Below are 71,422 nucleotides of genomic sequence, written 5' to 3'. Positions count from 1 at the left end.
AGCTAGATGGCTTCTTCTCTCTCTTGGATCTTCAATACAAAGTTCTCCATGATCTTCATGGAGATCTAAACGATGTAACTTTCTTTTGCGGTGTGTTTGTCGAGATCCAATGAATTGTGGATTTATGATCAGATTATCTATGAATATTATTTGAGTCTCCTATGATCTCTTATATGCATGATTTCATATCCTTGTAATTCTCTTCGAGTTGTGGGTTTCGTTTGGCCACTTGATCTATAATTCTTGCAATGGGAGAAGTGCTTGGTTTTGGGTTCATACCGTGCAGTGTCCTCACCTAGTGACAGAAGGGGTAGCAAGACACGCATCGTTTTGTTGCCATAAAGGGTAAAAAGATGGGGTTTATATCATATTGCATGAATTTATCCCTCTACATCATGTCATCTTGCTTAAAGCGTTACTCTGTTTGTTATGAACTCAATACACTAGATGCATGCTGGATAGCGGTCGATGTGTGGAGTAATAGTAGTAGATGCAGACAGTCTCGGTCTACTTGTCTCGGACTTGATGCCTATATGTATGATCATTGCCTTAGATATCATCATGACTTTGCGCGATTCTATCAATTGCTTGACACTAATTCGTTCACCCACCGTAATACTTGCTATCATGAGAGAAGCCTCTAGCGAACACTATGGCCCCCGGGTCTACTTCACATCATATTTTCCGATCTACACTTTTACTTTGTTGCACTTTCCACCTTCAGTTCTCACCTTGCAAATAATCGTGAAGGTATTGACAACCCCTTTATAGCGTTGGGTGCAAGTTTGTTTGTTTTTGCGCAGGTACATTGGTGCCTCATCTTGATACTCCTACTGGATCGATACCTTGGTTCTCAAACGGAGGGAAATACTTATCGCTACTGTGTTGCATCACTGACATCAGCTGTGCTTCCCTGGCAATGGCTCCAGAAAAGGGTTGATCCTGCAATCTCTGGCATTAGCTAGACGAATGCTTATAACAACCAACCTTCTCCTGCAACGGCACCAGAAGAATGATGATAGCACTCCCGGCAATGAAACTAGAAGAATGTTGTTGATGGCCAACCAGCGCGTGGGTTCGCAACAGTTTTCGAGGGTAGAGTATTCGACCCAATTTGTTGGTTTACCAGTCGGGAGGTGAGAGTATACTCTCGAGTATTAGCAGCTGAATTTGTCGGATTCAACCACACTTGAAAGATTAGTATATGCAAGCACAGTAGTAACAGCAAAGTAGTATGATAACAACGGGATCAGAAACGATCTGTTGACGGCAGACTATTCATAACGATTGTATCAATGGCGCCTCCGTTGTCGCATTGACGGAAGTTGTCAGTTTCCGTCAACGTCAGGTGAACCAACAGTGTAGCAGGTAGCAGCAGTGTAACAAGCAATAGTAGTGGCAAGGAACAGCAGTAGTGACAGCAGTAGCAAGTAGCAACAGTAGCAAGCGACAGTAGTAGCAAGTAGCAACAGTAGCAAGCGACAGTAGTAGCAACAGTAGCAGCAGAGCAAGACAAGTAACAACAGTAGCAACAATAGTAGCAGCAGCAGAGCAAGACAAGTAACACCAGTAGGATAAACTCGTAGGCAATGGGTCGGTGATTTGTTTGGATGATATTCATCATGCAACAGCTATAACACAGAGAGATATGTGGCTAGCTCCCGTTCGTCAATGTGATGTAGGCATGCATTCCGTGTGTCGTCATACGTGCTTAGGGAAAAGAACTTGCATGACATCTATTGTCCATCCCTCCCGTGGCAACGGGGTCCAAAAGGAAACTACGGGATGTTAAGATTCTCCTTTTAATAAAGAATCAGACCAACGCATTAGCACTTGGTGAACACATGAACTCCTCAAACTATGATCATCACCGGGAGTGGTTCCGGTTATTGTCACTCCGGGGTTGCCGGGTCATAACACATAGTAGGTAACTACAACTTGCAAGATTGGATCTAAAACACACATATATTGGTGACAACATAATAATTTCAGATCTGAAATCATGGCACTCGGGCCCTAGTGACAAGCATTAAGCATGGCAAAGTAGTAGCAACATCAAATCTCAGAACATAGTGGATACTAGGGATCAATCCCCATCAAAACTAACTCGATTACATGATAGATCTCATCCTACTCATCACCGCCCAGTGAGCCTACGAATAGATTACTCACGAACGACGAAGAGCTTCATGGAATTGGAGAGGGAAGAAGGTTGATGATGACGACGACGACGATTTCCCCTCTCCGGAGCCCAAGACGGACTCCAGATCTACGCTCCAGATGAAGAACAGGTCGTGGCGGCGCCTCCGTATCGAAAACGCAACGAAAACTTCTCTTTTTATTTTTTCGGGGACGAAAGACAACTTATAGAGCTGGAGTTGGGGGCGGCAGGTGCCTGTGGGCCCCACAAGCCTGCCCACCGCCACCAGGGGGTGGTGGCGGAGCAGGGGCTTGTGGCCCACTGGCCCACCCCCTGAGGTGGAACTCGGCGCAGATATTTTTGATATTTTCCAAAACTGCTCCCCGTAAATTTTCAGGACGTTTGGAGAACTTTGATTTCTGCACAAAAATAACACCAAGGCAATTCTGCTGAAAACAGCATTAGTCCAGGTTAGTTCCATTCAAATCATGCAAATTATAGTCCAAAACAAGGGCAAAAGAGTTTGGAAAAGTAGATACGTTGGAGACGTATCAACTCCCCCAAGCTTAAATCATTGCTTGTCCTCAAGCAACTCAGTTGACAAACTGAGAGAGAAAGAAAAACTTTGAGAAACTCTGTTTGATCTTGTTGTTGCAACTATGTCTAACTCATAACCAGAATTTCAGCAAGATCACAAGTTAACCACATAAGCAAATGACACAAAAGGTCTCACGGTAAACTAATATCAATGGCATAGTCAGCTAACGAGCAAATAATAATGAGTTTCAAATACCAACACTTCAATCAAAGCAAGCATGAAGCAATATGAATAGATGGTATCTCGCTAGCTCTTTCTGAGACCGCAAAACATAAATGGAGAGCACTTTCAAAGATCAAGGGCTGACTAAACATTGTAATTCATAGCAACGAAGATCCAGTCATAGTCATACTCAATATCAATCAAAAGCAAAGCATAAAAATGACAGAGGTGCTCTCTAATTGGTGCTTATATAAGAGGAGGATGACTCAACAGGAAAATAAATAGACAGGCCCTTCGCAGAGGGAAGCATTGATTTGCAGAGGTGCCAGAGCTCAAGCTTTGAAAACAGAGATAATAATTTTGGGTGGCATGCTTTCATTGTCAACGCAATGACCAAGAGTTCTCAATATCTTCCATGCTACTCATGCTATAGGCGGTTCCCAAACAGAAAAGTAAAGTTTTAACTCCCCCACCACCAATCAATCACACTCCACGGCTAGCCGAATCCTCGGGTACCGTCCATACTAACATCAATCCGGGGGGGGTCTTGTTTTACAGTTATGTTTTCGATTTAAGCATGGAACTGGGCATCCCAAATACCGGCCCCTTTCTCGTGAAGGACTGTGAATAAACACATGTCGAGGATAACACTCCTAGCATGGAACATACCAATAGCCCTCTGTCACCACATGAGCGGTTCGGGCATGCAAAACAGATTTATTTCTTGAAGGTCTAGAGAATGGCACATGCAAATTTACTTGGAACGGCAGGTAGATACCGCAAATAGGTAGGTATGGTGGACTCTCATGGAAAAACTTTTGGGTTTATGGAAGTGGATGCACAAGCGGTATTTCCGCTTAGTACAAGTGAAGGCTAGCAAAAGACTAGGAAGCGGCCAACTAGAGAGCGACAACGGTCATCAAGATGCAATGAGTTTTACTAACATTGAATGCAAGCATGAACATGATATAAATCACTATGAATACGAACATCATAGAGGGTATGTTGATTTTGTTTCAACTACATGCATGAACATGCGCCAAGTCAAGCCACTTGAAACATTCAAAGGAGAATACCATCCTATCATACTACATCATAGTCATCTCAAAATCTATGTTGGCAATTAAGACAAACCATTATAAGCTCTCAGCTAAATAAGCATGGCATCAGAAACTATGATCTCTAAGTTGTCATTGCAAACATGGTTCTCTCACAACAAAGCTAAACCTGGGTTGACAAGCTAGTCATATTTACAAAAACAAAATAGATAGAGTTCATACCAGCTTTTCAGTCTGAGTCACTTCATCATATATCATCATTGTTGCCTTTCATTTGCACGATCAAACGATGGAAACGATAATAAGCGCATTGGACTAAGCTGAATCTGCAGGCAAACACAAAGGAGAAGACAAAATAATATGGCTCTTTGAAAGCTAAACAGGTAAGCATGTAAGAACCACTAAGCATTGTAACCAATATCTTCTACCTTGACACAAAGAAAAAGAAAGCTATTTACATGGGAAAGCTCCCAACAAGCAAAAGAAGAAAGAAAATTCTTTTTGGGTTTTCTCAAAAGGACACAAAACAAGAAAACAAAAATAAACAAACATGGATAATACAGTGGCAAAGTGTAAACACCGGCTAAAAGCATAAGCATAAATGTAGAGTCGGTGAGAACACGTACTCCCCCAAGCTTAGGCTTTTGGCCTAGCTTGGTCTACTCCCATGGTGGAAAATAACCAGCTCCAGGATACTCCGGAGCAGACTGTGGATGCCACTGCTGTGTGAGCTCCTCTCGCTCCCACTGATAAACTGGCGTCTGGTACTCGACTGGCGGCTCGGGCACGGGCGCCTGTGGTTGGGCCAGGCCCCAATATGCGTAGATGTCCGCGGGCATAATAGTGTACCTGCCTGCATGAAGATCAAACAAAGAAGGAGCAGGCAAAGTAGTAGTCTCTCGAGTACCCTGACTAAACACCAGGTTATAAATCATCCGTCTACTAGCATCTCTATCCAGAAAATCATGGAGAACCATGCTATCATAATTCAGATATCTCTCACGGAGAAGCATCTCTCCTTCCTCTCCTAGTCTAATGGGTATCTCAAAGTGTCTGGCAAGACGGTTAGCGTAGATACCTCCATAGACAACACCTTTAGAACGGTTCACGTTCAACCATTGAGCTACTATAGCGCCCAAGCTATAAGTCTTATCGTTATAAAGGCCTTCGCGCAAAACCGCAAGGTCTGGAGAACTAAGTGATCCAGCCTCCCCACGGCCAATCAAACATTTTCCCACAAATAGTGAGAAGTACCGAAGCACAGGAAAATGTATGCTAGCAATTCTAGCGCGAGACACTCCTCTCCCCTCTCCAACAGCAATAGAACCAATGAAATCCTCCAAGTCCCGTGGACGAGGGTCACGGATATCCCCAACATAAGGTAATTTTCATACATTGCAAAAGTCCTGCAGCGTCATGCACTCGGGGACATCGTATATCATGAACTCAACCATGGGAGGATTCTTCCTCGGATAAAAGTTGAAGCTTTGAACGAAAATATTGGTGAGGAGGAGATATTATGGGCACTTATCTTCAACGAATGTAGTAAGACCTGCGTTCTCCACCAAGTAATAGAAGTCTTCATAAAGTCCGGCGGCGCGCAAAAATTCATCACTTGGCCACTCGCACGCTCGAACTTCTGTGACTCGAGGGACTACATACTTGGGGTGGTTCTTCTCATCCTCCTTGTGGTTACGGCTTGAAGAGCCTCTCAAGAACCTCCTCATCTTTTCCTTTTTCTAGCTCTGAAAAATTCTGAAATTTTTAGAGACTTCGAAAGAAAAGTGAACAAGGGTCAACCCAACTTGTAGCAACTACTCCTACTAGTGCCTAGAGACTGTATCACGCGCTAAAACTACTTGGAACCAGCTAAAATCAACATTTATAGCTAAAGAACAGGGTCACCAAGGTAGCAAGAATTCGCGAAGGATAAAGCACTAGAGCAAAAACTAATTAGATCAATGGAGGAGTCACTTACCAAGGAGCAATTTCCCCAAAACAGTCCGGAGAATGGTGCTTTGAGCAAGGAGATCGAAAATCACAGCCAAATGAGCAAGAACATGGGTTTGAGCTGCGAAATAATTTTTTCTGGAGGTGGAAGAAGAGGTTGGGAACTGGAATGAGTGGAGGGGATGCCTGTGGGCCCCACAAGCTTGCACCCCGCCACCACGGGGGTAGGTAGCGGTGGGGGGCTTGTGGCCCACTGGTCAGGCCCCTTGATCAACTCTCAGGCCCAGAAATTTTGAAAAAATCTAGAAAAAATCATACTAAATTTTCAGGACCATCGGAGAACTTTTATTTTCGAGGTATTTTTCTCCGGGACGCTAAAACAGAAAACAGGAAAAGCTAAACTAATTCCATCATTTTTCTTCTAAGCAACAGAAAAGGAAAGCTTAAAACAGAGGTATGTGACTCTCTGATTCATCCGTTTCATGGTCATCGAAAGAAATCCGTCAATGGGATTGATCAAGTCCTTATGACAAAACCTTCTCGAATCGCAAGAGAGAACGGAGAATTTTCGAATAGCCACTAAGTCACCTCAATGGGGATATGGATCTCCCCAACAAGCAAATCATACTTCATCTTGACACGAGGAATAGGGCATTCAAAGCTCCCAATAAGAATCGATGAAGTGTTTCCGATAGCATTGATGCAATGTACTGGATATCGTTTCTTCGGAAAGTGCATTGTGTGCTCATTACCGTTGACGCGGAAAGTGACATTGCCTTTGTTGCAATCTATAACAGCCCCTGCAGTGTTTAAAAAGGGTCTTCCGAGGATGATAGCCATGGCATCGTCCTCGGGAATATCCAAGATAACAAAGTTTGTTAAGATAGTGGTATTAGCAACCACAACAGGCACATCCTCGCAAATGCCGATAGGGAAAGCAGTTGATTTGTTGGCCATTTGCAGAGAAATTTCAGTGGGTGTCAACTTATCCAACTCAAGTCTACGATAAAGAGAGAGCGGCATAACACTAACACCGGCTCCAAGGTCACATAAGGCAGTTCTTACGTAGTTTCCTTTAATGGAGCAAGGTATAGTGGGCACTCTGGGATCACCAAGTTTTTTAGGAGTTCCACCTTTAAAAGTGTAATTGGCAAGCATGGTGGAGATCTCAAGATCTGGTATCTTCCGTTTATTAGTCACGATATCTTTCATGTACTTGGCATACGGAGACATCTTGAGCATATCAGTTAACTGCATCTGCAGAAAGACGGGTCTTATCATCTGAATGAAGCGCTCAAAATCCTCATCATCTTTTTCCTTGGATGGCTTAGGAGGAAAGGGCATAGGTCTCTGAGCCCATGTCTCTCTTTCTTTACCATGCTTCCTAGCAATAAAGTCATTCTTGTCGTATCTCTTAGGTTGTGGATTATCAGGATTAACCGTAGGTTCAATATCCACATCCTCATCATGGCTAGGTTGAGCATTATTATGAACATCACTATCCACATTGTCACCAGGTTCATGTTCATCACCTGATTGTGTTTCTGCATCAGACGCAGAAATATCATTAGGTTCTTCAGGTGTGATAGTATTTGGTGAACTGGCGTGCAGGCTTCTATCATCCTTCTTCTTCTCCTTAGGATGACTAGGTGTATCAGCATTGATTCCTTGAGAATCTTGATCAATTCTCTTAGGATGACCTTCAGGATACAAAGGTTCCTGAGTCATTTTGCCTCCTCTAGTAATGACTCTGACAGAGTTGTCATTTAATTCATTGAGCAAGTCATTCTGAGCTTTAAGTAATTGATCTACTTGAGTAGTAATCATAGAGGCATGTTTACTCAGAAGCTTTAGAGCATTGACATTTCTGTCTACACAAGCACTTAAATGGCTAAGCATACGAGCACTTTGTTCCAAATGTCTGTTAACATAATCATTGAAACTTTGTTGTTTGGCAACAAAGTTGTCAAATTCATCAAAGCATAGGCTAGCAGGTTTATCAAAAGGAATATCACTCTCATCAAACCTACACAGAGAATTCACTTCCACTACCTATATCGGGTTATCGAGACCATGGATCTCTTCGATAGGTGGTAGATTTTTGACATCTTCAGCTTTAATGCCTTTCTCTTGCATAGATCTCTTGGCTTCTTGCATATCTTCGGGACTGAGGAATAAAATACCTCTTTTCTTAGGAGTTGGCTTAGGAGGTGGTTCGGGAATAGTCCAAGCATTATCGTTGATCAAGAGGTTATTCAGCAGAGTCTCAACTTGTTCTACAGTTCGTTCCCTAAAAACACAACCGACACAACTATCTAGGTGGTCTCTAGAGGCATCGGTAAGTCCGTTATAGAGGATATCAAGTATCTCGTTCTTCTTGAGAGGGTGATCAGGCAAAGCATTATGTAGCTGGATGAGCCTCCCCCAAGCTTGTGGAAGACTCTCTTCTTGGAGTTGAGCAAAGTTGTATATTTCCTGCAAGGCAGCTTGCTTCTTATGGGCAGGGAAATATTTCTCACAAAAGTAATAGACCATCTCCTGGGGACTACACACACATCCAGGAGCAAGAGAGGTGAACCAGGCTTTAGCGTCATCCTTTAGGGAGAAAGGAAACAACTTAGGGATATAGTAGTGGCGGATCTTCTCCTCATTAGTGAAAAGGTTGGCTATTTCGGATAGTTTGGCAAGATGGGCTATGACCGTCTCAGACTCATAACCGTGAAAAGGATCAAATTCGACTAGAGAGATTATCTCAGGGTCGATAGAGAATTCATAATCCTTATCGGTGACAAAGATAGGCGAAGTGGCAAACTTCGGATCATTTTTTATCCTAACTTCCCGAGATTTTTCCTTCCACTTGAGAATTAATCTCTCAGCGTCATAGGCATCCTTACAGGCAAGAAAATCCTCAGCTATCTCTCCCTCCATAACGTAACTCACAGGTATATCAGGCAATTCATATCTAGGAGAGCTAGATCTAGCAGGTGCAAAAGTAGGTTCTATCTCAATAGCATCGGCAGTTTCAGAAGCATCACGAGCATTGGCAGCAACTCTAGCAATATGAGCATCAAGGAACACTCCTAGTGGAACAGGCAAAGGAGCATCTCTAGCAGTATCAAGCATAGCATCATCAGGCAAAATAGCATCTCTAGCATCATCAGGCAAAGCAGTATCAAGCATAGCATCTCTAGCAGTATCAGGCATAGTATCAAGCATAGCATCTCTAGCAGTAGTATCAAGCATAGCATCTCTGACAGTAGTATCAAGCATAGCATCTCTAGCAGTAGTATCAAGCATAGCATCATCAGGCATAGTATCACAAGCATCATCAAGCACAGACGACATATCAAGATTTCTAGCTCTCGTTCGTGGCTAGCTCTCGTTCGTCAATGTGATGTAGGCATGCATTCTGTGTGTCGTCATACGTGCTTAGGGAAAAGAACTTGCATGACATCTATTGTCCATCCCTCCCGTGGCAGCGGGGTCCAAAAGGAAACTACGGGATATTAAGGCTCTCCTTTTAATAAAGAACCGGACCAACGCATTAGCACTTGGTGAACACATGAACTCCTCAAACTATGATCATCACCGGAAGTGGTTCCGGTTATTGTCACTCCGGGGTTGCCGGGTCATAACACATAGTAGGTAACTACAACTTGCAAGATCGGATCTAAAACACACATATATTGGTGACAACATAATAATTTCAAATCTGAAATCATGGCACTCGGGCCCTAGTGACAAGCATTAAGCATGGCAAAGTAGTGGCAACATCAAATCTCAGAACATAGTGGATACTAGGGATCAATCCCCATCAAAACTAACTCGATTACATGATAGATCTCATCCTACTCATCACCGCCCAGCGAGCCTACGAATAGATTACTCACGAACGACGAAGAGCTTCATGGAATTGGAGAGGGAAGAAGGTTGATGATGATGACGGCGACGATTTCCCCTCTCCGGAGCCCAAGACGGACTCCAGATCTGCCCTCCAGATGAAGAACAGGTGGTGGCGGCGCCTCCGTATCGAAAACGCGACGAAAACTTCTCTTTTTATTTTTTCTGGGACGAAAGACAACTTATAGAGCTGGAGTTGGGGGCGGCAAGTGCCTGTGGGCCCCACAAGCCTGCCCACCGCCACCAGGGGGGCGGCGGAGCAGGGGCTTGTGGCCCACTGGCCCACCCCCTGAGGTGGAACTTGGCGCAGATATTTTTGATATTTTCCAAAACTGCTCCCCGTAAATTTTCAGGACGTTTGGAGAACTTTGATTTTTGCACAAAAATAACACCAAGGCAATTCTGCTGAAAACATCGTCAGTCCAGGTTAGTTCCATTCAAATCATGCAAATTATAGTCCAAAACAAGGGAAAAAGAGTTTAGAAAAGTAGATACGTTGGAGACGTATCAATCACCCTTTCCCCTTCAAGGGAAAAACCAACGCATGCTCAAGAGGTAGCAAGAAGGATTTCTGGCGCCGTTGTCGGGGAGGATCAAGTCAAGAATAGTCTCCCGTCAACGTGCCAATTTCGGGCACCGTTGTCGGGGAGGATCAAGTCAATAATAGTCTCCCGTCAACGTGCCAATTTCTCGCGCCGTTGCCGGGGAGGATCAAGTCAAGAATAGTCTCCCGTCAACGTGCCAGTTTCTGGCGCCGTTGCCGAGGAGTATTCAAAGTGAAGCATATCCAAGTAACTATCGCAAACTGATCTCTTGCATTTACATTATTTGCCTTGTGCCTCTCGTTTTCCTCTCCCCCACTTCTGAAAAAACAAAATTTACAAAAATATTTGCCTTTTTCGTTCGCCCTTTCTTTCGCTTGATTTCTGTTTGCTTGTGTCGCCATGTGCCTTCAATATGCTCACATCTTCGCTTGCTAATAATCTATTGATATGGATCCTCACCCACTTGCTAATCTCTTTAAGAGATCCAATTATGTTAAACCAATTGTAGTGAGTTTTGTGCACTAGATTATCTTTATGAAGTTTTGCTTGAGATGCGTGAATCTGAAAATTGTGATGAAGAAATTTATGAAGTGATTCACGACGGCTCCTTGAATGAAAAGCATGATTGCAATGGTTTCACTATGAATTCTATTAATGTTAGTCATGCTAAAAATATGCAAAACCCTAAGCTTGGGGATGCTAGTTTTGCTATGTCCACTACTTGTTGCAATGATCATGATTGGGGCGATGATTTTTCTTATGATCTTGAAAATTTGTTTAAGCCTCATTATGAACATGATATTGATAATAATGTTTGCAATAATATTGAAAGTGGGTTTGAAGAAGTCATGACTTTAGTTGATGATAATCCCACTATTTTTGAAGAGCGCAAACTTTGCATGCATGTGGATCATGAAAAGAATATCCTATGTGTAGTTATATTGTTGAATTTGAATATTATCCCACATGTAATTATTATGAGAGAGGAAAATATGGTTGTAGAAATTTTCATATCACTAGATCACCTCTCGTTATGTTGAGATTGCTATTGTCTCTTTCTTCTTCCTTGCATATGGTAGCTATTGGTTGTCTTGATAATTTGTTTTCCTATAAAATGCCTATGCATAGTAAGTATGTTAGACTTAGATGTGATTTTCACATGCTTTATTATGCTCTCTTTGTGCTTCAATTCTTGTCTTTTGTGTGAGCATCATTGAATTATCAATGCCTAGCTAAGGGCGTTAAACAATAGCGCTTGTTGGGAGGCAATCCAATGAATTTATTTTTGCTTTTTACTTTCTGTTTTGTTGTGTCCACACCATCATAATTCTGTTATGATTGTGTTTTTTATGTATCTTTTAGTGTTTGTGCCAAGTAGAACCTTTATGATTAGTTTTGGTGATAGTTGTTTGATCATGATGAAAAAGACAAAAACTTTGTGCTCACGAAATTATTTTTAATTCCTATCCAGAAAGAGATTTTGAGTTGATTCTTTTTGCTGCTAGTTTATATGCAAATTTCCCTAATTGTCATAATTTTTCAGAATTTTTGGGATACCATAAGTATACGAAGTACACAGATTGCTACAGACTGGTCTGTTTTTGACAGATTCTGTTTTTGTTGTGTTGATTGCTTATTTTGATGAAACTATGGATAGTATCGGGGGTACTAGCCATGGAAAAGTGAGAATACAGTAATATAACATCAAGCTAAATAGAAATCAAGTTTACTATAGTACCCAAAGAGTTGGTAGTTTGTTTTCTTATGCTAATGATATCACGAGTTTCTATTTAAGTTTTGTGTTGTGAAGTTTTCAAGTTTTGGGTGATGTTCTCATGGAAAATGGGATAAAGAGTGGAAAGAGCTTAAGCTTGGGGATTCCCAAGGCATACCAAGCCAAATTCAAGGACACAAAAAAACCTAAGCTTGGGGATGCCCCGGGAAGGCATCCCCTCTTTCGTCTTCAATCCATCGGTAACGTTACTTGGAGCTATATTTGTATTCACCACATGATATGTGTTTTGCTTGGAGCATCGTGTATTATAGGAGTATTTTCTTTTTGTTTTGTCACAATCATCCTTGTTGCACACCTTTTTGAGAGGGACATGCACTCATCATGAATTTGCTAGAATACTCATTGATCTTCACTTATATCTTTTGAGTTAGGCAATTTAGCTCGCATGTGCTTCACTTATAACTTTTGAGCTAGATAATTTTGCTCTAGTGCTTCACTTAAATCTTTGTAGAGCACGGCGGTGTCATATTTTGTAGAAATAAAAACTCTCGATCTTCACTTATATCTTTTTGAGAGTGCTCTCTCTCAGTAACTTGGTAATTGGCGTGTGTTATGAAAGTAGTCCTAAAGATGATAGGCATACAAAGAGGATATAATAAAAACTTCCATATTCAAGTGCATTGATTAGTAAGAGAAGTTTGATTCCTAAAAATTAAGTTTTGAGATATGGATTTGGTAATATTAGAGTTACGTTAGTAGGGTGTTGTTAATCTAGAAATACTTGTGTTGAAGCTAGTGATTCCCGTAGCATGCACGTATGGTGAACCGCTATGTTAGGAAGTCGGAGCATAATTGATTTATTGATTGTCATCCTTTGTGTGGCAGTCGGGATCGCGCGATGGTTAACACCTACCAACCCTTCCCCTAGGAGTATGAGTTTAGCACTTTGTTTCGATTACTAATAAAACTTTCGCAATAAGTATATGAGTTCTTCATGACTAATGTGAGTCCATGGTATAGATGCACTTTCACCTTCCACCATTGCTGGCCTCTATAGTGTCGCGCAACTTTCGCCGGTGCACAAACCCACCATATACCTTCCTCAAAACAACCACCATACCTAACTATTATGGTATTTTCATAGCCATTCCGAGATATATTGCCATGCAACTCCCACCGTTCCGTCTTATGACTTGTGCTGCCACTTTCATATTGCCATTGCATGATCGTAAGATAGCTAGCAAGTCATACGCTAAGCTAGACCGTTGCACATCCCGGTACACTTCTGGAGGCATTTCCTATAGAGTTATCATTGTTCTAAGTATTGAGTTGTTAGTAAATAAAAGTGTGATGATCATCATTATTAGAGCATTGTCCCATGTGAGGAAATAAAAAAAAGAGGCCAAAGATGCCCACCATTTTTTTGAAAAAGAGGCCAAAGAGCCCAAACAAAAAAAAGAGAGAAAAAGAGAGAAGGGACAATGCTACTATCTTTTTCCACACTTGTGCTTCAAAATAGCACCATGTTCTTCATGTTAGAGAGTCTCTTGTTTTGACACTTCCATATACTAGTGGGAATTTTCATTATATAACTTGGCTTGTATATTCCAACGATGGGCTTCCTCAAAATTGCCCTAGGTCTTCGTGAGCAAGCAAGTTGGGTGCACACCCACTAGTTTTCCTTTTGAGCTTTCACAAACTTATAGCTCTCGTGCATCCATTGCATGGCAATCCCTACTCATTCACATTGATATCTATTGATGGGCATCTCCATAGCCCATTAATACGCCAATCCAATGTGACCATCTCCTCCTTTTTGCCTCACAACCTCCACCACACTCTATTCCACCTATAGTGCTATATCCATGGCTCACGCTCATGTATTGCGTGAGAGTTAAAAAAGTTTGAGAAAGTAAGAGTGCGAAAACAATTACTTGGCCAATACCGGGGTTGTGCATGATTTAAATTCGTTGTGTGTGGATGATGGAGCATAGCCAGACTATACGATTTTGTAGGGATAACTTTCTTTGGCCTTGTTATTTCAAAAGTTCATGATTACTTTGCTAGTTTGCTTGAAGTATTATTGTTTTCATGTCAATAGTAAACTATTGTTTTGAATCTTACGGATCTGAACATTCATGCCACAAGAAATAAGTTACAAAGGACAAATATGTTAGGTAGCATTCCACATCAAAAAGTCAGTCTTTATCACTTCCCTACTCGAGGACGAGCAGGAGTTAAGCTTGGGGATGCTTGATACGTCTCCAACGTATCTATAATTTTTGATGGTTCCATGCTATTATCTTGTCAACTTTGGATGTTTTGTATGCATGAATATGCTATTTTATATCTTTTTTGGGACTAACCTATTAACTCAGTGCCAAGTGCTAGTTTATGTTTTTTCCGTGTTTTTGACCTTTTTCGGAGGAGAATGTTAAACGGAGTCCAAACGGAATAAAACCTGCGGAATGATTTTTTCCATAACAGAAGATACGCAGGAGACTTGAGAACAAGGCAGGGGACCTCAGGGGAGGTCACAAGCCCCCTAGCCCTGGCCTGGGGGGGCCTAGCAGGCTTCTGGCCCCCCCGTGGCTCCTCTGCCCTACCTCTTCCGCCTATAAATTCTCTAAAAATCCAAAACCACCAGGGAGAGCCGCGAAAATACTTTTTCCACTGCCGCAAGCTTCTGTCTCCGCAAGATCCCATCTGGGGACCATTTTGGTGCCCTGCCGGAGGGTGGATTCGGACACGGAGGGCTTCTTCATCAACACAATTGCATCTCCGATGATGCGTGAGTAGTTCACCACAGACCTTCGGGTCCATAGCTAGTAGCTAGATGGCTTCTTCTCTCTCTTGGATCTTCAATACAAAGTTCTCCATGATCTTCATGGAGATCTATCCGATGTAACTTTATTTTGCGGTGTGTTTGTCGAGATCCGATGAATTGTGGATTTATGATCAGATTATCTATGAATATTATTTGAGTCTCCTCTGATCTCTTATATGCATGATTTCATGTCCTTGTAATTCTCTTCGAGTTGTGGGTTTCGTTTGGCCAACTTGATCTATAATTCTTGCAATGGGAGAAGTGTTTGGTTTTGGGTTCATATCGTGTGGTGTCCTCACCTAGTGACAGAAGGGGTAGCGAGGCACGCATCATGTTGTTGCCATCAATGGTAAAAAGATGGGGTTTATATCATATTGCATGAATTTATCCCTATACATCATGTCATCTTGCTTAAAGTGTTACTCTGTTTGTTATGAACTCAATACACTAGATGCATGCTGGATAGTGGTCGATGTGTGGAGTAATAGTAGTAGATGCAGACAGTATCGGTCTACTTGTCTCGGACGTGATGCCTATATGTATGATCATTGCCTTAGATATCATCATGACTTTGCGCGATTCTATCAATTGCTCGACAGTAATTCGTTCACCCACCACAATACTTGCTATCATGAGAGAAGCCTCTAGTGAACACTATGGCCCCCGGGTCTACTTCACATCATATTTTTCGATCTACGCTTTTACTTTGTTGCACTTTCCACCTTCAGTTCTCACCTTGCAAATAATCGTGAAGGGATTGACAACCCCTTTATAGCGTTGGGTGCAAGTTTGTTTGTTTTTGCGCAGGTACATTGGTGCCTTGATGACCCACAAGTATAGGGGATCTATCGTACTCTTTTCGATAAGTAAGAGTGTCGAACCCAACGAGGAGCAGAAGGATCTGACAAGTGGTTTTCAGCAAGGTAATATCTGGAATCACTGAAATTATCGGTAACAAGTAGTTGTGTGTGAGATGATTCGTAGCAAGTAGCAAGTAACAAAAGTAACAATGGTGCAACAAAATGGCCCAATCCCTTTTGTAGCAAGGGACAAGCCTTGACAAAGTCTTATAGGAGGTAAAACGCTCCCGAGGACACATGGGAATTTCTGTCAAGCTAGTTTTCATCATGTTTATATGATTCGCGTTCGTTACTTTGATAGTTTTATATGTGGGTGGATCGACGCTTGGGTACTGACCTTACTCGGACAAGCATCCCACTTATGATTAACCCCTCTCACAAGCATCCGCAACTACGAAAGAAGAATTAAGACAAAGTCTAACCATAGCATTAAACTAGTGGATCCAAATCAGCCCCTTACGAAGCAACGCATAAACTAGGGTTTAAGCTTCTGTCACTCTAGCAACCCATCATCTACTTACTACTTACCAATGCCTTCCTCTAGGCCCAAATAATGGTGAAGTGTTATGTAGTCGACGTTCACATAACACCAATAGAGGAGAAACAACATACAACACATCAAAATATCGAACGAATACCAAATTCACATGACTACTATTAGCATGACTTATCCCATGACCTCAGGAACAAAAGTAACTACTCACAAAGCATAATCATATTCATGAACAAAGAGGTAATGAGTAGCATCAAGGATCTGAACATAAACTCTTCCACCAAATAATCCAACTAGCATCAACTACAAAGAGTAATTAACACTACTAGCAACCTTACAAGTACCAATCGGAGTCGCGAGACGGAGATTGGTTACAAGAGATGAACTAGGGTTTGGAGATGAGATGGTGTTGGTGAAGATGTTGATGGTGATGAGTCCCCTCCGATGAGAGGAGTGTTGGTGATGACGATGGCGACGATTTCCCCCTCCGGGAGGGAAGTTTCCCCGGCAGGATCGTCCTGCCGGAGCTCTAGATTGGTTCTGCTCAAGTTCCGCCTCGTGGCGGCGGCGAATCCTCCGAAAAGCCTCCTCTCAATTTTTCCCAGACCGAAACCCTTCTTGTAGCAAAAGGGGGGAGCCAGAGGGCCAAGTGGGAGCCCACAAGGCCCCTAGGCGCGGCCAGGGGGGCGCGCCTAGGAGGCTTGTGGCCTCCTGCTGGTGCCCCTCCGGCACTTCTTCGGCCCAGTATTTTTTATAAATCCCAAAAAAAATCCACATTGATTTTCACGGCTTTTGGAGTTGCGCGGAATAGGTATCTCAAACTTGCTCCTTTTTCAGGCCAGAATTCCAGGTGCCGGCATTCTCCCTCTTCATGTAAACCTTGCAAAATAAGAGAGAAAAGGCATAAGTATTGTACCGTGAAGTGTAATAACAGCCCAAAAAGCGATAAATATCAACATGAAAGCATGATGAAAAATGGACGTATCATGCCTCATCTTGATACTCCTACTGGATCGATACCTTGGTTCTCAAACTGAGGGAAATACTTATCGCTACTTGATACGTCCATTTTGGATCATGCTTTCATGTTGATATTTATTGCTTCTTGTGCTGTTATTTCACTTCACGGTACAATACTTATGTCTTTTCTCTCTTATTTTGCAAGGTTTACATGAAGAGGGAGAATGCCGACAGCTGGAATTCTGGCCTGAAATTGGAGCAAGTTTAAGATACCTATTCTACGCAACTCCAAACGCCGTAAAAATCAACGATGATTTTTTTCGGGAATTATAAAAAATACTGGGCCGAAGAAGTGCCAGAGGGGCGCCATCAGGTGGCCACAAGCCTGCTAGGCGTGGCCACCCCCCTGGCCGCGCCTAGGGGGCTTGTGGGCACCTAGCTGCTGGCCGCGCCTAGGGGGCTTGTGGGCACCTAGCTGGCCCTCTGGCCCCCCTCTTATGCTATATGAAGGGTTTCGTCCGGAAATAAAATCAGGAGGAGGCTTTTTCGAGGATTCGCCGCCGCCACGAGGCGGAACTTGAGCAGAACCAATCTAGAGCTCCGGCAGGACGATCCTGCCGGGGAAACTTCCCTCCCGGAGGGGGAAATCGTCGCCATCGTCATCACCAACACTCCTCTCATCGGAGGGGACTCGTCACCATCAACATCTTGATTAGCACCATCTCATCTCCAAACCCTAGTTCATCTCTTGTAACCAATCTCCGTCTCGCGACTCCAATTGGTACTTGTAAGGTTGCTAGTAGTGTTAATTACTCTTTGTAGTTGATGCTAGTTGGATTATTTGGTGGAAGAGTTTATGTTCAGATCCTTGATGCTACTCATTACCTCTCTGGTCATGAATATGATTATGCTTTGTGAGTAGTTACTTTTGTTCCTGAGGACATGGGATAAGTCATGCGAATAGTAGTCACGTGAATTTGGTATTCGTTCAATATTTTGATGTGTTGTATGTTGTTTTTCCTCTAGTGGTGTTATGTGAACGTCGACTACATAACACTTCACCATTATTTGGGCCTAGCGGAAGGCATTGGGAAGTAGTAAGTAGATGATGGGTTGCTAGAGTGACAGAAGCTTAAACCCTAGTTTATGCGTTGCTTCGTAAGGGGCTGATTTGGATCCACTAGTTTAATGTTATGGTTAGACTTTGTCTTAATTCTTATTTCGTAGTTGCGGATGCTTGCGAGAGGGGTTAATCATAAGTGGGATGCTTGTTCAAGTAAGGGCAGTACCCAAGCGCTGGTCCACCCACATATCAAACTATCAAAGTAACGAACGCGAATCATATGAACATGATGAAAACTAGCATGACAGAAATCCCCGTGTCTCCTCGGGAGCGTTTTTCCTCCTATAAGACTTTGTCCAGGATTGTCCCTTGCTACAAAAGGGATTGAGCCACTTTTCTGCACCGTTGCTACTTTTGTTACTTGTTGCTCGCTACGAATCATCTCACCACACAATCAGTTGTTACCGATAATTTCAGTGCTTGCAGATTTTACCTTGCTGAAAACCACTTGTCAGATCCTTCTGCTCCTCGTTGGGTTCGACACTCTTACTTATCGAAAGGAATACGATTGATCCCCTATACTTGTGGGTCATCACTACTGGGCTGCATCACCCTTTCCTCTTGAAGGGAAAAACCAATGCAAGCTCAAGAGGTAGCACCCAGCTCGGACATCAGAAAAACCAATCGTGCCCCCGCTCAAAGTGTATTCCGATACAAAGGTGTGCTCGAACGGAGCTGTGGTCCAGCATAGGAATGATGAAACAGCTGGTATCGATCCGGAGTTTGTTGCATTATACGGAGAAGCGACCAAGGCTCATGGCATGTCTATTGATGAGTACTTAAACCATATGCAGGAATTCGCTAACATAACATACGTGTACCGGTACGGGGCTCCTCTCGTCAAACCTGAGTTAGTCAACGAGCTACCAACAAAAATGCGAAGATTGCATGACTGGTACATGCGAGCATGTGCTGAACAACAAAACTGGATCTACTGTGCATATAAAAACGAGCATTACGGGCATGGAGAATGCGTGTTAATGATTGAATTCGATAAATTATTTCAGTTATAAAAATAAGACGCCCTCGACAAATCTATCATCAGTGCCTATTGTTTGTAACTATTATTAATTTATGTCATTAAGTCTTACTCAACTCGTTCTTGCATGTATAATCTTACTCATCACTATATTAATTTTGCAGAATGAAGATTCTCGAATGCAAAAGAAGACGAATCTATGACATTGGGTTCATTGACCCATATTTCATTCATCATCAAAGTCTCGCAATGAATCCCCGCGAGACAGAGAATAACTTGGTACAAGGGTAAAGGTTTTCCACTACCAAAGAGGAAATACCATTTCCTTACAACTTCAAGTGAGTGTTACTATACACATTCTATTTTCGCTTACTCGATGTTATTATAAGTGTATAATTGACTCGTTATGCGTAAGCAGGTTCCACTGTATTTTGTTAATCATTGTACCTAATGAGGGACTAGTAAAAGTCATGGACCCGAAATGCACACCCCTCGCTGAATGGACGAACATGCAGGAATGCCTCCAGAGGTAATTCCAATCATTATGGCACTATATCGACAAATTTTCGTTCATTTCCCGATAGCAAGCAATTAACAAAGAACTCCGTTATTCATTTCATTTTCTTGGCACGGCTTGGAAACGGTTCACCGTCAAGTGTCGGGGTGTTTGGAGCCAGAGCTTACATTTAGACAAATGGATGCAACTAACTACTAGCTAGATCCACACATCTCTTTATTCTAGTTTCAATACCATTATCATTCTTGATTATGTTTTTGATTGAACTCTATTCTCGTAAAGTGCTTGAGGCATGAACAAGAGAACAATTTATGTGGATACTATGTTTGCGAGTTCATTCGCCAAACGACCCATGAGACGGGCAAAAACCGAGACATAAAAAAAGTTGAAGTACGATAAACAATACTCACAACTTTATTTTATTACCGTCAATTGTGTTCGGTTTCATTGATATATATATTGACCCCTTCTTTAAATTAGATCGAACGGTTGCAGGATGGTCTTCTACCACATGAACGTGTACGAGCAATTCAACAGGAAATTGTCGGATTCTTAGATGCAGATGTCCTAGATGTGAAGGGAGAATATTATTGCCCGTCGATGCAATTCAGATGAAATGTTAAAGTGTAAAAGAGATGCATATGTGCATGTGTAACTCGTGTCTACATTTTGTAATATGTTCGACAAAGCACGATGGCTGAGATCAGGGCCGGTTCTGGGATTTCAAAGGCCCTAGGGCGGACTCCACCAATGGGCCCAATAGAGAGAAAAATCCTACTTGATACATGAATGAATAAAAAAATTGAAGTCATAAAGACTAATATTTTTTCATTAGAATCAAATATCTGATAATATTTCTTGCATGTGTTCCAAACCAAGTATCATAGAAAGCTACAACCCATAAAAATAAAGAGAAATAGCATGCTAACAAACCAGACCACCAAGCCTCCAGTAATTATGACTTCAGGAGAAACGAGACTTCCGTGCTTTTTCTGAGGCAAAGTCATTCATGACAGTGTCAAGATCAATGTTATCCAAACTATTCTTCTTGATGCAACACATGACCAAACCATTTAGCCTTTCTTGAGACATTGTTGATTACTTGTTTCTAAGTCCCAATAAACTTCTGTACTTGTTTCTCACCACAAATTTATTCATAGCCCCTTTCTGGGTCCCAATAAACTTCTGTACTTGTTTCTTATTAATTCTTTTTTAACAACCACATAATGCTTCTTAGGCAACATGATTACAATAAAAAAAAGAGGACACTGGCCACTGAACGTTGTAGCAAATAAATGGATGCAGCTGCAGCAAGTGATGTAAAAAGAAAGTAAAATCAGACACCTGATTGATTTTTTAGATTGAGAACAAGAAAAGATTGACTCGCCCAGCAGGCATAATCTCGCAAAGTATTTCAATCTGAGAAGTGAGAATTACCTGTTGTCTGTTGATCTTGATCTCTTCTTGAATCCGGATTTCCTCCTTGTCGACTTTGATCTATCATGTGCCTCCGTCTCCAACTCTCTAGGAGACTATTACCTTGCGTGATTTGGGAATTAGGGATCCAAATTTCCAAATTTCAATCAGGCAAGTGGGCGGCTGGGCGAGGGCGACTCGCGAGGACTCCGTGCGTGAATCGGTCGACAGGAAACGAAGCGTCAACCTTCCGCTGTGTTCAGGCCTTTATTTCCTGACGAGGGCAACTGGTTGTATTGTGCACAGGTTTACTCGATGCCTTGCCTGGGCTGGCTGTGCATGTGTGATAGATGGGCCTTTTTCTTTTTTTTTCTTTAAATATACACTGTACCAGATTATATGGGCCCCTATTTTGGTCGGGCCCCAGGCCGTCGCCCCTCTTGCCCTGGGCCAGAGCCGGCCCCGGCTGAGATGGTGTAATATATTCGTGACGATGATGTGCAATATAGTTGTTCCTTTATTGTTGTGTACGTAACATCCAATTTAGTGCAAACCAAGAATTGAAAAGTGCCCAAAACAAATAAATGAAAAAAATAAGGGACAACAAAATAACCCATTCAATTTAGTGCAAAAACCCTAAACCCTAAAAAATGCTAAAAAAGGCAGCAAAGCAATAGACCCGGTTCGTAAAAAGAACCGAGACTAATACCCCTCCCCCCTCGTCCCCAGCCCCGCCACATGGAGGAATATTAGCCCCGGCTTGGGGCCGAACCGGGGCTAGCATTAGTCCCGCTTTGCTAGCCCCTGTTCGTGAACCGGGGCTAAAGGCCCAATCGAACCGGGGTTATAACCCCTTTTTCTACTAGTGCGTGCCAGGCCGGCCCGTTTGGCCATGTATGACATCACCTAGTCGCACATCTACATCATCAACAAACCGAAATGACTACAAATGCATCCATCGTAGTACGACCGTGGTTGCTTGGGCGTCAAGCTCCATGACTCGGGTTATCTATTGGTAAGGATGCTAGCACGCGGGCTAGAGGACAATAACATAGCATTAACATAGTGTTACAGTTGGCGCTACACGGTGGTTACTTGGGTGTAAGATCCATGTCCAAGTTGAATTGAAACTAAAATTCCATTGCGACATAAACAAAAGGGAAAATCAAGAAAATCCTCTAAATAATTAACATAGTGTTATATTTGGCGCTATGAGGTGGTTACTTGGGCGTCAAGCTTCATGTCCAAGTTGAATTGAAACTAGAATTCCACCGCGACGTAAACAAAAGGGAAAATCAAGAAAACCCTCTAAATATAAACAACTCAAAGCCTGTGGTAGCTTTCGTTAACCGCACGGTAAAAAAAACTGTTTTTTTTCTCCTGCGAGAAGAAGGAATGGCAGTACTGCTACGAACTCTTCCGTGACTTGCACTCCACTCCTCCTCAACGAGGGACCGAACTGAAAAAATTCCCCGGGACGGACGACGGGACGAGGCACGCGCGCTGCACGTGAGCCCCACCCCTAAACCCTTCTTCCCCTCTCCCTCTCTCCCAAGTCCAAAGCGTCACCCATCTCCCCCATCCCGCCGCCGCCGCCGCCGCCGCGTCGCCGCAAACCCTAGCCCCGCGCGACCCCGCCCCCGCCGGCGCGGAGGCCGAGGCCATGGAGGACGTGTGCGAGGGGAAGGACTTCTCCTTCCCGGCGGAGGAGGAGCGGGTTCTCCAGCTGTGGGCCAAGCTGGACGCGTTCCACGAGCAGCTGCGGCGCACGGAGGGCGGCGAGGAGTTCATCTTCTACGACGGCCCGCCCTTCGCGACCGGCCTCCCCCACTACGGCCACATCCTCGCCGGCACCATCAAGGACGTGGTGACCCGGCACCAGTCGATGCGCGGGCGCCACGTGATGCGGCGCTTCGGGTGGGACTGCCACGGCCTGCCCGTCGAGTTCGAGATCGACAAGCTCCTCGGCATCACCAACCGCCAGCAGGTGCTCGACCTCGGCATCGGCAAGTACAACGAGACCTGCCGCGGCATCGTCACCAAGTACGTCGCCGAGTGGGAGGCCGTCGTCACCCGCACGGGGAGGTGGATCGACTTCAAGGCCGACTACAAGACCATGGACATCAACTTCATGGAGAGCGTCTGGTGGGTCTTCGGCCAGCTCTGGGATAAGGACCTCGTCTACAAGGGTTTCAAGGTAGCCTCACTCACTCACCCACTCACCCCTTTGTTAGTCTCTGAATCTGCGCTTCCTTTGCATAATTCCTAGCCCAGGCTCCAAAGGGTGGTATGAATAAGCTCTAACTCCATGGAAATGGAAATTTCGTAGTGTTCAGAACTCTGGAACCGCAACTGATTGTCTGATTTGCTTTCAATTTGAGGATATCAATGTCTGAAATTGGAACCACACGGCAACCGTCAACTGCTATGAATGCATTGCAATTTCTGTTGTGTCAGTAAGAATAGTGACTTGTAAGTGGGGGGTTGTGTGTGTTTGGGCCTTTGGGGCGGGGTTGTCACCAACGAACTAAATTTGAGCATTGGTTCGAATATATTTGCTGCGTTGAAGTTGCCTCTTACGCGAAGCAAGTGTTGTTTCTGTAGAACTTATCTCCCTCTTCTTTCCAACAGAGGAAAAATGGAAGGCACACATAGCGTTGGTGATTAGATTGTTTGAAATTCAAATCGTCCTGAACTCTTGTTCTTGTTCCAGGTGATGCCTTACAGCACAGGTTGCAAAACTGCACTGTCAAACTTTGAGGCAGGCTTGGACTATAGGGTGAGTAACTAATCGACCTTGTTCCTGGTTTAGCCCATATTCTGTTGTCGCAGTTTGTGTAACCATCTCTTTAATCATGTCATAGACTGTCCCAGACCCAGCAGTGATGGTGTCTTTCCCTGTTGTTGGTGATGCGGACAATGCAGCTCTTGTTGCATGGACTACAACGCCTTGGACACTGCCAAGCAACCTAGCGTTGTGTGTCAATGCCAATCTTGTGTATGCCAAGGTTAGCGCTCCTCTGTTTTTCTGGGTATCTTTTTCATATTTGTAAATTGTAATGCTACCGACTGTTGTCGAGTTTCCTGACTGTTAACAGCAGTCCACACTTGAAAACCTTGTTGTGCGAGGAACAGAGCTGTACCGAAAACAAATTAAAAAATGCAATGGAAAACAAGCTCTGAACCTTGAATGTTCATCTAAATTACGTCATAATGCAAGGCTAACATGAGCTTGTCAATCAGCTGCTTTCATATTATGTAATGAATGGTACAAGTATTCACTTTATCTTATTCTTAAATTGCTATGCCATGTTTTCTGTCTCTGCAATGCTCTTGCATGTGCAATGCATGTGTCTTATTGTCTTTATATAGTGGATAACTGGATATCCCTGCAACTTCCAAAAACTCAATTAGATATCTCTTTGCCACTTCTTGCTAATGCCTCATGTATCACAGTATCAGTGTTGAGAAGCGTATACCTTCAGCAATGCCAATAGCACATTTTCCTAATGTTTGTACACAAAGACTGTCTAACTCTTCTTAATTAAGATTGTAACAGTGATATTGATATAATTAATCTTTTTTGTGATAACTGTATCTAGTTTGTTGCAAACGGAAGGCATATTTGTCATAACGCCTGTCTGTTTTGCTCATGTGACCATGTATGCAGATCACTTTAAATCATTGTGCACAAGAGAATTCTGTTTTTGAGGCTCTTCTCTATTTGTGCTATGCTTTTTTGTTTTTGTTTTGAGGATGCATACTGTGTTGCCAGGTTAAGGACAAGTCAAATGGAACAGTATACATCGTTGCAGAAAGTAGGCTCGGGCAGTTGCCAGTTAAAGCCAAAGCTTCTGGAAAGAAACAAGCACCTTCTAAGGGAAGCAATGCTGAAGCTGTCCAGGGTGGTTTGGATACTGAGTCATATGAATTATTGGCAAAGATTCCTGGCTCAAGCCTAGTAGGCCTAAAGTGAGTTATCTTCGTATTTCTGTCTTAGCCATGGGATTTGTTTATCGGTAATATAAGGAAAGTACTTATGCATTATCGCTTTTTAATTTTTTATACCTGAAAGTACTCATAACCACTACCTCCGTTCTGAATTATAAGATGTTCTAACTTTTTTCTGAATCAGATGTATATAGACGTGTTTTAGTGTTTGTTCACTCATTTCAATCCATTCGTAGTCCATATTGAAATATTCAAAACATCTTATAATTTGGAATGAAGATAATACCTAAAATGCTCCTTAGGTAGTTTTTTATATCTTTGTTAACCACATGTTGTTCTTGTCAGACTTCAGTGCTAATATTTGGCAGAGCTAAACAATCGACGCCACTTTATTTTTGGATTTTCAAGTTTGATCTTTAGAAATTTCTTCATTTTGATATATGGGTTTGGCTGACTAGTCCACCGATACATTGTGTTCCACTTCCAGTCTATTACTCCCTCCGTCCCAAAATAAGTGACTCAACTTTGTACTAACTTTGTATGTACAAAGTTAGTACAAAGTTGAGTCACTTATTTTGGGACGGAGGGAGTAGAATTTTGCAACTGGTGGAGTTTTTTTCCCATTCTATTGTCACTTATCAAGAATATCATAGCCTATCTAGAGATTTTCTATGTCTTTACTGTAGTTTTCTCTTGTCGCAGATACACTCCTCTGTTTGATTTTTTCTTGGAGCTTCAAGAAACTGCCTTTAGGGTGATTGCGGATAACTATGTGACTGATGATAGTGGAACCGGTGTTGTCCATTGTGCTCCTGCATTTGGTGAAGATGATCATCGTGTTTGCCTTAGTGCTGGGATAATTGAGGTTGGAATAGTTCTCTGATATTATTTGAATATTATGTAATTAACATGCTGTGTTGCTAAGGCCTTGGGGGGTGAGAGAAAATAGTAAACCATGTAAACTAATCTCTCCGTTCACTATTTATTATCAGATGTTCTAACTTTTTCTGAATCGGATGTATATAGACACGTTTTAGTGTGTTTGTTCACTTTATTTCTTATGTAGTCCATATTAAAATATCCAAAACATCTTATTAATAGTGAACTGATGGACTACTTGTTTTGCATGACAAAATTATTCCGTAATGTATAATGCAATATTTCTCAATATGCATAGTTTGTCTTGAAGAACATTCTTATGTGTTTTCCCAAGCATTTAATAGTGTCATCTGATTCATCTATCTTATTCTTGTACTTGATGTGCTCCACTGTTTATTGCATGCCTTCTACTTTGTAGTTCTGCAGCCTGTTATGCCTTGTGAACCATCTTTTGAAGTGCTTGCCTTTTAACGCTTGTACTATTTGTTTGATCAATGTAGTTTTCTAGATTGCACTGTCATGTGTTGCTTTGTTAACCAAAAGTGTTCGAAGAAATGCATCTTTCACATCTATTCTGTTGCGATCAGGACTTGCTTGAATGTTCTTTGGTTTCTGTCTGATGTTGTCTGCTTCCGTCCAGGCTAGTGGACTTGTTGTTGCTGTTGATGATGATGGTCACTTCATTGAGAAGATATCTCAGTTCAAAGGGCGACATGTCAAAGAGGCTGACAAGGATATCATCAACGCTGTTAAGGTAAGTTGGTTTTCTAGTGTTCAATGGGCATCTTAGCTGTTAATAACACATGTATTTAGTTGCCCGCTCAGCATTACTGGTAATTACCATACAGATTTTGGAGTTAGGTTCTAATCTAGTTGCACAAGACATCAATAATCATTATAAAGTTTTGGACAGTAGTATCTTACAATCTTACGAGATTGTGCAATGGGCATCTTAGCTGTTAATAACACATACGTATTTAGTTGCCCCCTCAGCATTACTGGTAACTACCATACAGATTTTGGAGTTAGGTTCTAATCTAGTTGCACAAGACATCAATAATCATTATAAAGTTTTGGACAGTAGTATTTTACAATCTTACAAGATTGTGCATACATGTTGATGTATTGTCATATTTTTCATTGGGATAACCTTCCAAGAAATACAAGCAAAAGGAAATCAGGTGTATATCATGAGCATCTCAATCTATGCCAGTGTACGCTGCTTTACTTTCTCAACATATTTTGTCTTGTTATTTTAGGTTAGTACTTTTCATTGTTTTGAAGGCGCATCAGTAAAGTTTATGGATAGTTTATATTGGCCCTAGAATTGATAATTTGCATGAACAGGATAAAGGAAGACTTGTTAGCAAAGGGAGCATTGAGCACTCTTATCCGTATTGTTGGCGCTCGGGCACTCCTCTTATTTACCGGGCTGTTCCAAGCTGGTAAACATCTTCTATTACTACTGTGCAAATTATTTTGTCCATATGTGCTGACTGGTGATAATTTCTGTTGTATATGAGCTAACACGCCACAAGAAACGCATGCTATTTGGGGAGGGGCAGCCTTTTATTTTGTCTTAGAATTCAGACTGTTACGGGACAACTCACCTCAAATGTGTGTAGTATATATGAGCCTATATATGCTACAAATCATTGGTTGTTTTCTTAAGTTTCTTCTGTGAGATGTGAAGAAATGTGACCATGATCTGACTACATTTATTCTCCTCTGTATGTGAAATTCCACAATGTGCACATTTCATTGTTCTGCCTGCTTTTAAATTAGCACCAAGGCGTTGTCTTCCCTAATTCTAAAGTACACCTGATACCTGAGTCCATTTTTTATGCTCTTCTTACCACATGGAGCAATCCCTTTATGAAATCTGATTTCATCATGCTATTGTTCCATGATATGCTTTCTGTTGAATCTTCTGTGTTAACCTTTTATTAGTTTTGTTCCTCCGCTTTTATGTCAATTACATTTTCCTGATTGCATTGCTTAAATTTATTGAGTATAGGTTTGATAGAGATTTTCTGTAGGTTTATCAAGGTTGAAAAGATCAGGGATCAGTTACTAGAATGCAACAAGGAGACCTACTGGGTTCCAGATTATGTCAAGGTGTGTTATTATTTCTAGCCTGTGACAGTGCTGTCAGGTTACGGAGACATCATATAGATGTACCCTTCTTAGCCACTTGATCACGGATTCAAATTTGTGACCCTTGGGGTACCCTCTGACCCTCATTAGTTCTACTAAATAAACTAAAGTTTTGGAAGTGATGTGACTTTTGAAATTTCATTTCATTTTGTTGAACTAGAGAAGCGTCAAGAGTTTGATGCCAGTCCCTGTTTCCAGTATTTCCACTAAATATTTGTATACAATTTAGTCGAATGTTATGAAACTGCTTGGAGAGTTTGGTTGAAAGATCATGCTATAGGTATGAAAGATGATGTGGTACAGTATGTTTGACCTATTTCTTTGTTAACAATGAATACATGCAGGAAAAGAGATTCCATAACTGGCTAGAAGGTGCTAGGGACTGGGCTGTTAGCAGGAGTAGATTCTGGGGTACTCCACTTCCAGTGTGGATCAGCCAAGATGGTGAAGAAATTGTAGTTATGGATTCCATTGAGAAACTTGAAAGATTATCTGGCGTCAAGGTTAATATCGCTACTGTGCAAGATAGATTTCAATGTTTGCGCTTTTGTGGCTGAATATACATATTCTTTTGATTTCCTTCTATTTTAATTGAAAAATTGAAACAACAGAGAACTTCATTTACATATATTTTTGGTCCTTGATGTAAGAATTCATATTTTTTGTGTGCTCAGGTTAACGATCTTCACCGCCACCATGTTGATGATATTACGATTCCTTCTAGCAGAGGACCAGAGTTTGGGGTTCTCAAGCGTGTTGAGGATGTAAGTTCATGTCGACCCACAATTAGGATGCCTTGCCCTCAGTTGCCCAGTAAATATTCTTTTATTTTGATGCATGTACCTTTTTCCTACCTTCTGATCGTATACATTTATCTTGTACTCCTACTTTGTTCTATGTGTTTCAGTAAAAAGAAACATTGTCAAACTCTGTCCTTGCTGATATAATTAAGAAATAGAGGATCAGGAGGAAGTATCAGGGAGAGAGGGAGGCTGGATTTGTAGGGAAGGGAATGAGATAAAGGTGGATCTTGGATAGTAGATTAAGGTCATCTAGATGCTAATTAATATTGTAATCTATAATATACTAACTTAATTATACATGTCAGTCAAGTAATGGAATTACTTTCTTAGACTTGAGTAAGTAATATCTTGTGAGTGTCTAGGTGAGAATCCTCACACAACACATTTTACGCCTATTTATTTTATTATTGTTGCTAAATATTCTATTGCATTTCTTAAGATTATTTTTAATTGCTGCTTTTTCATTCCTTATTCATTCCAAGATTTTGAGTTTACTTGTCAACTGTCATATATGTTAATGTTTGTGACTGCATATCAACGTTTTCGTTTTTACTGGTTCTCATTCAGCAAGGGTTTTGATGCCTTCAGGTTTTTGACTGCTGGTTTGAGAGTGGGTCCATGCCATATGCCTACATTCATTATCCATTTGAGAATCGTGAACTATTTGAGAAGAATTTCCCTGGCAACTTTGTGGCCGAGGGCTTGGACCAAACACGTGGATGGTTCGTTACTCCCTTCAGAATCTTTGATTTACAGTCATTGTTACCATCTTCTTGCTAATGAATACGATTTATAAGGGCCTTTGCTATTCATTCCAGTCCTTGTATGCACCACTCATATGATCAAAATCTCGTTTGGGCAATATTCAGATTAATTTGGCAAAGAAAAAATTTCAAGACCAGCCCAAAAAATGCAAGCGTAGCCAATACCCAGCCCCCCAAATCAACATGAATTATGATTGTAAGATTAACATGGATTATGTCCATTGGCATCATCTCGGATACCTTTTTTTTTTCCTTTGCTCAATTGCCTTTTGACATCCTTCTTTTTTGGGGAAAAAAGTCAGTAGTTGTGTTATTTCATGTTGTACTTGGTGAATTTGTAACAACAATCTGGCTTCACTTATCAAATACTGCCGTGCTCTTACAGTTGGCACTACCTTTTCTTTTTGAGGTTTTGATGGGAAAAAGAGTACACAGTTCCTTCTACTTATAATGGTAGAATCTTCATTTCCATTGGTCTAAAATGCATATTAATATGTTACTTTAAATATGTAATATCAGTAGTATATTTGTCTTCATGTGCTACTCCATGTTATCGTCTCACCCTCATTCATGTTTTGACTTCGTCCTGCAGGTTTTATACTCTGATGGTGTTATCAACGGCATTATTTGGGAAGCCTGCTTTTAAGAATCTTATATGCAATGGTCTTGTTTTGGCAGAGGATGGGAAGAAAATGAGCAAGAGTAAACAGAATTACCCTTCACCTATGGAAGTCATTGATGAATACGGAGCGGTAAGTGGTGTCTCTTTGAAAGTCAATGGTTGTTGCTCAGTTTTGATTTATATAACTGATGCTTTTGTGTATAGTGTCACTGTTTTGTCTGAACCTACATGCATTTGGGGCTCTCAAGGCTTGTGATTGTGTAATTTGTCTGAGTTATAGTTTCCTTATTTTGCAGGATGCTTTGAGACTGTATTTGGTGAATTCTCCAGTTGTACGTGCGGAGTCTCTACGATTTAAAAGGATTGGTGTTTTTGGTGTTGTAAGTGTCTTTCTTCAATATTTTAGGCTCCATTATATAATATGTTCAGGCTACTGGTCTGCATGTAGATTATGTTGATTATCATATCCTCCAGCCATATGGTTTCTTTATGAAGAGAGTATTGTGTCGCTTAACATATTTTCATTTTGTCAGGTGAAAGATGTCTTCCTCCCGTGGTATAATGCTTATAGATTTCTTGTCCAAAACGCGAAGAGGCTTGAAGTTGAGGGTTTCGCAACGTTTTCTCCAATTGATCAAGCTTCACTTCGGAAGTCATCCAATGTATTAGATCACTGGATACATTCTGCAACTGAAAGTCTGGTTAGCTTTGTTCATCAGGAGATGGATGCATATCGGCTTTACACGGTAGTTTTTTCTGGATATTTTACTTGGTCCTGTCAACTCATCTTCCTATGCTATGGCCAAATTTGATAGCTAGTTTATCCCTACAGGTTGTGCCATATTTGGTAAAATACATTGACAATCTTACCAATATATATGTGCGCTTCAACCGCAAACGGTTAAAAGGACGTACTGGAGAAGAAGACTGCAAAATTTCTCTTTCAACTCTCTACCATGTAAGTAAATATCTAGCAGTATACAGTTTTAACTGCTGTTGATAGACTATTGCAAATTGTTGATGTTGTGGTGGAATTTTTATCCTTCAGTGCCGTATTCATATATTACAACCTCTTAAGGTGTTCTAATGACTAGTCTGCAGATGGTGTTCTTATGATTTTGTTCCTGCTGATTACTGCTAATGCAAAATGCACCTTTTGTTGTTTTTCTCTACGGTTCTCTAAGGCATCTTAACCATGAATTGTGTAGGCACTTGTAACAACTTGTGTGGCGATGGCTCCATTTACGCCCTTCTTTACTGAAGTTCTTTACCAAAATCTACGGAAAGCGTCAAGTAAATCAGAGCAGAGCATTCATTTTTGCAGTTTCCCTTCCACAACTGGGGAGGTAACTTTTTCTCACCAAACAGTCTTCACCTTCCAACTCTTTTTACAATGCACACAGTTTCCTTCTGTATTTTTCACTATATAAGGTGAACACAATGTCCAAAGAAGCTATAAAGCTTTATTTACCCACATCACCCTCTAATGCTATCTCTCACTGTACAACATGCATAGATCTCTCAACATCTCTCTCTCTCTCTCTCTCTATTCATTGCATGCACAGCTCATATCATACTTAAAGGGTACTGGGGTACTTCCGTCCTCTGCTGTGCCCACTTTGGAGGGTTCTTATTCTATGTGTTCTACCAAAATATGCCCTATAATTAGAAATGGGGAAAGTACTTTGTTTTCTTATATGTGAGAATTACTTAACCTCATTTTCTGTTTGTTTCCTTGCATGATCAGAGAGATGAGCGTGTTGAGCGAAGTGTGACTAGGATGATGACCATCATTGATCTTGCACGCAATATTCGGGAACGGCACAGCAAAGCTCTAAAAACACCACTGAAGTAGGTCTTTGACTCCATTTGCATGATTTAATTTTCTGCAACTGTTTTTATGTAGGGACATTTAAGTCGGGTTGTTGACATTGTATTATGCCATCTGTACTTTCCTGCCGATTGCTGCAATGTAATGATAAAAGATAATTTCAAGGATTTTTTCTGTGTGCATATTTTGGTATTAGCTTTTTGTCTTCTCAACTGTGGAAGTCTATGGAATCTTTTTGGATGTGGTAGTTGTCATAGCATGTGCAGTTTTAGTTGTGTTTTTGAATCCCTTGTATTTCCAAGCTGAAAAATACCTATAGTTGTTGTCATAGCATTGGTACAGTTATATTGCAACTTGAAGAATAGTGTATGTGTCAATATGAGATGGTCCAAGTTGCAATTCAGTTTATTATTCAATATGTGTTCTAGAAAACATGTTCTGTTTGGCATCATACTCTCATTGCTTATCCAATTTAAAATCTCAGGGAGATGGTGGTTGTTCACCCTGACAGTGAATTTCTTGAAGACATCACTGGAAAACTGAAAGAGGTTTGTTCGTAAAGCCAAAACTCAACAGAGATTCACTTGTAATCTTTTTTCTAGGGATGTAAATGGCAAATAAGTGGCGTTCACAAGTCCCATTTAGTTAGCTTTGTCTAGCTCCGTAGTTCATTTTCCTCGAAAAAACAACAAATTTTTGAACTGTGAGATTGTTAGTGGGTTTAAATGGGATTAAACGGGACCCAGTTCTCATCCCTACTTTTTTCATTCTGAAATTATGTAAATACTTGCTTAGTTTTCATTACGTGTAGTCTCTCTTTGCTCAGTGTTAGTGTTTAATGCTGAAACAATATACTTTCTACTGTGTAGTATGTCATGGAGGAGATGAATGTTAAGACTGTGACTCCATGTAATGATCCCATGAAGTATGCTTCTCTGCGCGCAGAACCCAATTTTAGGTATGTGTTCCTAAATGCACAAGAATTGTTGCCATTTTTACGCATTGCTCAGTACCTTTTGTTTCTCAGTGTGCTAGGTAAAAGACTAGGAAAGGACATGGGCAAAGTATCAAATGAAGTGAAGAAAATGACCCAGGAGCAAATCTTAGCCTTTGAGCAAAGCGGAGAGATTTCGTTCCTTGGTCATTGCCTGACGCTAGACGATATTAAGGTAATATTACATGCTTCCAGTCTCAGGTCATCATTTTGAAGACGTGACTTATTCCTAGCAGATGGGAATCGAAAAGTTTCAGTTTATCTCAAGAAGATACATCTCTGATATTGTGTAGTTAAATTTTCCTCAAACTTGTGTTGGTTGATTTTTGTATTCAATAAGATGTGAAATAAGATTCCCAATGCCAAGATACTACATGGCGTTTCTTCCTAATTATCATGAGCTCCTGAGTCATGACCCTTCATGAAGTTAAACTTTAGTTTTGGCACTGAACACACTGCATCTCTTTTCACCATGTATTTGAAATTTACCTGCTTAACTTTGTATCTTTAGGTGGTCCGACAGTTCAAGCGTCCTGTGGATGTATCAGAGAAGGAAATTGATGCCGCGGGAGATGGTACGCCATAAATATATCACTTCATTCTAATAGTTTTGTTACTATCGATAACATTGATATCTTGTTTTTATAGGTGATGTGTTGGTCATTTTGGACCTCAGAGCCGACCAATCATTGATTGAAGCTGGAGTGGCTCGAGAGGTAGTTTTTTTTCTTCTTGGGTTTGTGTTTCACACAGATTGTGTTGGTTTTTGGTCTATTGTAATTTACAATAGATGTTTGCCGTCTACTGTCGCATAGGTTCATTATCTTGATGCCTGAAAATTCACTAATTTTGTCTGACACACATCATGCTGGAAATTCACTAGTTTTGTTTTGATGAACAGTCAACAGTCTGGTCTCCTAATTCATGAGCAACCCTTTTCAGGTTGTAAACAGAATCCAGAAATTACGGAAGACTGCCCAGCTTGAGCCTACAGACTTAATTGATGTGTACTACGAGTCTGTAGACAACAACAGCAAAACACTTGAAGAAATTTTGCAGTCACAGGTCTGTCAAATTGTTTCAGATAAAGTTTCTTGTTTCAGAGTCCGGAACATTTTTATACGGATGCTATTATTATTGTGTGCAGGATCAGTATATTAGGGACGTGCTTGGTAATTCACTAGTTCCAAAGTCAGCGGCAACATCAGATATGGTGAGCTTGGATTTTCAAACTTTAAAACCTATATCAGTCATCATCAAATCAATTTAAGTTGCACATCCTAGTCAACCACTTTAAATCTTTAATACGTTTACTCATAGTTTTTTGTTGTTGAATTATTTCAATAGTTTACTGTGCACTGAAGGTATATACTTTCTTCTTTAGCAGACTCTGGTAATTGGCCTAATTAAATATTAGTTTTCACAGCATAATAAATACCAAAGTTAACCAGAGGTTGGATTGTTGGCCAAACTTTGAGAGCATAAGCAGCTGGCCAGCGTTTGTACTGTTATGTTATGATCCTATCATGTAGTCCTGGTTTACATTATCATTGTTTATCACTTACTGTATTTTCTAACTTTCCTATACATGTACAAACTGGCTTGCTGAAAATAGTAAGCACCATGGTGCTGGAGTAATTTGAAATGGCCGTAACGCTTTCCATTGCAATGTCATTGTGGGGTTTGCAGGTTGTTATCTGCGAGGAGTCTCATACTGTACATGACATGTCATTTGTCATCTACATTGCAAGATGCATGCCTGTGCTCGCAGCTGATCTCCTTTCCTATGCCTTAGGTAAATAAATATCCCTGTTTCTTTTCAAGGGTGCAGTTCCAAAGCAGTCATGCATATACTTGCTATTTTTTGGTGTTTCAAACCGTGCCATTGTCCGAGAAATCATGTGCGTGATGTATGTGTGACTTTGAATGGAACAGGCAACAGTGACCATATTGAGGCGTTAAGAGTGTATTTGTTGTCAAGGTCCATTTCCAGATTGAAGAACGAATTCCAGACTGGAAATGGCAAGGTAGGGAATCTACAGCGCTGTAACGATATACATGATTTGTATCCTTTGACTCTTATATGTTTTGACTTTGTTCTTGCAGATTACGGTAAAGTGCATCGAAGGCTATCCCCCAATTGATCTGCAGCTAGGGAAGCATGTTTTTCTTAGCGCTGGCGATTTTTACCAGGCTAATCGCTCTTGATTCTTGTCTCTGAGCACCCCAGTTTTGTCATTTTCAACCGCAATTCATTCTAATCAGGCTGATTCTGTTTGTACCTCACAAAAGCAATGTATCATTTACTTAGATGTGCTGGCAAGGATGGAAGGGAGATGGAATTGTCAAGTGTGTATTCAGAGATATACAGTCTATTACAGTGTGCTCCCGTTTCTACACACTGCAAAGCTTGCCACACAAGTTTTGCGCTTTGTGTACTTCAATTTAGTGGGCTTATGTTGAGTTTTCTCATATGGAAGTTTGACTACCCCCATTTGGTCCAAAATATTAGGACACCGAAAATGCCCCCACGTTTGTTATGGGCAGGTGCAGACTGAATGTTTCATTCGGTATGAGAAGCCCCATGCCTGAATGGATCACCAATACAGGCCAAGGCAATTTTTTGCTTTTAATGATTGGGCTTGTATTAAGCACAGCAAAAACTTGTGCATCCATGTTAAAGCAAAATTGCCATGGTTATTAAAAGAAATTGTTGCCACCATAGAAACTAAACTAGGCATTCATGGTGCCGGGCTTTGAAAAGCCTGACCATGTAATCCCAGGCCCAAGCCCGGCCCGGCGAGAAACACATTTTTTTTATTCCAGGCAAGAAACACATGAACAATTCCTTTTTTAATAAACTAGCAAAATGGCCCGTGCGTTGCCACGGAAGAAAAAAAACATAATCTTCAATGATGGTGATCACATTATGTTCATATATCATCGCTTGATTTAAAAATTGTGTACACAAACGCAAGAAAATGTTTCTTCTTTTAAATTTATTCACAAGTTGAAGCGATTTTACATTTAAAAAATAAATATATCGTGGTTGTAAAAAATCTTGGTAACTCAAAGATTTATTCTGAATTACAATAATTTTTTTAAAAAAACATACAATAATAATCCGATCCATACAACAGTTAATTCTTCAAAATTCACACAGGTATATTGTCACAAAGACTTAATAAGCATTAATGTTTAACTACATACATTAGATCTTTCGTGAACAATTTTATAAATCTGGGAACGATTTTAAAATCGAGAACATTTTTTACAATTTACAAACATTTACTAAAAATCGTGAATACTTTTTATATTTCGAACGGGTTTAAATATTTTCTTTTAGGACATATTTCGAATTAGAAAGCATTTTGTTAAATACATTTAATAGTTTTTAATACATGGAATTGTATTTGAGATCATGGACTATTCTTATTGTAGAAACATTTTTATAAAATTGCAAACATTTTATTGTATATGCGAGCATTTTTTACAAAACTTCGAGCAGTTTTTGAAGTCACAAATATTTTAATTTTTTAAATATGTTGATTTATAATTTTCAGTTTATTAAAATTTTAAAGATTATTTAAAGTTCTAAATTATTTGAAATAAAAAAATAAAACGAAACTGAAAATAAACAAATAAACGGAACTAAAAGTAGGCGCATGTGCATGGGCCGGCCCATACGGTGTACTGGGTTTTCTCCCAGCGTGCAGAGCGTAATATAGGAGGTTTTTACATGGGCCGGCCCTGTCTAAGATTTTTCAATTTGTGAAACGTTTTCTATTACTTACCGGTGGCATGGTGGATAATTTATGCAAACTTTAGGGGTAATTTTCAAGACGGACAACTAGAAACCGAATTTGCTTTATTATTAGGGAGAGATGAAGAAAAGTTGAGCTCGAGCCCGACCCAGATGTTGCGTTTTTAGGCTGGGCTAGAAAGTACTCCCTTCGTTCCTAAATATAAGACCTTTTAGAGATTACACTATGGATTACATACGGATGTATATAAACATATTTTAGGATATAGGTTCACTCATTTTGCTCCGTATGTAGTCCATAGTAGAGTTTTTAAAATGTCTTATATTTAGGAATGGAGGGAGTAGATTTGTGTTCGTCATTATAGGACCGGAATATGCCATGGTACAAAAGTAAAAATTGCCATGCTAAAGTAAATTTAACATGTAACAAGAAAGCAAAAAAAATCAAATGAAAGTAAAAAATGTCGTGGGTGTATAAAGATTAATTTGTCGTGGCTGTTAAAATGTTCCATGGAGTTAAAATTTGCCATGGCAATATAGGCAAATTTTCCATGTGAATAAAGATAAATTTTCCATGGCAAAATGAAAACTCAATTTTGCCATGCTAGAAAGTAAAAAAAAATAGCCATGTTCTTGAACGGTAAAAGTCATGATGGTCAAATTAGGTCAAAAATTACATACATTTGTTGTATGGCCATTCCTTAAAAAAAGTTTCGATTTTTTGTATGATGTATGAGACATAATTTTGAAATGAACACAATTTTTTGCTATGATATATGCTCAAAGAACTATAACTTGAAAGGGCATATTGAATAAAAGAACTAAAATCGCCAAGGAAAATACCCAAGGCATTGTAACTTTATTGAAATTATCAAGCTATGTATACAAGGCAATTTGCCATGTATGTTAAATTAAAATTGCCACGCAAAAAAGTGAAATTTGCCATGGTAGATAAAACAAATTAAATTGCCATGGTGAAAAATGAGGTAAAAATTGGCAAGGAAATTTTAAAGTAAAAAATGCCATGGCCAAAAGGAACGAAAAATACAAAAAAATTGCCATGGCAAACACATTTACAAATTTTCATGGTACTTATATCAAACAGCCATGCTTTTATATAAGAAATTTGCCATGCATGTGAAATAACAAAAAAAAGATGATCAAAAATTGCCATGGCAAATGCATATTCAAATTTGCCATGCTTTTTTAATCAAAATTGCCACCTTTGTGTAATAAAATTGATGTGTATGTGAAATAACACAAAAACTGATCATTATTGCCACGGCAAATACCTATTCAAAACTCGATGCTTCAAAATCGTAGAGGCGCGGCTCACTTGTTAATCTAAGATTCAAGCTCATCTCCTATGGTTTCCGTAATTCGGTTATTGCAACACTGAAAACAATAATCTGTACAAAATGCTACAAGGCTCTGGGTAGCAACCCGCAACCACTGATATAGAACAAATCGAGACCATTGATATAGAGCAAATCGGGACCAATGCACTTCACGCAATGAACCAACTTCACCAACGACGATCATCCAAGGGATTCGAGTGTCAAGAGCATAGGTTGTAATTGACGTTAGAGATAAAAAGAGCAGATGATGCTATATCACCTTGGCGAGGGGCGGGTCGAGGGATTGCCTAAAGGGGTGCATATTATACTACGGGCTAACCAATAAAGAGCTACTTATATCATTCTACATCTTGGAACTTTGACCCCACAATGTAGAAGGAATCTATGCAAGCATGTTGGTTTTAAAAAAGTACTAGCTAATATTTGTGGCGGGATGGCCGTGGCTCCAAATACCGATGCTTTTGAGAAAGCTTTGCTCGCCAACTTGTTGTTGAGATTGTGACGAATGAAAAATTGTAGATGATACACGCGTGGGGTATTAACATGGCAGGATTTCCCTCCTCCGACCCTTTCGCGGTTTATCAATCCAAAAAATAGCTCATCACACAATGTTTCTTGTAGGTTTTGATCAAGATGAACTTGGAAGAAAATATTGGATATTGAAAAACTCTTACAATGTGTTTGGTAGCTTAAGGGAAAGGGAATGGGAATTCATGAGAGGGTGTTAGTTGAGGAATTAGATTTGGTAAGTGGTTTGTTAGTCCCAATCCCATGTTTGTCTTGGGTGGAGATTATTTGTGGGAATTTAACAGAGTTAATTAGTTTCCTTTGCTTGCGGTGTGTGGGCAACGCATATATTTTTTCCCTTCCCATTCCATGCTAAGTTACCAGCTCCCACCTAGGGAAGATATAAGAGGAACATGGACCCCTTAATTTCCTTTTCCGTATCCTTTTTAATTCCCATATCCTCCAATCATACAAGGGATTTTAAGTCCTACACCCTCCTAACTCCCGCTAATTCCTCCGAGACAAACACACTATTATGGTAAGCATAGGGTGAGGGTGGTTATATGACTACCTTCTTTCAGATTGCAAATGAGCTGATTTTGCGTTTGGATGGCGCACATGAAATTAGATCTTTGTCGGAAGAGGAACACAAGCTAAAGGCTTTCTTGAAGGGCAAGTGCCCGGCTCTCGCTTCCCGGGAGAGAGTGCGTCTTCGACAACGTGGTAGATCTACTTTCACCCACATGAAAGACCTGCACGAGGGGGACGCTAATTTCAAGTACCTCCACATGAAAGCTAATGGACGGCGTTGAAAGCATCAAATTTCCTTTATTCAAGGATGGCGATCGCATGGTCTCGGCCATGGATATTTTTTATCGTTATTTTGTGCTACATGACATACTTTGTGGAGTTTTATTGCGCTTACACACTTCTTTTTGTAGATTCCCCCTAGGATGTGTTTCTGTAAGTAACTCGAGCACCTTGGAAATAACTTCAGAAAATGGTGATAAAACCACGCCAAATGATGTGATAAATAATTACCATTAAAAAGTGAATCATTTGGGAGGAAGCTGGAGGCTGCACGACGCCTCCAAAGCAAACGACAACGTCTCATACGTACCATCGCTCGTATCAGCCACCGCCGCCTCCTCTATCTTGATTACTTTCATCCCTTAGAATCAGATCGGATATTAAACGCATACACGCACTAGAAATTCGTCCAAAACACAAAACCCTAGCCTTCGAAAGGCATCCGAAGGGGAATTGGCAAGGAGGAGATCACCATCTCCACCACCACGTGCAAAGGGAACAATGGCATCAACCATCTCCATCGTCTCTCATCCTCCTCCTCCGTGTCCATCTCGTTTACCATCACAATTCATATGATGCCGTCGTTCCTATATAGGATTAAACCTCCAAGTTCTCGGGGATATGGATAAACTTTGGTATTTTAGGTGTTGAAAATGTTAATAAGGATATGAGATACTCTGTTGAATGTCTGATTTAATAACCTTCGTGAATGTTGTGAAGAGGCTCACTCAACATTTTCGCCACAAGGCCACGAAGCATATTAGTGTAGTTATAAAGGTTATGAAGTAGAGGTAATTCGAGGTGACAATAAAATCATTCTCTCTTGGCTTATGCAATCGATAGGGGAGTAATGGAAAATCCTTGACGAGGCCGCGTCCACGGGGAAATCCTTAATTACCGTAGTTGTAACATGCAAGAGGAAACTACGATGATGGCGTTTGGTACGAAGTCCACCTAGAGTAGAAGGTATCCTATACCCGGATCTTCCCAGCTCAAATGTCTATGGGTGGTTCAAGTATCTAGTTAGTACTATGTTGTTGCATAAGTCACGAGAAACACATACAAATGAGAATTCCAGACTCCTCGATGACGCCTTACTAATTCGATGTTCCAAGTGTTGCTCATTCTCTGCTTTCATTTACTTATGTGTTTATTAGTTATTTTATGTTTGTACTTCACTCAAAGCTATTATTTGTCTTTGCCCTCGGTTTGTCTTGAGTCTATAATTACTTGCAAATACAATTTTATAAGGCACTACAAGGAACAAAAATCCAATTTCTATGCTCTCCGTGAGATCGATACTATTACTTGAAAAAAGCTATGATTAAACACTATGCACCTGTAGGCCATTATGAAACGGCACCCCTTGCATGTTTTATTTACATGTGTATTTTAGATTAAGGAGCTCTACCGATGCGAGACACTTTTAGAGTTAAATCCCGTCGAATAGAAATCATGTGAGCTTTTCATGCACCGAGCTTTTTTCATTCAATGAAATTATGAATTTTAATAGCTCGTGCGAGATGATTGTTTTTATTTCCGCAATTTGATTCGGGGTGATTGAACACACACAAACATGTTTCTGTGTCCAATGCCAGGAATGTTAAACACATGTAATAGCAATATTCCGTTTGAGTGCCTCAAAATGCAACTCCATGAAGACACACACATACTTTTCCCGAAATAGAAGACACACTATAAAAATTCATCAAGAGGTTTAACATTCAAATAAAAATTTATAAATAAAATATGTATCGACAATATCAACAACAACAACAACAACAACAACAACAACAACGCCTTTAGCCCCAAACAACAACAAAGCCAATTTGATGCTGCAGTTATTATTAGTCTTATATTGAAAAGTTGGAAATAATTTGCTTTATCATGTACGTACATAAAGATTTTTATAATATATTTTACTTAATTGGAAAGATTCATTTATGCGACAGATAATTCTGAAGCGAAGAGGGATGGAGCAGAAGAGTTTAGGTTGAAGAAAAATTAGATGCTTCCAATGTAGAAATCGTCCGAAAACAAACCGACCTCCGCTGCGGTCGACCGCTCGCAGGCGCAGTATCGTATAATAGTACGCTAGGTTACTGTAGCATATTCGCGAGAAAATTTCCCCTTCCCATCGCCGCCGCCCGCCGCCGCCGCCGCCGCCAGCCGATCCCTCCCCATCCACTCCGCTACCCACCACCGCCTTCCCCCCTGCACCCCACCCACCCACCCACCCACCCCCACATCGCCAACGGAGGACGCATCGGGCCTCCCCCTCCCGCCCCGCCACCGCATGCAGCCCTCCACCGGCCGACGCCGCGGCCCCGACGCGCCCTTCTCCCGCGGCGTATGGCGGCCTCGATCCGCCGCACCCGCCGCGGAGGCCCCCGCTCCCGCTCCCGCTCCCCGCCACAACCCCGCCGCCTATGCGCCCCCCCACCACCGCGACAACGCCGCCCCGCTCCTCCCTCTTCCCAACCCCAACCCCGCCTCGGACAACCGCCCGCCCCGCCGCCGCCAGCGCCGCCCCAACCCCAACAACGGCCGCTCCACGCCACCGCCACCACAGGAGAGGGCTCCCGCGAACGCCTCTGCGCCGCGGCATGAGAGGGCTCCCGCGCCCGTGCCCGCGCCAACGGAGGCCCGGAGCGGGGCGATGCCGCAGCTGGTGCAGGAGATCCAGGACAAGCTGGCGCGGGGGGCGGTGGAGTGCATGATCTGCTACGACATGGTGCGGAGGTCCGCCCCCGTCTGGTCCTGCGGCAGCTGCTTCTCCATCTTCCACCTCCCCTGCATCCGCAGGTGGGCCCGCTCCCCGGCCTCCGTCTCCGACGACCCGGCCTCCGACGCCTGGCGCTGCCCCGGCTGCCAGTCCGTGCAGGACGTCAGCGCCCGCGACATCGCATACACCTGCTTCTGCCGCCGCCGACGCGACCCGCCCAACGACCTTTTCCTCACCCCGCACTCCTGCGGCGAGCCCTGCTCCAAGCCGCTCCACAGAGCAGACCCTGCCGCCGCCGCCAAGGGAGACGATGATGATGTCTCCGCCAGGTGCCCGCACGTCTGCGTCCTGCAGTGTCACCCTGGGCCGTGCCCGCCCTGCAAGGCGTTTGCTCCGGAGCGGCTGTGCCCTTGCGGCAAGCAGTCAATCACCCGTCGCTGCGCCGACCGGAGCACCCCTGTCACGTGTGGGCAGCCGTGCGAGAAGATGCTGCCCTGCCGGAGGCACCGTTGCGAGAAGGTCTGCCACACCGGCCCCTGCGGGGAATGCGAGGTTGAGTACCCTGCACTGTGCTTCTGTGGCCAGAAAACGGAGACATTGTTGTGCGGCGAGATGGTGCTGAAAGGGAAGCTGTCGGACAAGGATGGGGTGTTCTCTTGCAGTGAGGTTTGCGGCCACAATCTGGCATGTGGCAATCATGCCTGCCGGGATGTTTGCCACCCAGGGCCGTGCGGGGAGTGCGAGCTTATGCCAGGGAAGGTCACCACGTGCCATTGTGGCAAGACAATGCTGGAGGAGAAGAGGGCTAGCTGCTTGGACCCAATCGCCACCTGTGACAAGGTATGCGAAAAGAGATTGCCGTGTGGAGTGCATAGGTGCAAGGGCACTTGCCACGAAGGAGAATGTCCACCGTGCTTGGTGCGTGTCGAGCAGAGGTGCCGCTGTGGCTCATCAGGCCAGATGGTGGAGTGCTACAAGGTCTCGAAGGAAGAGTTCCGTTGCAACAAGCCTTGTGGCCGCAAGAAGAATTGCGGGAGGCACAGATGCAGTGAGTGCTGTTGCCCGCTGTCGAAGCCATTTGCTCAGCATCAAGGTGACAGCATGGATCCCCATTTCTGCCAGATACCATGTGGCAAGAAGCTCCGGTGTGGACAGCATGGATGCCAGCATCTCTGCCACAGCGGTCACTGCGACCCTTGCCGTGAGACCATATTCAGTGAGCTCACTTGTGCGTGTGGCAGGTCATCTATTCCGCCACCGCAGCCTTGCGGCACACCAACTCCATCATGCCCACACCAGTGCATTGTCCCTCAGCCTTGCGGGCATCCAGCTTCGCACCAATGCCATTTCGGGGACTGCCCACCTTGTGTTGTGCCAGTAACGAGAGAATGCGTTGGGGGACATGTGATGTTAAGGAACATCCCTTGTGGTTCAAAGGATATCAGATGCAACCAACCCTGTGGAAAGAACCGTCAATGTGGACTGCATGCTTGTGCCAGGCCTTGCCATCCTTCCCCTTGTGATCCACTGCCTGCAAATGGAGAAGCTAGTTCAAGCTCTGGGGGCAAAGTTTCATGTGGACAATTATGTGGTGTCCCAAGGAGGGAATGCAAGCACACTTGCAACACCCCATGCCACCCATCATCGCCTTGCCCAGACGTGAGATGTGAACATCGTGCGACTATTACCTGTTCTTGTGGCCGTATCAGTACAACTGTGCCCTGCAGCGCTGGTGGAGCTTACAATGGTGATAGTATGTTCGATATCTCTGTCATGCAGCAGCTGCCAATGCCTCTCCAACCAGTGGAATCTAATGGGAAGAGGGTACCTCTTGGGCAGAGGAAACTCTGTTGTGACGAGGAGTGTGCAAGAGTGGAGCGGAAACGAGTCCTTGCTGAAGCTTTCGACATTACCCCACCCAATCTGGACGCATTGCATTTTGGTGAGAACTCAAATGCGTCGGATTTGCTTTCTGATCTTTTCAGGCGTGAGCCAAAGTGGGTGCTGGCCATAGAGGAGAGGTGCAAGTTCCTTGTCCTTGGGAAGACAAGGGGGAATTCTTCAAGCAACATGAAGTTCCATGTCTTCTGTCCCATGTTGAATGATAAGAGAGATGCTATCAGGCTCATTGCAGATAGGTGGAAGCTTTCTGTCCAGTCAGTTGGTTGGGAGCCAAAGCGTTTTATTACCGTCCATGTGACACCCAAGTCTAAGGTTCCTGCTCGTGTTCTGGGCTCCAAGCCTGGTGTCCCTGTCTCGGCCTCCCATCCTTACTTTGATCCGATGGTGGACATGGATCCGAGGCTCGTCGTTGCAATGCTGGACCTGCCAAGGGATGCTGATGTTAACTCTCTAGTTTTAAGGTTCGGTGGGGAGTGTGAATTGGTTTGGCTGAATGACAAGAATGCTGTTGCAGTCTTCAGTGATTCAGCTAGAGCTGCAACGGCGCTGAGGCGGCTCGATTATGGGTCTGCTTACCAGGGTGCTGCAATGTTTTGCCCAAGCAGCATCACCCAGGCTTCCTTGTCGAGCAATGTGTGGGTTGGAGCACCGAGAGATGGAGGAATGAGCAGTGCCAGTCCATGGAAGAAGGACTCTCCCTCTGAGCTGAAGCCGAACCCGCCTGCATTGATGACAGTGCTTGGTCGTGCCCCAGGGACAAGTGTGCTTGGTAATGCCCCAGGATCAGTGTGGAAACCTGCTGTTCAGGTCACGGGCTCAAACCGGTGGAATGCTCTGGAGTCTGATGCTGCAACCAGTTCTGGGACAACCGACAAACGTAAGCCTCCTCTTCGCACTGACACGGGATCCAGCACTTCCTCTCCTCGCGTTGGCGCAGGGTCCAGCGCAGAACCAAGCGCCGGGCAATCTGTGAGCAAGCTGCAGCCTGACGTCGAAGTGGAAGACTGGGAAGAAATCGTGTGAATGATGAGACGGAGGTAGTTTGGTTAAGATGACTCGTTTTTATTCAGATGCCACTTTTATTATCTCTAATATAAGGATGTTATATTGAAGCGGTTATTTTGTCACCTTCGAAGTGGTTCCTGGTCGTTGCCGGTTGTGGCTGTTCAGTTGGGAAGTATCTTTTGTCATGAAAAATAAACAGTGAGCCATCCTCAGATTTTCTGCGCTCTTTTAACATCAGAGTTGGTTGCCTAGCCTAGCTCTTGTCTTAGATGCAGTCAATACCTGGGTTGAAATAAACTAAGCTCAAGTTGTGAATGTTTGCCGTTTCGGCACTGCTTTTCCCACCAATTGATTTTTAAATGTGTCTTCATTTATGATGTTCTTCAGACTAGTTTGATTCTTATTTACAATATTGTTGAAGCTAGTTAATTACCATTCTCATTACAATGTTTTCTATGCTACACATGAAGCATCTGCTTCCACCTCTCTCTAAAGGGCGATCGTTCCCATACGACGTCGTTGAGTTGAATTGTCTCTCATACGACATTGTTGGTTGTAATGACTCTCATGTGACATATCTTAACGCAGAAATAGCTCAAGCAAGACAACCTGTTTACGGGGCTAGCTGGCTGTTAGTTAGGCTGAGATTTGGTTAGAACACTGGGGGTTATGTGCTCTGACTGGTGGGGTCCACCCAGGACCACGTCGTCAAGAGTCAACCGTCCATTATTCGACTGGTGACTGTGTGACCGTGCTGGACTGGGCGAGTGGCGCCGTTGTGAGCATCTTCTCCGGCAGAGGGAGCGATTTCTTCTCCGCGGTGGTGGGGCGCCTTTCTCGGCAGCGGCAAAGCTATTGCGAGTGAGTATTTTCGAAACCCTAGTCCCATTTCCCAGAATTTTGGATAGGTCTGTGGCCTCATGCTATGTTTCTTCCGTTTCTTGGCGATTTAGAATCTCGATTGGTTAGGAGCGGGGGGCTGAATGAGATGGAGCGAGGAGACAGTGCTTCAAATCGGTAATGCCGTCTTCTTTTCTCTTTTAGCTGTTATCGAACTCGATTTGGTAGTGACTGTAGCTTACACTGCCGCTGCCCGCCATTGACAAAACAGGGGGCCCCAAAACAGGGGAGGTTCCGGTTTTGATAAAACAAGGGAAGTGCAGGTGGACAGGGTCCTACTTAAGGAAGAGAATAAGAAGCTAGAGTATCTGATTGCTGATCTGCTAAAAGCTGGGCATTGCACCAAAGATAAGCTGGAGAGGATCAAGGCAATAGTGGATGAGTGAAGTTCTTTATGTGTGTGTTAAGTATTAGGCCTATATATAGCTGGCCTTGAAATGTCCTGCATGGTAGGTGTATATTTTGGGGAAGTGTCATGTGGTTTCAGAACGTATGCTATCTGGGACATGTAATGACTTTTATGTTAAGATTCAGTAACTTAACTGAATTTTGGACAATTTATCTAAATTTCAGTAACTTAACTGAATTTTGGACTGTTTACCTAAAATTCGGTTACCATCATACAACATGCACACTGCAACAGAGAGAAATATAGCAACATAATATGCAGTTCCCATCAGTTACCAGTACTTCTAACATAATAGATAGAGCACTTCCCATCCAGTTCACATCATACGAAAAGTAAAAGTACTTCTAAGTTATATGCTGAAATATAGCAGCATACCTAACCAGATTATAAATTTCATTACTTATAACTTATATGTTGTAATATATCAGCATACCTAACGGGATCTGCAGTAACTTAGTTGTTCTGCAGCTTCTTGAGGCGCTCTGAGCGGCGCATCACACCCATCACCTTCTTCTTTGGCTCCCTCTTCTTCTTCTTGTCCTTGTCCCCCGCTTCATCCAGCACCTCCTGCTTCACCACCTTCTTCTTTTTGGCAGTGAAGACTGCCGGAATGATCTGCACATCAGGCTCGTGGATGGCCGCCGGCAGCGCGATGAGAGCGTTGGTGACCCTCTCCGTCCTCGAGGCAAGACGTGTAGGATCCGGCTGCGGTGCCGTCATCCTTGAGGAGTGGTACATCCACCACCTTGCGTGCTGCTTCGGGTCGGTGGAACGCTGCACCTTCCTCATTGCCCAAAGGATGACGGCGGAAGAAGGGACGCAGTAGCCGGGGGGAAGGCACGGACCTTCTCGTCCTCTCGCATGACCTTGATCAGGCCACGCGCGTGGTTGCACATCATCTCGATGCTTGGGAACCAGCCCGTGATTTTCCGAAGCTGCTCGCGGATCTCTTCGTTGTCGCCGGCGAGAACTTGCACGGCCTTCTGCCAGCCAATGCTAGCGTCCATGGCACCGATGGTTGCGCCATGTGAGAGGAGATTGGGAGTGCGAAGAGACGGAGGGCGGCGGTTTCTGTGTAGGAGGAGATGGGCGATGGGTGGTGAGTACTGCGAAGTTACGGAGGGCAGTGTGTGGTCATGTCATCATTTACAGCAGCCTCGGAAACCGAAACGGCCACCGCTTGCAAACGGGCGCAAACAGCACGGTCGCACGCACGCACGCTACCACTAAAGAGAGAAGTAGTAGATTAATAGTAGTAACATGACAAGTTCCTATTATTATCCTATTGGCATTGCTCGCAGCATTTCTACCCGAGGCCTCTCATTTTTTTTTGGTAATTTTGTTAAATCAAGTGGCATTGAAATATAATTCAGCCTACATAAAATTCATCTAAACCACACAGTTTTGGCACTTGATGTGAAAACTTATGTTCTTTGATGTAAAACTTATGTGCTATGATGTTGATTTGACTTGAAAATAAAATTCAAATTTGAACCGACATTCATATTTCAACCTTTCTCCAATATTTTTGGCGTTCATTTGTTTGTTCTGTGATGTTGCACTATTTTTTATACTACTATGCACTTTACTTCATAAATCCAACCCTTTTTGCGAAGTCCAACTCATAGTCACTGAAAATATTGATTTTTGGTAATTTTGTTAAATCAATTGGCAATGAAATATAATCCAGCCTACATAAAATTCATCTAAACCACACAGTTTTGGCACTTGATGTGAAAATTTATGTTATTTGATGTAAAACTTATGTGCTATGATGTTGATTTGACTTGAAAATAAAATTCAAATTTGAACCGACATTCATATTTGAGCCTTTCTCCAATATTTTTGGAGTTCATTTGTTTGTTCTGTGATGTTGCACTGTTTTTTATACTACTATGCACTTTAGTTCATAAATTCAACCCTTTTTGCGAAGTCCAACTCATAGTCACTGAAAATGTTGTCCAAACAAGCTCCAAAGTAAGGGAAAACGACCCCATTTCTAAGCAAGTTTTTTTCAACCATCTCAAAATCACCCAAAAAGATTGTCTTAGCTTATATTATACCTACTAGTAAAAATGCTCGTGCGTTGCACCGGAGAAAAAAATTCATCACACCCGCAAGCATAGCCTATTACACGGGTAATTGTTTGGTTTATACCTTGAGGATTCGAGGTGATGGAGGCTTGAGTGTAGTCTGCTGCTGGACTAAAGGCCGACGAGCTGGGGAACGGACTGGCCAGATTGTATGAGCTGGACTGCTGGAGGCGGAGCATGGTGGCCAGTGAGGGGATGGGGGCATCAAGCAAGGCTGACCTTGACCGCCGTCGTCCTACTACGTTACTGCCGGGGGAAGGGCGCCATCGTGTGAGTCCACACCGGCCGGTCGTTGACCAGGGAAGGGAGTCCAACAGAGGTGGCCGCCCTACTTCCTCAACGAACGAGAGAGGGTGGAGGCAGTGGGTGGAAGGTAGGGGATTTGCGCCATACAGCCATTCGGAGAGCCTTGTTGTGCCCTTCTCTCCATCCGACCTCTGCCTCCATGGATCTTTCCGCTCCAGAGCAGGAGATCTATGCCCGTGTCGAGATCCAGCGTCGATGAAGAATCGACAATCAGCGCGCCTCCCTCTTCCTTTCTCCTTCCTTCCCATGCTCTCTCTCAACTTACTCTTTGCTCTCTCAGGAAGCAAGCTCCCCATCCCGGAGTTGAAGCCGCCACCGCCAGCTGCCCCCCTCCCCTCGCGCGACCACGACGAGCGGCGACCAGATGGAAGCGGCCTCCCTCCCCCTACGCGAGCACGGCCGACAACGACCAGATGGAGGCGACCTTCCTCCTCCTGCACCGCCCCTCACCTTGTCGCTGCACCGCCCCTCACCTCGCCGCGGCTGCAGAATCTGGATAAGATGAAATAGAGGCTTGGGATTGAAATTCTTACAAATGTAGGGGGCTTTTTAAAAACATGAAGCATTTTCTCAGATCCACTTATGAAGGAACTGCGGGTTGAATGTCATTAACAGAAAGGGCTTTTTTTTATAAAATCACCGAGGCGGGTTTTCCGACAAAAGGGATAGCCTCTTTATAATTAGGTATATATATATATATATAGGGAGAGATTGATCCGAAAAGAAAAAGAGCCTGTTCATACACGGTTGCAGAAGCTACAGCTGGTAACACTCTGCTCCGTTAGATGGTCAACCTTTGCACGAGCTGCAACAGTGCCGCCCTGGAATCCCACTGTCGCTCAGGGCCTCCCTTGACCCTCTCATGGCCGCCAGAGTACGCTCGCGAAGCTCCCTCCCGCCATCAGAACCCATCAGCCAAGTGACCTTCCCCTCGATCTCCTCTGCCATCACGAAGCCATCCTCGCCTCGTTCTACCGCCACGCCTAGCTGCATCCCCTCCACCAACAACACTTTGTTCATCCGCTGCTCCGCGTACAGCGGCCACCCCAGCATTGGCACGCCCGCCATGACCGCCTCCAGCACCGAGTTCCACCCGCAGTGGGTCACGAACCCGCCCACCGATCCGTGGGCGAGCACCTCCCGTTGCGGCGCCCACGACATGACCATCAGCCCTCTGTCCTTGGTCCTGTCCAAGAAGTCATCCGGGAGGAGCACATCCAGCTCCGGCTCGCCGGGATGCTCGTTGACGTTGCCGTTGCTGCCCGCCGGGCTGCGTACGACCCAGAGGAACCGCTGCCCGCTCATCTCCAGCCCCGCCGCCATCTCCTTGATCTGCTCGGCGCTGAACCGGCCCATACTGCCGAAGCAGAGGAACACCACGCTGGCCTCCGGCTGCGTGTCTAGCCACGCAAGGCACTCTTCGCCTTGCTTCTCGGCCACCTCCTCGGACTTCACCACTGGGCCGATGCAGAATAAAGGCGGTGTCGTGCGCCCCAGGGGCGCGCAGAGGCCGGCGGCGACGACGTCGGTGGCGCGCGGCTCCAGGGAGCGGCAGCTGTTGACGATAACGCCATGCGACTGGCACAACTGTTGGGACATGGCGAGGAAATGCTTGTAGCTCAGGCTGCTCCGGTCGAGGAAAGCAGCGGGGAGGTCGTGCGCCGGTATAGGAGTGACGCCCGACACCTGCACGAGCTCGCCGCCGAGGTCACCCAAGTTCACAGCGTTTTGCCTGTGGATGACGGGCAGGTGGAGCAGTACCGCAAGGCTGGCCGTGCAACCCAGGAAGAAGAAATACGTCGGGATGCCGATCTCTGCCGCGACATCGGCGGCGCTGTAGCAGAAGAAGTCGAGCAGGAGAGCCGCCGGGGCGGTGACGCGGAGGAAATCACGGAGGTCCTCCATCCAGCACCACCGCATCAGCGAGGGGAGGAGGAGGGGGAGGGGAGGGAGGGAGGAGGAGGAGGAGGAGGGGCGGCCGGGAGGAGGAGGAGGGGGAGGGGAGGGAGGGAGGAGGAGGAGGAGGAGGACGGGCGGCCGGGAGGAGGAGGAGGAGGAGGGGGAGGGGAGGGAGGGCTGCAAAGGACTGCGGGTTTGAAAGGGTGTTTTCGCAAAGATGCATGACGGACGAAATGTTTTTTTCCACTTAAAAAAGCATGATTAACTGAAAATGGAGAGACTTTTTTGCAAAAATGCCATGACGGACGATCAGAAACCCTATTTGCTTTATTATTAGGGAGAGATATAAAATCAATACGAAGTCTCAACTTTTCTGAATAAGTATTCATATTATTAATTTATTTTCGAAAAAACACCCTTTGATACAAAGTCAGCAACAAAACAAGTTTAAAAATTTGAAATGCAAAAATAACTTCAGATCCTGCTTAGTCAATCCAAAATGAAGCTAAGGTGAGGTTTTCTGATTTTTTGGAATTTCAAAACCTAAAACCCTCTTTTCACTCTTTTGAACTCTATGCAACCTCAGTCGAGATAGTCCAATTTATGAAGGTTTTTTCATGCAATGATCATTACATCAAGTTTATCATTTTACATCATAACTATGTAACATAACAAGACTATATGCGCTGGTTTTTCATTTTTTAGATTTTTTTTGAATTAGTTATACACATTTGAATGTTCGGTCAAACCTTTCAAAACCCCGTTGACTGCCTCCAAAACCCATCTAACCCTAACGCCAAACGTCCACCGTCGATCTAACCCTAACACCAAACTGCGACCGTCGGATAGGCCTTCTAGAAAGATTCCGCGGGTGTGGGGGAGCATCCTAGTGACCGGGGGGCCGAGCGGATAACGTTGAGCGGGGGAGCATCTCAGTGACCGTTGGGCCGAGTGGATCGGGCCCGGCAGAGCTTGGCGTGCATGCGCACAGCCACGTCGCAACGAGAGGGATGGGCCAACATGCATGCCATGGGGCCCGCATGCCATGCAACGGCGTCGCAGCTTAGCTATTCTGCTCGTAAACGCATCGACACAGCCTAGCCGCAGTAAAGCAACAGCAGGGGCGCAGAGTACACGTACGTCGCATCTAAGCTATTTTTAACAATTGCATGTACGAACCTTAGACACGGGACGGACGCGTCGGTGGTGCAGCTCCTTATTCATTGACACGGTTTCTCACGCGGGTTAAAAACGAAGCATCTCGCCTGTGCCGTCCGTGCCTCTTTGGATGCTCTGCCGTTTTTGTGCACGCCCATTAACTATGCCACCACACGGAGGAGAGAAAACGATCGATCGTATACATTGACGGGCACCATGCAGTTCAACTGCCCTAACCCTAACCCTAACGCCTCGAAAACCCATCTAACCCTAACCCCCCGTACATTGACTATGGGTGCAACGCGGCTACAAAAGGGCACCACGCAGTTCAACTGCCCTACGTACCATCGTCCTCGCACCACTCGAGCCTCCTCCGCTTCTTCTTTCCGAGCGAAATCCACCACTCGAGCCACAACCACCATGCAGTTCAACGGCCCTACCTACCGTCGCCCTCGCACCGTGCCGGAGATGCAGTTCCCGCCCGGAGTCGTCGTCGACGATAGCCTGAGGGTGTGGGCCATCTCAAGGTGGAGGGGCCCTAGAAATTTGGCTTGCTTCTTCCTCGAAGCCGGCTAGCGCCACCTCCCTCCAGCCACTCTGCCCATGTTCCACCTCCACGAGCAGGTCGATGGCGGCCACAATGGCTTCGTCATCGGCCTCTACGTCACCTTCACCAACCGCTACGACGCTTACCACCTCCTCGGCTAGGTGTTTTGGTGTGGATGCGAGTTCATCGCGTTCACCACCTACAACATCTTCACCAACTTCCACCAGATCTTCCCCGAGCACAACGGCATGCACACCCTCCCCTACCAGATGCCGGAGGGGCCGGAGAACGACGAGTGAGGGGCGCCGGCAAAGGAGGGGCCAAGGAGTCTGCTGGCCGAGAAGTCTTATTTATCTTTTTATCTAGTAGTTGGGGCGTGTGTGCCCGTGTTTTGCTAGTATTTATATCTACTTTTATGCACTATATGTTGTATATATGCTACTAGGGTACCTGATGCCCCTATCGTAATATATGTTGTAAGGTCTATATGTTTTATGTTTTATGTTTTATGCATTATATGTCTTATGTTTTATGCATTATGCACTATAAAAATGACACAGAACTGCTCAACGTGCATTTGAGGAGTGTGTTTGAGACGATGTTCGACGTGGCTCACAAACTACGAAATCATCCGACGTGGCTCACAAACTCGGAACAAGATACCATAGCACAAACTTTGAAAACACCACAACACAAACACCATAGCACAAACTTTGAAAACACCACAACACAAACACCATAGCACAAACTTTGAAAACACCATAACATCCTACTCCCCAAATGCGTTTTTCGAGGCTAACTTTGACCACATGTTATAGAGTAAATAAGGACTTTGCTACACCTACGTACATGACCTACGTAAACCTACGTGAAGGCTGAGTTTGACGAAATATATATCAAATGATATCAACATCTATAATACTAAACCTATATGCTATCAAAATTAATATCATAATGCATCTACTAATATTGTTTTCATATAATAAATGTTTATATTTTGTTTTATAAATTTAGTCAAAATTTATGAAGTTTGACTTTGATCAAATCTTATATGCGGACTAAAAAGAAACGGAGGGAGTATATGACATGCAAGTTACACCGTCAAATTCGTACGTGAAAGGAGCTTCCAATGATACAACTTTTATATTATACATCTCATATAATATTAATCTTATCAATACTCAAACACAGTCTCAGAAAATGAATTAAGCCCTATATATATGGATGGAGGGAGTTTTCTATGCATGCATTCGATAATTCTACAATTAATCACGGGATGATATATGGGCCTGGATATGTTCCATTCGGTCTTGTGCACTTTTTTTTGCACTAGCTACACCTTTTTTATCAACGGGCCTGGATATGTTATAATCGACCCTGCCTACCTTCTATATGGGTCTGGCCTTTTCGCGCAACTGTCGACGAACCCTTTTTTTTTTCCTTTTCTCCCTCTACCACCGAAACTGAAACTGACGACGAACTGCAGAAATGTATAACAGAGTGGCGAAGACATGCCGAATTCGTACAGCGCAACAGTTTTATTCAAACATCCATATCATTACGATTACAGATGATGCTCAATCTATTCACTAACGACTAATTATCATCAAATAAACAAATGCGAGAGCAATTACATAAACATAAAAAATTCCGGCCATCAAATGCCTTGCTTCTTCAATTCGATTAGTTTCTTCATCTCCTTGTTGAGCTTCTTCAGCTCTGCCGTCCCTGTTGCATCCCCCATAGTAGCACCAATGGAATTGCCAGATCCAGACGGGCCCGATCCAAACTTCTCCGCCTCCAGCGGTAAATCGAGCTCCTATGATGCACCCTCCAGTTGAGTCCGCTCTATGTACTCATCTAGCCACTCAAAATGGGCGCATTGCTTCAATTTCTGAAATCGGAAAGATGAACCCTAAATCCCAAATCCGATGAAAAATATGAAATTGTGGGACAAAAACCAAAATTGGCATATTGAGAAGTAAAATCTCACCTTTCCCTGCTCTTATTTGCTCTCGCATTTCACGAATTCCCGGCCAAGGTTGTCATTCTTGTAGGTCGTTGTGACTAGTCGCTTCAGGGGTGCGGTACGTGGGCATGCGGGGCACCTTGGCATGGGCACTGCGCCATAGCGCGGCCATGAGCGGCGGGAGGCTGAAGCGGAGCTCGACATTGCTAGGTCGCGGCCTGAAACGGCAGAACAATAACGGTGCCCGTCCGGGAGCGGGGCGGGGATGGGAAGGTCGCGGTAGGGCTCGGGTGATTCACGGCTCGGTGTCCTCTCTTCTACCAATGCTGAGTTGGATAAGTTAGTGGGTCCCACGCTGTGGGTCCCGCTTTTTACGTAGGGCTCACCTGATTCGAGTTTTAAACATGTGTCTTTGGATTAGGCAGCAGTGTCGCACGTCAGCTATTTCTGCGCTGGGAGATGTTGCATGAGAGCCATTACAACCAACGACGTCGCATGAGAGATAATACAACTCAACGACGTCGCATGGGAGCTATTCGCCCCTCTGTAAAAAGATCTAGCATTTGCCTGAGTTGACTCAACGAGAAATATGAGGAAAAACTAACGACTTAAACAGCAAATGCCATATGTATGTTACAAGCTGCAGTGACCACTCTTGAGTGTATTTCATTTGTCAACCAGCATGTAGAAACTAGTGATTCTCCTTGCTTTCTTGGGGAAAACTTGCTCTTTGCTTAACTACTACTAGCAAAATGATCGTGCGTCGTTTTTCGTAATATTGTACCAGCTGTTTAAATAAAGGGAGTGTCTATTTGACACTTGACTGAAAATAAATTAGGCATCACTCAAGTTTTCTAACCAATAATAGAACAACTTAAGTCAAACTAGTGGAACTTATAAAATTACAGTGCATTTACTGATGAAGTTACACTGTAAAACACCCATAAATTACAGTCATAGATCCCACGAATTACACTCCAAATCTTCTAGAATTACACTTGTAAAAACTGATGAACTTACACTGTAAAAACTGATGAATTTACACTGTAAATACCAAAAAAGTACAGTGTAAATCACCAAAAAGTATAGTGTAAATATTAAAGAAGTACAATTATTGGAGTCGAAAAATACATACTGCATACACATCACCTAAAAACCAGAGTTCTCAGCGCAAATCTTAGCGCCATATCGGATGAACAGAAAACTAAATGACAGCGAATTGAAAAACACTCAACTGTAAAATAGCAAAACCGTAAATAAATATAAATGCTTGTCCCAGCATGGCCCCTAACTTTCTGCAAACTAAAGAGGTTGTCTGAAAATTCACATCAATCGAATCAACTCTATGTCCTCCACATGTTCCTCCACATGGCGGATGACAAGCGTGATGATTGTTTTTATTAACTTAAAGGTAATCTTGGTGAAACACATATTTTATTTCGCTTGTTTTCCATGAAATTGTTCTGCTTTGAGTGTATTAACTTAAAGTGGGGTCCTGTGGTATACGATGACTGGCTGCAGGATGATCTTCCAGGACGTCAACCGTGCCTGGTTTTGTCCTTCAGAGTCGGAGTTGCGTCATCTGACCGCAAGTGGTTGAGATTATGGCATAACTCTTCATACAGCTTCATGTGTCCTCTTCAGGGTGGGTTGAGTCGATGATCGCCTACGGTGCAGTCGAAGTCGTTTGCTCAGAGTGTAGGGATGGCGATGACGCCTTTAGGGAAGGAGTGATGACGATGACGCATGCGTGCTATCTCGTCGAGATCCTCTTTGAAGTGGTGTGCGTGAGCTTTTTTGTGTGTGCCGCTCAATGGTTGTAACGGTTTTTGTCAATTTTTTATAATTAACTGAATAATTATCTTCTGCTTATTTAATGGATAAGGCAATCTTTGCCTCCTTTTTATTTGTTGTGAGATGTTAAATTTGTCGACGAGAAACGGCAGTTTAATGTAGAGGCTCACAACCACGCCAAAGCGGCATCCACTCTCTCTGCCGGGTGCCATGCGTTGTTCTTAGATTTGCCCGAGATTATTTGTATTCCCTTTTAACATTTGCAGTTAATAAAGGATGCCTCTACTAAAAAAGGGAATATACCGTAAATTAAAGAAGATGTTTGTATAATTAGCTTTGGCGACCCTATCCTTTTGTACGGACGGACATACATGCAAGGACACAATTATTATTGAAGGAAATAGTAAACATGCCCGTGCGTTGCAACGGGTAAAAAGATCATACACTTTATTTCAATAAATATGGATTGAAACCCATCACTGTACACATCCTCTATTTCACATAGACACAGAGCCCTCTCCATTTTACATGATCAAATGAAGCACCGGCAAGCTCGACAATATAATAAAAGTAAATACTTAAGAATGTGTCACGAACAACTTTACATTATCTTGCAAGAAAAAGTATGTGAAAAGCCTTCATTGATGCAATGCGTTGGTAAATGGCTATTGGTTCTCACAAAAAAGTTGCATTATCTTAACACATGTCATCCTTTTGGCCAATAATTTTTCTAAACCACACATATTCGAATTCGTTCACAATACGAATTAGTAATCCAAAGGTTATTATCACAAAATCACATTAACTTTCCTCATATTCCTTGCGATATTTTTGTTAAACTGTACACAAAAATAAACCATGATCAAGGCAAAAGTCAACTATAATTTTAAATAGAGAAAAAGGCTCTATATGCAACTGTTATTCTCAGCTTCAGCAGGTGGAGATCAACAACCCCGTGTAAAAAATACTAATGTCTCCAACTTGCTGATCTCAGCGTGTAGCAAATAGTAATCCTCGAACTTCAATTCGTATTCAAATACAACATGTTCGACACGGGAGGCGGGTAACAGCGGCTACAGGGTCGGGTGGCCTGATCGGACATGATCTGTGTGCCCGAGCGTGGGGAATTAAAAATGTATTCTTGCAGACATTACCACAAACAGCAAAGCCTTTTGATTCAGAGAAGGCTCTATATACAGTACACCAGAAGCGTTATTTTCATCATCAAATCCAATGTCTTCTGATTCCTGTTCTAACCACGATCCTTGGAAGACAAAGAGAAAGCGTATGCTAGCATCAGACAGGAGTGTATGCGCGAAACAAAGTAGCGCACCAAATACAGAGAATTCAGAGCTCTATCCTATTCACGGATGAGCACATAGTACCATCCATCGAACATACGTTTCCTGGCTGTGAATTAGACTATGGGGACGGCAGACAAAGATCCTTGGTAAAGAAACAGACAACTACCGAACTTTGCAAGTATGTGAGCGGAGGCAATGACGTTACCAGGGAAAAAAAACCACACCAATGCATGAAATTTGAACGCACACACCGATCGCACAAACGCATATCCAGCGCCCCAGCACGGGCGTCTGGCCGACGAAGGCGCTACCCGTGCGAGCCGCTGAAGGTTGTCCGCCGTGGCCACCGTCTTCATCCATCCGGTCAACTTCCCACCTACCTTCGTCGTGCCTCCCTCGTCCATACGCCGCTATTCGTGTCCGCGGTTGGCGCTTCCATCGACCTCATCCTCCACCACCCTCCAACAGTCGGCTGAGGGGACGACCGGCTCATCACTCATGCAGTCAATGCACGTCGGCGAGCGGCTCGAGCGACAAGATGTTGAGCACCGGCGAGGCTGTTGCTTCCAATGTTGAGGCAGACGTCGATCTTCGTGCCGTCGGTGCTCTCGTATTCTTTTGCGTCGCCGAGTCAATAGTCTCCATGCCGGTGACGCTCGTACTTCCCTTGCGGCGTCAGAGTCCCGTAACTTGAGCCCGAGTGCGTCAACCGAGCTGATTCCACACGTGCGGCCCAACTGGCGGACAATTGCAGGGGGTCAACGCGAGCGAGAGCATCTTCTTCCTGACGAACTCGAGGCGGCCATGGCCGATCTTGTCTTGTGCGGGGAAACGACAGGCGATTGGGGACAACTCCTCCACGTGGACGCCGCCGCCGGCGTCTAGATGGAGGTGGCCTCCCTCCTCCCGCTCGAGCACGGCGCCAACAGCGGCCAGATGGAGGCGGCCTCCCTCCTTCCGCTCGAACACCGCGACCGACAGCGGCCAGATGGAGCCCGCCTCCCTCCTCTAGTGCCGCCCTGTCTCCTCTAGCGCCGCCCTGCCTCCTCGTGGCCCGAGCACGGCGCCTGCGATGGCGAGATGGAGGTGGCCTCCCTCCTCCCGCCCGAGCACAACGCCGACGGCGCCCAGATGAAGGCAGCCTCCCTCTTCCCGCCGAAGCACGACGACGACGACGGCCAGAAGGAGGCGGGCTCCCTCCTCCCGTCCTACCACGGCGACGGCGACGGGCAGATGGAGCCGTCCTCCCTCCTGCCGTCCGACCACGGCGAGCCGTCCTCCCTCCCCCCGCCTGAGGTGGCTCACCTGCGCATGGATAAGATAAACAAAGGACCGCAGGTTGAATTCTTACAAATGTAAGGGTTGTTGTGTAGAAACAAAACGTTTTTCAGATCCACTTTAGAAGGGACCGGGTGTTAAATTCTCAAAAACCATAGGGACCTTTCTGTAAAAATAACGGCGACGGACGGACGCCAAAAGCAATAGCTGCTTTATTATTACTAGCAAAAGGGCTCGTGCGTTGCAACGGAAGAAAAAAAACACGCTTTTAATATTTTTATAATCATTTTGATTTATTAAAATAATAAGCTAACTAACTAATGTAGTCAGTCCTATCCTATTTTGTTGAGAAATCAACCCATCCATTGTTAATTTCACCATGATGAGAAATTGAGCGGGACAAGCAAAACAAAACAAAGAGGCTACGTGAATTGATCAATGGATTGTTATCTTATTTCACTCATGAGGTAGAGAATGTGGGATCAGATGACAAACTGAAGGTGGTGTTCTATTCTCTGTCTCTACAACAATACAATCTTACATTCAATACATTCATTCATCAGATTTTCTTGCCGGTGCTTGGCACACGGTTGGAGGCATGGGGAGGGGATCTCATCAGATGATGAGTTCTTGTCGGAGGAGGCGATACGATGAGGGGAGCAAGGGTTAGGCGCCTCTATCTGGCCATAAGGAGTCGCCGTTGCCGCGCCATAACCTCGGAGTTCCCCTTGTGAGCCATGGAGGCCCGCCTCCACCTGCAAGTACTTCGCTCCGTCGCGCCGCCGCCGTTCTGCATCGAGCAGACGCATCATCCCGAGTCACTGTAGCTGTCGCGTTGATTTGATCCAGAAGCTGTGCTCGAGCGCCGAAACGGGGGCAGCAAGCGGGCAGAGGTATGGTCGCGAACGCGGGTGGGTTGAGATCGACAACAGTGGTGGTTGAGGTCGGCCGCAGCGGCGAGTGGTGTGGCAGCGGCTTGGGCACACGTCAGGGTGGACCAGGGTCGACGCGATGCGCTTGAGCGCCGCAACGGGGGCAGTGAGCGGGGAGAGGTACGACCGCAGAGGCGGGTGGGTTGAGATCGGCAGCGGTGACGGTTGAGGTCGGCCGCGGCGGCGAGTGGTGTGGCGGCGGCCTGGGCACAGGCCAGGGTGGCCCAGGGTCGACGGGAGGAGGCGATGCGTACGGGTATAATTTTTGGAGCGAATCGTTTTTTCCTTTTGTGTTACAGATAAATGATGGAGCACGGGTTGAATTACAAAAATTACAGAGGTTTTTTTATAAAAATACCGCGGTGGGTTTTCCGACGGAAACAATAGCCTCTTTATTATTAGGTATAGATTATTATTATTATTATTATTATTATTATTATTATTATTATTATTATTATTATTATTATTATTATTATATTAGGGGAGAGGGGAGATAGTAGGACACAATTACAAAGGGGCAATAACGATGTCGTCTGTTGAACGCACGGGATGGAAGTTGATGTGGTTGTCGCTCCTTATCAAGTTGTGCGCTTTTGATCTAATCTAATAGAAAAAAGTTTGCGCTTTCTTCGCGTACTTGAGTTCGGTATAGGCTAACCAACTAATTAATCTCGACTACTTAATTTAGTTCAGGTGGTTGAGTGTGTGTCTGAAGCGGATCCACTGTGATTGCAATTGCAGGCAGTTTCAGTATTTCTCAAGAGAAATTCACCATGCATTGCATGCATGCACGCACATAGTTTCAGATGTGGTGCTCCGATCGTTCTTGATCTTCACTCATCACTCCAAACCCATTCTTTTGACGAAACCAGAGGCCACTCTCGCAATCGCAAGCACACCAAGAAAACAAAACAGTAATTTCGATCGAACACGATTGAGAAGGGATCGAGGGAGCAAGAGAAAAATGACGTGCTAGCTCGGCGCCGTCGCGCAGCGCAGCGCAGCTCAGCTCACGTCGGCTTGAGGTCCTGGAACATGGAGTCCCACTTGATCTCGCTCTCGCCTCCGGCGTTGCCGCCGTCGGAGCACCGCTCCTCCTCCTCCTCCTCTCCGGCGCCGTCGTGGTCGTCGTACGCGCAGTCCTGGAACATGAGGCTGGCCTTCTGGGACCCGGAGAACCGGACGCCGCCGCCGCTCGCGACGCCGCCGTCGGTGATCATGAGCACCATCTTCTTGACGCTGCTCCTCCGCCGCACCGCGCCGGCGCGGACCACCACGTCCCCGGCCGCGCCGTTGCAGATCCTCGGCACCACGGTGACGGAGGACGAGGAGTACCGCCTCCCGCCGCCCAGCCGGCGCGCGCACCGGGCGATGCACCTGCCGGCCATGCGCGCGAGCCGAGCCGCGGCGGATGAGGAGTGGGACGAGGCGGCGGCGGCGGCGGCGTCCTTCCTGGCGAGCTTGAGGATCTCGAGCCTGTGCTTGGCGACGGCGATGCCCATGCTCTTGAGCAGGTCGTGGTCGAAGTCCGGCGCGTCCCCGGGCTCCAGCTCGTTCTCGCTGAAGAGCAGCCCGTACTCGTACGTCGCCGCCGGCGTCAGCCCCGCCTTCGACAGCCACGCGTACCAGTCCATCTCTCTCTCTCTCTCTCGCTACACACTCTGGAGTCTAGACTCTACTAGACCTCTCTCCTCTTCTTCTTCTTCTCCGAATGGTCTGCTAGCTCCCGCTCTCACTCACTTGTAAGCGCGGCCGGCTCCGGCTAGCTCATGATTCGTGCGCGTGGGATCTTTATAGAAAGAAAAGAGGAAGCGAGGCATGCAGTTGGTTGCACGGCTCAGCTCACATGCATGCCGGCAAAACGATTACTCCTCCTCTGCTGCCACAAAACGCGTGACGCATTAAGTTTCAGTGTGTCGATCGTAGAGAAGACCAGCACCGGTACACGGGGCGTGTGTAGACTCCTAGTGTCTTGAAGTGTTATTTCGTGTTTTTATGGGGCTTGGATCCCGTGGATGGAGTACAAAGCCATGCATGGATCTGGATTCTGTACTGAGATCCAAAACGGCGTACGTACAGTGCAGATCTGCAGCCAGCAGCAAATCTACAAGACAAAAAAAGTGCAAGTAGAAAGGCGGGGGAAAGAAATGCGAAGCTGTCAGGATGATCTGAGGCAGATCGCAGTGTATGTGCCGGGCGTGGCTCCTCACATGCATGCCCCTGCAAAGGTGGCGCCACTTGATGCGAAGCTTTTCCGTTGTCTTTGTGTAGTAGTACCATCATTGTTGATGTGGTTGGGTCGTTATTTGTTGATTAACCCCAGCACTTGCGTTGGACTTTCATGATTCAGGGGTCGGTACCTTGATTTTATTAATAATAATAATTAATTGTGCTGGTGGTTGAGTGAGCACGCACACTTGCATTGCCTCCTTTTGTATATACTCCATCCATTACTAAATATAAATATTTTTAGAAATTTCACTATAAAGTATATCCGGAGCAAAGTAAATGAACCTATATTATAAAATATGTCTATATACATTTGTATGTAGTTTTTAGTGAAATATCTAAAAAGACTTGTGTTTAGAAATGGAGAGATTAGTAAATTGAGTAGTCTCAGCTTAGCACTGGACTTTTTTAAAGGATGGTAGCCAACAGATATACAATTCGGTTAAAATGTACTTGCAAATGTAAAAAAAAAGAGGGGAAGGGGGGAGTTTAGATGTGCATGTTCATGTAAAAATGTTATATGTAAATATCTAGGGGGGAAAGCCCAATAATTCTCACCCGCTGTAAATAAAAAAGTGCCAAATTTCATGCATTTCCAGGTATTACTGAAACTTTGTTTCTTCTCGGATGAAACATGATATAGTGTGCAAGCTTAATTTGAATCCATAATTTGCTAGACCGGACTATGTATGGTTGAAACCCAAAAATATCACATGACGTACTCGCAAAACAAAATAGATAAATGAAGACGAGATTATTGTGCAATGGCTTTTAACCTTTTCGGTGCAATGGAGATATGTTTTCCCATCGGCGGAGGAAAAGCGAAGTCAAACCGCGCTAGGGGTACTAATCATTTTCCTCAACTTAATCCACTTGAGATGTCGAGGATGAGGCAGACATGATATGTGTTGTTCAAGGACCACGCATATATATGTAGATTATTTACCACGGAAAATAATAATTCAAAGGACCACGCATAGATAGATATATGATGATGATCAAGCAAAGCATAAGTAGAGGCTAAAAAGGACGGGAGGAAAGGGATGGCAGAGGCGACAAGGCCGGTCACAACCCACAAAGCTAGCTAGCTATTAATTGGAGGGGCCCATGTACGTGTTAATTAGATCGTTTTACTACTGCCGTGTTAGAGTGATGTGTGCTTAATTCATATCACATGTCCGTAAGCTTTTGAGATGCATGCTGCTATAGCTATAGGTAGACTAGATGTCACATGAAGAGAAAACATAATGTGCCAAGTCTTGTCACCTTTTTGGCACTGTAGTAGTCAAAACTCAGCTACTCCCTCCGTTCCTAAATATAAGACCTTTTAGAGATTTCATTATGAACTACATACGGATGTATGTAGTCATATTTCAGGATGTAGATTCACTCATTTTGCTTCGTATCTAGTTTATAGTGAAATCTCTAAAACGTCTTATATTAAGGAACGGAGGGAGTAGTACAATCTCATGTGTGTATGCCCAGACAAGATAAGGTCCACATGCAAGATAAGGCCCATACTAGCTTAGTTTTGACTAGAGTGTCAAAAAGGTGATAGGATTAGGCATGCCACGAAGAAACCGAGTGGTGCTAATTAATCAGGGCATGCAGTACGTACGTGGTTGCAATCTACTAGGATGGTATCTCTGTTGCCTCAGACTAATTAACAAACACAACGATAGCTATACGTACGTATAGAATACCAGCCTAAAACTAAAACAAAAAGGTGTAGAGCGCTGCTTCGGTACACCCCCTTACAAACCGTATAAGGATAGCTACCATGCAAGAGGTAGCGACCAACAAGACACATTACTAGATGTGACAAATCCTGTTGCCTGGATGGTTATTGCAGCTGTGATAATACCTTAAGGTGCATGGCTTGAATCATACTTTCCACATTATTTTTTTGACTGAGGACGTGTACGTATGAAAAAAAATACAATATATACGTGAATATGACCATCCTATCCTTTATTATGAAGAGGTAACGATTAATCTGAACCATCCTTGTGTTTAGGGGTGGTGTACCGAAGCAGAAGTAAAAGGTGTAACGGTACATGCACGTACGCAGCTTGTTTCTATGCGTGTGAATCGTTGGCGAAAACGTGTCATGTGTCGGTATATCCTCATAGAGCCAGCAGAGGGTTATCCTTGATGTTGCTCTCACTAGTGATGTGTACCGGCGTACGTGTGGTTAATTTAAGAGCAGGTACGGCCTCCATAGAAAGGAAGAGGGCATGCATGCAGCTGGTTGCACGGCTCGATCAGCTCACATGAAGGCACGCAATGCATGCACCGGCAAAACGGATCACTAGTGCTGACAATAACGCGTGATACGTTTGGTTGGGATGGCCGTAGTACACTGCTAGTGTCCTATGTGTGTATACATATAGGCAAAATGGACACAATTGATGTGAAGACGCAAGAAATTCATAAAGCGAACCTTGCTCAAACCAATTTCACTCGTCTAACCATTTCGTGTGACGCTCGTCGAAACCTTATAACATGCCAGGACAAGAGTGGGAGGACATCATGGTCTATGTCTTGCACAACATCAAGGAAGTTGAGGAAGAGTGGATGAGGTAATACCGCTGCATAATTCCTTTATGCAATTCCTTATGTTCACTTACTCTCGGTCGAACACCGCTTTTCTTCTTCTAGTCAATTCCTAGAGGAGGAGTGGGAATGATTCGTCTTACTGAAGCGGAGGCACTTGCTCTTGTCCGGAACGGTGCCCCTATAAGGAAATTTTTTGTTGCTTTTGTTCATGGCGAAAGTAATTTCTCACATTCCCCTAGTTCAACTTCCTAGTTCAACATTTATTAGTTAATGGAACTAATGCACCCATCAATTTCAATTAAACTTGTAGGAAAATTAAAAGATCCGAACACCACTATGGATGACGAATTGAGATGGGTTTCCATGGGTTTTAACGCTAGGGTCATGAAATGTGAAAAGTATGATGTGAATGGGTATCGCTTCCATATAGAGGAGCACCAGAACAGTCGGCCTGATCCCAAAACTATAGACACGGGAGTGTACACCCCATGACAAAATGCAGTTGAGTACTACGGAAGGGTAGGAAAAAATTATGAGCTTAAATTTTACCTTGGGCACGAAACCCTAAATCTAGTTGTGTTCAAATGCCGATGGTTCGACCCATATGAGGGGTTGAGACATACGCCTTCCCTTGGGTTGGTCGAAGTAAACCATCCGTCGTCTATGATGGAGTCAATCTCTTTATTGCGTCTACCCATGCCACACAAGTTTATTATCTGCCCTACCCATGCCAGCAAGAGTACCTAAAGGGTTGGGCAGTTGTGTTCAAGGTGGCGCCACATGGTAAGCTATCGGACCCGAACGATGACGATTATTACTACTACATTGACCCCGTGACATACGAGGGAGTGTTCTATCAAGAGAAGCCTGATGATGTTGATGTGGCCCGATACAATGACGCTGACGCCTTGGGTGATGTTGATGTGGATCCAAACGATGATGATGCACAGAATGATGGCGAGGCCATTGTGAACGACCAAGACATACTTATGCTAGAGAAACTAAATGAAGACGAGGAATAGCCTTCGCCTACGTCAGACAACAAAGATGATATGCGTGATAGTGACGATGAGACAGGTCGAGGAACCGGTTACAACAATGGTGATTCATATGGGTTCTAGCATATGTATGTTTCATGCCTTTTTTGGATGTATTATTAATATGTCTTTTTTATATGGTTTATTATTATTTTCTTCATTATTAATATACTAACTTCTTGCTCTCTTTTCAATGCAGGTACGCTAAGCATGGGAAAGGGCAAGGCGGATGGTAGTTGTTAGCTAAGCAAACTCGTCGCGACGGTAGTGGTCGACCTCGTAGCCCCCCCCCCCCCCCCCCCCCGACTACTTGATAATGAGTCCTCAAACACATCCTCATATGTAATTACACAAACACATCCTCGTAGTTATTCATATGTTTACTAAAATTACACAAACACATCCTCAGAATGTGTGAGAACTTTTTCAAAATTACACGAGCATGTAAAAAATAAATATGTGAACATTTTTTAATTGTGTAAATGTTTTAAAAAATGTGATCACTTTTCAAAATTAAATGAATGTTTTTTCTATTACATGGTAATTACTTTAAAATAGAACACATTTTAGAATATATATTTTTTAAATACATGTACACTTTTTAAGATGACATGAATTTTTTAATTTCCAAATATGAATGCTTTTAAAATTTCGTGAACACATTTTAAAATAGGAACAGAATTTAAATCCTACGAACGTTTTTAAAATACATGAACATTTTCTAATGTAATTTATATGTACAAATTTGTTTCTTATTTTTAACTGAGTTTTAACTTACCTGTTCTTTCAAATTCTATATGAAATAAAACGTTTCATCGGTTTGACATCTCATCACAGTGATTACCTTCATCCATGACTAGCTCTTTCTCCTGTCTCGTTCAACATGTATATCCTTCCATGAAGGGATTCATGGATAAGTGACCTTCTGTTTTCAAGATATTGTCATAGGACATAACATTGCTGCAAAATTTGAACGTACATGAGATTTTATGGTCATTCCTCTTCAGGATATCTCGCGAAGCGACTTCGGTCAACTCCTTCATGCCATGGACATACGACATGCTTGCCCGCCTCTTCTTCATCAATTCAGATCGATTCATCTGCACGCAAGGTTGTTTTGCAAAACAATGGCAATTAACAGGCTCTCAAAAAATATGTGCACAAATTTGAAAGATTTGATCACAATAATAGACCTTTTGTTCTAAACATTGTGAATTATTCCAGTTACAAAGTTTTAGGGAATGGATGAACACTTTCTAAAATTACACAAACACATCTTCAGAATGTGTGAGAACTTTTTCAAAATTACACGGACATGTAAAAAATAAATATGTGAACAGTTTTTCAAAATTTAAAAAATGTGATCACTTTTCAAAATTAAATGAATGAATTTTCAAATACAAGGTAATTACTTAAAATAGAACACGTTCTATAATAGTTTTAAAAATACATGAGCACTATTAAAAAATGACATGAAATTTGTTATTTCCAAATAAGAGTGCTTTTAAAATTCCATGGCCACATTTTAAGATACGAACACATTTTAAATTATACAAACGTTTTTAAAATATATGAACATTTTGTAAAATAAGTTATACGTACAAATTTGATTTTTTTAACTGAGGTTTAACATATGTGTTCTTTTAAATTCTATATGAAATACCTAATAATAAAGCGGCTATTGCTTCCGTCGGAAAACCAACCACGACATTTACAAAAAAGCCTTCGATGTTTCCTGAAATCAACCAGCAGTCCGGATTTAAGTCAAAAAACGAATTGTTTTTTACATTTACACAAACCACCATATATTTAATCCAAACTAACCCACAGTTCAGGGGCCTCTTTCTTCAATCTCCACCAACTACCCTTGCCGAACTCCAGCTCGCCAAGCCAACCAGCAGCCATGCCGGCGGCGGTCGCCTGCTCCGTCAAGTGCTGCCCCCACCACCGCCTCTCGACGCCGCGCTCGAGCTCCTTCCCCGCGGCGCCCCGGCCTTCGCCTACGAGCTGCAGGCGACCAGGTGCCGGACCCCGCCCTCCCTCTCCTTCGCGCGCGCCTCCGACCAAGGGGAGCCCTCCCGTGCCCCTGTCGAAGCCCGCCATCCGCGAGACGGGCCCGCGCCGTCGTGGCGGGGCGCGAGGAAGCTGGCCTCGCCGCTCCCATGGCCGCGGCCGCCGTGCTCGCTGACGCGCATTCGCGGCACGCCATCTTCCGCGAGGAGCTCGTGAGGAGAGCCTACTACACGGCTGAGGCGGCCCACCGCGGGCACTCGAGCCAGCCTGCGGCTACAGGTTCTGGTCTCCTCCGAAGTTCAGCTAGCACTAAATTGGAGAACAGGAGACAACTATTTGAGGATGCCGATAAGAGTGGCTACTGAAGCAGCCCCCGCCGACGCCACTAGGCTGCTTGCTGCTCACACCGTCTTCGCGCGCGCCATAGCTGCACAGCCCGCCGTCCTGCTCGGGACGCTGAGAATATCCGCGGCATGCGACGTCTAGACTTTAGACGATCTGCGACACTCTGCGTCAAGGAGATCGGTGAAGCAGTCTGCATTGGCGAGATCACCCGGTATTCTAGGTGGTCGGTACGCTGTCCTCCGCTTCAAAGTGTCAACTGAAATTTGGATAGTACGTGTATATGCACCAGGGTTGGTTTGGTCTTTTCCAATGCTTATAAATGTTAAAGGAAAATGAAAATCAAAAGTAGGAGGAAAGTGGCATGATAATCAAGGAGCCAACGAGCTGAGTGGCAAATGTGCGAAGCCAATCTTGAAAATGACAATTTTAAGAAGCCATATATTGAAAGTGGTAAATTTCCAATTTTCTCCTTTGTAATTGGTGCAGATTGCGGTTTTGATATTTTCTCGGGAAAGCTAGCTACTATTGTTTGATATTTTGTTAGGCCAACAACGATTTCACAAAAAAGGAAATCCGAGTAAGCTTCCATCAGTTAATGAGTCTTAGTTTTGCTCTGTTACAGTGCTGTTTTACTTTTATGGTTATAAGTGAACTAGAGGATTTGATTCACACTTCAGTTAATGCAGATGAGATGACAAGGTTGACAACATGAGTTTTTCTCATTACAGTGATGTGGTCCTTTGTTAAAGGATTCAATGCATCTCGATAAATTCTAAGCTATACTGTATTTTTGATGTTCCTAGATACCCAAGCAAGGAAGACAAAGATAATGGGTGGAGTAAGAAGAAGAAAAGTGAGTTAAACATGAACAAAAATCCGTAATGCTATCTGACCTGCATAAGGATCCTAAGGATACATATTTGACATGTTCGATAATAGTGCACCATTAGAATATCTATGCCTTCGAGTCCGGCCTTGCATTCTCCCGTTGTAACGCACGGGCTCTTTTGCTAGTGAAATAGTAAAACGCTTCCTAGAACGCCGTCAAAACGAAATGCACCGCGCATTTTCCAATGAGTTTGAGACCTTTGAAATTGAGGGCGCCAAAACCCTCCGTCAGTTCGCGCCATTTCTTCCGCCCATAAGAATCAATCCCTCGTTCCCCATTCCCCAATCCCACCACCACCATCAGCCCCAAGCCACGCGCCCGCAAAGCCATCCCGCTCCGCACCCATGGATGCGCACAACCTCAAGAAGCGCAAGATGGACCGACCGGAAGATCAAGAACCACCGCCGGAGAGCGGCAGGGCCGGCGACCTCGACTTCATCAGCGCCCTCCCCGACGACCCCCTGTGCACCATCATCTCCCTCCTCCCCACCAAGGACGGCGCCCGCACGCAGGCCCTCGCCCGCCGGTGGCGGCCCCTCTGGCGGTCTGCACCCCTCAACCTCGTCGGCGATGGCCTCTCCGGCCAGGAGCGTAAGCGCGTCGTCTACATCTCCAAGATCCTCGCCGAGCACCCTGGCCCGGCGCTCCGCCTCTCGCTCCCCTCCTTCCGTGAACGCCACCAAGACAAGATCGACCGCTGGCTTCGTTCCCAGGCCCTCACCGGCCTCCAGGAGCTCAGCTTCGACTACCACCCCGCAGGCTTCCCGTGGTACCAGCTGCCGACGACCCCGCCGCCCCAGATACCACAGTCCGCGCTCCGCTTCGCGCCGACACTCCGCGTCGCCAGCATCAGCTACTGCTATTTCCCTAAGCTGCCCGCCCAGTCTCTGAATTTTCCGCATCTCAAGCAGCTCAGCATGTACAGGGTCACCATCTCGGACTTGGCTGCGCCGTGTCTGATGTTTCCGCGCCTCAGGCAGCTCACCACGCACGAGGTCACCATCTCGGGGCACGCTCTGCACAGCTTGCTCTCTGGCTGCCTTTCACTTGAAAGCCTCTTGCTGAAAGATAATGTTGGCGTCGGCCGCCTCCGCATCAGCTCCTCGACCCTTAGGAGCATAGGCTTTTCTGCTCCTTCTTTGATTGTAGCTTCCCGTATCCAAGAGCTGATCATCGAGGACGCCCCTTGCCTTGAGAGGTTGCTGCCGCTCACTCCAGACTATGGTCCATCGACTGTCCAGATCATCAGAGCACCCAAGCTGCAGATGACGGTTTTGTTGTCAAATGGCACATCCAAACTCCATATTGGAACCATGGTTTTTCAGGTAACAACAGGTTTCCGTACTCATGCAATATGAATTCATGCATGAAAGTTATTCTTCTCGTTATCTCCAAAAAATGTTTGTTGTTCTTATTTAGTCTGTCATTTTCTTCAGGAAATGCCTGCCATCAACGTGACAACCATCATGCACACTGTCAAGTTTTTGGTTATCGACTCTGTTGGCCCTGATCTCGATGCAGTAATTAGCTTCCTCAAGTGCTTCCCCTGCTTAGAAAGGCTGTATATCATTGTGAGTGTTCCCATCTGCTTGTTTTAACATTACCAACTTATGCTCCAGTCGATTGACTAACTGCCTTTACATTCTATATTCTTTCCATGTCCAGTCGCACCTACGGAAAGGAATGAAAAATGCGCGAAAATATGACCCGCTGGATCCAGTGGAATGCCTCACGCTCCATCTCAAAACAGTGGTCTTGCAGAACTACTGGGGCAACAAGCCAGATGTGGACTTTGCCAAATTTTTCATCTTGAATGCAATGGTGCTAGAACAAATGATATTTAGAACCCTCAACAGCTGCAATGACAAATGGATGTCTGATCAACATAGACGGTTGCAAGTAGACAACAGAGCTTCTCCTGATGCTCGATTTGAATTCAAACGATGTCACAATGATAGCTGGTGCTGCTTCCCTGACAGCAAGCATATCCATGATTTATCTGTGTCGAATCCCTTTGCTGATAGATTCGAGAATAATTTCTTCTGACGCTGAATGCAAATTCAGTGCCTTTCAGAACATTGCCTTGCCTCTATATATCTGGCCTGGCTTCTTTTTTAGTTTGAAGTTATCCCACTGTTCTGATTCTCTGTTTGGCTGTGCTTGAACGTTGTTTACCACAGTATCTTTTCTGTTGATGTCATATTGTAAGATGTGTTAGCTGTTTACACCATCAGCTAGCAGGTACTCCCTCCGTCCCAAAATAAATATCTTAACTTTATACTAGGTATAGTATAAATTTGTATTAAGATTGAGACATTTATTTTAAGACGGAGGGAGTATTACGCAGGGCCAGCCTTGAGGGGGGCTGGAGGGGCGGCCTCCCGGGGCCCCGAAAACAAGGGGCTCCGCCTAGGCATGTGCGAGCAG

General features: G+C 44.0%; 5 protein-coding genes across 6 annotated transcripts; 3 read left to right on the top strand and 2 right to left on the bottom strand.

The window, feature by feature from the left end:
- Positions 1 to 22,786: 22,786 nt before the first annotated feature.
- LOC123407557 (isoleucine--tRNA ligase, cytoplasmic) lies at positions 22,787 to 35,736 on the top strand. 2 transcript variants are annotated; one of them, XM_045100720.1, is made up of 28 exons: positions 22,787 to 23,460; positions 23,977 to 24,042; positions 24,128 to 24,271; positions 25,039 to 25,235; positions 25,917 to 26,079; positions 26,734 to 26,847; positions 27,441 to 27,538; positions 28,133 to 28,211; positions 28,595 to 28,753; positions 28,925 to 29,014; positions 29,642 to 29,775; positions 30,410 to 30,569; positions 30,736 to 30,819; positions 30,973 to 31,185; positions 31,272 to 31,397; positions 31,648 to 31,785; positions 32,187 to 32,290; positions 32,755 to 32,818; positions 33,140 to 33,228; positions 33,298 to 33,439; positions 33,776 to 33,839; positions 33,913 to 33,980; positions 34,207 to 34,329; positions 34,412 to 34,477; positions 34,954 to 35,059; positions 35,200 to 35,291; positions 35,371 to 35,484; positions 35,574 to 35,736. In XM_045100720.1, the coding sequence occupies exons 1-27, from the start codon at positions 22,927 to 22,929 to the stop codon at positions 35,470 to 35,472; spliced, it is 3,519 nt and encodes a 1,172-aa protein (XP_044956655.1). In that variant the 5' UTR covers positions 22,787 to 22,926; the 3' UTR covers positions 35,473 to 35,484; positions 35,574 to 35,736. The 2 variants fall into 2 exon arrangements, with proteins under 2 accessions (XP_044956655.1, XP_044956654.1); XM_045100719.1 differs by having other exon boundaries at positions 35,371 to 35,736.
- A 6,215-nt stretch (positions 35,737 to 41,951) lies between these two features.
- Positions 41,952 to 45,649, top strand: LOC123407556 (NF-X1-type zinc finger protein NFXL1-like). The gene has a single exon (XM_045100718.1). The coding sequence runs from the start codon at positions 41,999 to 42,001 to the stop codon at positions 45,350 to 45,352; it is 3,354 nt and encodes a 1,117-aa protein (XP_044956653.1). The 5' UTR covers positions 41,952 to 41,998; the 3' UTR covers positions 45,353 to 45,649.
- Positions 45,650 to 49,778: 4,129 nt separating this feature from the next.
- LOC123409529 (anthocyanidin 5,3-O-glucosyltransferase-like) lies at positions 49,779 to 50,962 on the bottom strand. The gene has a single exon (XM_045102398.1). It carries the CDS (start codon positions 50,960 to 50,962, stop codon positions 49,832 to 49,834), a length of 1,131 nt encoding a protein of 376 aa, XP_044958333.1. The 3' UTR covers positions 49,779 to 49,831.
- Positions 50,963 to 60,749: 9,787 nt separating this feature from the next.
- On the bottom strand, positions 60,750 to 61,999 carry LOC123412158. The gene has a single exon (XM_045105102.1). The coding sequence runs from the start codon at positions 61,555 to 61,557 to the stop codon at positions 60,934 to 60,936; it is 624 nt and encodes a 207-aa protein (XP_044961037.1). The 5' UTR covers positions 61,558 to 61,999; the 3' UTR covers positions 60,750 to 60,933.
- Positions 62,000 to 69,339: 7,340 nt separating this feature from the next.
- On the top strand, positions 69,340 to 71,041 carry LOC123409528 (putative FBD-associated F-box protein At5g56440). The gene is made up of 4 exons (XM_045102397.1): positions 69,340 to 69,921; positions 69,991 to 70,320; positions 70,432 to 70,566; positions 70,661 to 71,041. Exons 1-4 carry the CDS (start codon positions 69,340 to 69,342, stop codon positions 71,039 to 71,041), a joined length of 1,428 nt encoding a protein of 475 aa, XP_044958332.1.
- Positions 71,042 to 71,422: the final 381 nt, after the last annotated feature.

This window comes from Hordeum vulgare, chromosome 7H, assembly GCF_904849725.1.
Source record: "Hordeum vulgare subsp. vulgare chromosome 7H, MorexV3_pseudomolecules_assembly, whole genome shotgun sequence".
NCBI classification, from domain to species: Eukaryota; Viridiplantae; Streptophyta; class Magnoliopsida; order Poales; family Poaceae; genus Hordeum; species Hordeum vulgare.
Note: the sequence above shows the minus strand (reverse complement) of the source record. Positions and strands in the feature narration are given on the sequence as shown.

Coding starts and splice junctions, on each gene's coding strand:
- LOC123407557 (XM_045100720.1), top strand. CDS start 22,927: ATGGAGGACGTGTGCGAGGGGAAGGACTTCTCCTTCCCGGCGGAGGAG. Junction 23,461..23,976: donor TCGTCTACAAGGGTTTCAAG/GTAGCCTCACTC, acceptor TTCTTGTTCCAG/GTGATGCCTTACAGCACAGG. Junction 27,539..28,132: donor TACCGGGCTGTTCCAAGCTG/GTAAACATCTTC, acceptor GATTTTCTGTAG/GTTTATCAAGGTTGAAAAGA.
- LOC123407556 (XM_045100718.1), top strand. CDS start 41,999: ATGCAGCCCTCCACCGGCCGACGCCGCGGCCCCGACGCGCCCTTCTCC.
- LOC123409529 (XM_045102398.1), bottom strand. CDS start 50,962: ATGCGGTGGTGCTGGATGGAGGACCTCCGTGATTTCCTCCGCGTCACC.
- LOC123412158 (XM_045105102.1), bottom strand. CDS start 61,557: ATGGACTGGTACGCGTGGCTGTCGAAGGCGGGGCTGACGCCGGCGGCG.
- LOC123409528 (XM_045102397.1), top strand. CDS start 69,340: ATGGATGCGCACAACCTCAAGAAGCGCAAGATGGACCGACCGGAAGAT. Junction 70,321..70,431: donor TTGGAACCATGGTTTTTCAG/GTAACAACAGGT, acceptor CATTTTCTTCAG/GAAATGCCTGCCATCAACGT. Junction 70,567..70,660: donor TAGAAAGGCTGTATATCATT/GTGAGTGTTCCC, acceptor TTCCATGTCCAG/TCGCACCTACGGAAAGGAAT.